This window comes from Gossypium hirsutum, chromosome A02, assembly GCF_007990345.1.
Source record: "Gossypium hirsutum isolate 1008001.06 chromosome A02, Gossypium_hirsutum_v2.1, whole genome shotgun sequence".
NCBI classification, from domain to species: domain Eukaryota; kingdom Viridiplantae; phylum Streptophyta; class Magnoliopsida; order Malvales; family Malvaceae; genus Gossypium; species Gossypium hirsutum.
The window spans coordinates 15,419,926-15,492,014 of record NC_053425.1 but is presented as its reverse complement, the minus strand read 5'-3'; the positions used below and the strand labels follow the sequence as shown (position 1 = coordinate 15,492,014).

Below are 72,089 nucleotides of genomic sequence, written 5' to 3'. Positions count from 1 at the left end.
AACCATATTGACAAGATTGTATGCGATTGTGTTTTCTTCCCAAGGAATATGATGAATTTTCCACTGTTTAACCATTTTCAGGATATGATGAATTCTTCTGGCGAGCGCGGAATTAGAGTTCCTAGAAGAACCCTCTTGGATGGCATTCATAGCCTCAAGACTGTCTGTTTGAATTGAGATTTTTTCGAATCGCCTATCTAAAATAAGCTTCAACCCATCCAAGATGCCCCAAAGTTTAGTTTTCGTCACTACGCAATTTCCCAAGTATCTGTAAAACCCAATGATCCACCAATCATTATGATCACACACTAATCTTTCAGCTGCAGCAAAACCCTCTTCGATCCTAAATGAACCATTCGTATTTAAACACACCTAATCGTTGGCTATAAATGGACTAGCGAAAGAACTTCGTAACTATTAAAATAGAATGTTAATAACGGAAATGTATCACAAAGAAAAGAAAGAGAAATAGAACACACAGATTTTATATGGAAACACTTTTGGGAAAAAAAACTACGAGTAAAGGAGAAGAAAATTTACCATGTCGAATTCAAATGATTACAAAGAGTATAGACCGCGTCTATTTATAGGTTTAGAAAACCTTATTCTAATCCAATCTAATAGAAGTAATGTAGTAAGGTTGAAACACCTTATTCAAATTAATATCAAACAGAAGAAGTAAACTTCTATACAGATTCTTCTTATACAGCCTGTACCGTACTTGCCACTTGTATTTTATTTTAATAAGAATTTATGTCACAACTCTAATAGTAACTTATGAGGAGGTGCCTTCAAAATTGAAGAATATTGCCTTTCCCAACTATAGGCAACTTTCAGGACTTCATTAATACTCTAGGAAATACCTTGAAAGGTAAACAAGTTGCGATTCTACCAAATGCGCCAAGAGATAATCCCAGACAAACACGATCAATCCACCTCTACCAAAGAAATAATCTAATGATTTTGGAGATTAACAGACATCCAATCAAGTGGGGATCGGCTATAAAATCTAAAGAGCCTTTCTTTTGGAATGAGCTTGTCCCAAATGTTCCTAACTGCAGGACAATCTTTGAGAACATGCAAAACCTCTTCATATTCATGCCCACTAAAACCACAAGCGTTGTTATTCCCAATTCCACACCTTACCCTTTCAGCATTCGTAAGCAACTGTTGTTTGAGGACAAGCCAGATTGTAACACCCCAAACTCGACCTAGACTATGGGTGAGCAAAATTCGGTTCGACTCGAAAAAATAAAAAAATTAAATTTTGATTTAAACGAATCGAGTTATTCAAGTCAATTTCAAGTTCAAATCGAGTTATTCAACCCATTTTTTAAACGGCCTTATTTTTTTGTCCAAGCCCATTTTTTAGGTCTATAATTTTGCCCAAACCCTCTCACATTTCGGGCGGGCCTTCAGGCCGGGCTACCCGGCCCGGTCCATGAACCCCAAACCCATCCTCCTATTTTTTTAATATTTTCCCTCCAAAATTTTACTCCCCCTATTTACTTTCCCTCAAACTTTTACTCTCCAAAACTTTTTATTTTTCCCTAAACTTTTACTTCTCACCCTTTACTTTCAAATAAAAAATCAAAATTATCCAAAAAAAATCTCGAAATATAAATAGTAATAATTTTATTTATATCTACTGTTTATATTATTAAATTAAATTTCGCATTTTATGATATTTATATTATTGAATTGTTTAGTCATATTGAATATTTATATTAAAATTGAATTATTAATGATGCCATAAAATATTCGTGTTAAAATTTTATATTGGTATCAATTTCACATTTTATCTTTAAAATAACTTTTATTAAAAAATCACATTTTTACATTTAATATATTTTTTAATTCCAAAATATATAGTGACAATAATATGAAGATAATTGAAACAACTAAGCAAGCAAAGGAACTAAGCCGTATATAAAAGATTAAAAAATAAATTATGAGGTGATGAAAATTAATAAAAAATTTGATTACGGTGGACAAATTTTATTACGATGGGTGATAGTGGTTAAAAGGACCCAAAATTATTTTTTAAAATTTAACTCGAACAAATATATTCGATTCGATTCGATTCAAATTCCATTTCACTCGACTCGATTCGAGAAAATTTTAAATCAAATTAGGATGATAAAATATGATTCGTCAACTTGATTAACTTTAAATTTTTTCATTCGATTCGATCGAACGCTCACCCCTAACCTAGACGCTATGGCCGAATCTGGAGATGCCATAAAGAATGAGTTTTGAAAACGGAGTCGTTACGTAAAATCAATTCAGCTTAATAACTCATATTCGTTTATAACCATTGTCGAAAACGTAAATTAATTGGTTTATTTGTCAAAACACTATTTACAGTGGAAGTCTAACAACTCATTATATTTTGAAAGTTCAGTTCGTATTTTTAAAAACCCCTTATTTGAGTAAAACAGTCGTTTTCCTAAAACGTTTTGTCAAACCATGTAAATAAACAAGCAAACGAAACCAAAACCAATTGTAAAAAACCATACAGTTTAGATAGTCCCAGAATTTACAAACTCTCAATTAAATGCGGAATTTAAATAAAAATCGCAAATTATTAGGTATGTTCAGTACTCGATCGAGTGGTTACCGCTGAGTCTCCGCCGCTCCGATCCGCCTAAGTCTGTGGATTACTTGAATAGAACAAACAAACAAATATGAATTTTCATAAACTCAGTGTATAACCCAACAGAAATAGACATACAAATTATACAGAATTCATATATATACAGTCAAATACAAATTCAAACTCATGTCTATTTCAGATACAGATAAGCAGATCAAATAAACAGAATCTTACCCCCATCCTCTACACACCAACTCTGACCATCCCATCACACAATGTGGGGTTAAAAACACTCACCCAACCCTACATACCGTATCGTGCCATTATGACACATATTAGATACAGTGCAGCCATTTTGCCAGAATATAGGCGATGAACGCTATACAAAACACTTCCTCCACATATATAAATCCCACCCAATCAAACATGCAAAATCAGAGTTATCATGCTCACATGCTCTAATATAGACATCGAATGTATAAATACATCAAGTTAATTAGACATGCATAACAGTGTTATGTTTAAAACAGAATATCGTACCAGCAAATCACATATTTTTAGGGTTTGGTTAGCCCTTACCGGCCCTACAGTAGACCCTTAGTCGATCGGAACGACCCGTGCAACCCCAAGGAAAATTTTAAGATTTTAGGCTCACACGCCCAAATTGGCCTTGCCCGTGTGGCCCGCACGGCCTAAACCCACATGCCCGTGTGGCCCATACGGCCACACTCACACCACTACACGGTTGTTTTTTGCGCACGGTCATGTCTTCATTGATCACACAGCCGTGTCTTGCACACGGTCACCCACACGGTCGGCCATACCCTCGTGTGACATCGATAGTAAATAGCTCTATTTTTCACTTTTTAGAAACATTCCTGTTACAATTTTGATGCAAAACCAGTCCTGAGACCACCAACACCTAAAAACAGAGTACCCAAATCCTTCAACAACTAATTTACTAGTCTAACACGATTAACCAAAAACAAAAAAATTGACTCACCCTAAGCTGCTGCAGAGCAATCTTTCGCCTCATAACCTTCACCTAAACACAGATTTTATCGATTAAACACCAAGTAGTGGTTGCCAAAACACCGGTATTATCTCGAAACCAACCATAGCAATAAACATAGTTCTACTAACCGAATCAGATGGAAAACTCGAAAATTCCAACGGCACGATTGAACAACAGATTGACAAACCGAATCAAGAAGGACAAGCACATGTTTGCAAAGAAAGAGAAAGAAAATATCAAAATAGGGAAAAACAGAAGCATTTTGACGTTATAATTTTCTGAGAGAGAGAAAAATGAATTTTTGAAAAAAAAAACTAGATAACTCCCTATATCTCAACTCCCCACTATTCTCTCATCCACAACCACCCACTCACACAGACTCCTAATCCCATCCAAACTCTTTCAGTCAAATGAGGCAAAAATTAACCTCTATGCTTGAGCAGAGATTCAAACACAGGACCCCCAACACACTAACTCCCTTACCACTCGAACCAGCAAGCTTATTTTGACATGAATTAACACACAATTTAATATAAGCCCGCTCAACAAGGGTAAGTCTTGGATAAAAAAATAACAAAATCTACAAATGTGATACTTAAACCCAAGACTTTACACACATATGCTCAGAACACTTAACCACTAAAGTAGACAAATATTTGTGTCAGGTATTTACAAAAACAAAAATAAATTATTCAAGGCGTTACACAGATAAAGAAGTGGATCCATTGAAGACCTTGAAACTTTCAAGGTAACTCCTAAATTGGCTATTTTGAATTCTAAGTATCTTTCGAATCCTCCCATGAGCACTTTTGAGGGAGAAAGAGCCAATTGAATTAGCCTCCTAGACTAGATGAAGGATGGGGTAGTGGAACATTTATAATTTTTTTGATGGCCTCTTTTGAAACCCAACACCTAAAAAGATCTAGATTTCATGATCCATCCTCTGTAACCATATTGTTAAGAGGACAATCCATGTTGAGATTGGGAGTAGAAGGAATTAGATTGAACAAGGGTCCACAATTTAGAATCCGAATGTCACGCCAGTAATTTATACAGTTCCCTTCCCCGATAGACCATAATAAGTTTTCATAAATGAGAGGCTAAACCTTAAAAAGGATCTCTATAATAAAAGAACAACATCCTCGTGATAAATCCTCTGGCAAACCATTTGTAACCCCATACTTCGACCGAAGAACTTGAACCCAAAGGGCATTAGTATTTGAAATCATATTAAATCCAACCTTCATCATAAACAAAGTGTTATGGTCTTTTAAGGATCTTAGACCAAGCTCTCCGTGTGATTTTGGTTGGCACACCAAATCATAACTTATCAAAGCCATCTTGGTACTGCCATTATGAGACCTCACATGAACTTTATGACTATACACTCAATTTCATCACACAGTCCTTTGGGAATCATCATTTTCTGTATGAAGTAACTTGGAACGGAAAGCAAAATCGATTAAGCCAAAGTCACCCTACAAGCTAAGGAGAGCTGTCGGACGTTCCAGCTAGATAGTTTACTACGCACCTTATCGACCATGAAACGCAATGTGTTATTAGTGACATTCTCATAAAAAGGTGACACTCTAAGATAAGATGCCAAGTTATTCACTTATTGAAAACCAAAATATCTGCTTATGTGTCTCCCTAAACTACCATCAATGCCTTTAGAAAAGAAAATATTTTTTTCCTCTTGTTAACCTGATTCCCAAATATTCATAAAACTTATTAAAAATGTCTTTGATAACACGAGCTTGATGTTATTCAGCATGCCCAAGTAAGATTAAGTCATCCGCAAAAAAGAGATGTTAAAGTGGTGGCTTGGTGCGAGGCAGACGTATATGGGACCAATTGCTGGAGTTAGTGGCTACACAGATGCTTTGCCGTAACCATTCCATACACAAAATATACAAATAAGGAGCTAACGGACAACCTTGAAGAACACTTTTGGCAGGTCAAAATTTCTGAGTTGGAACTGGTTCTATAAAACTTGCATGGTAGAACTAGAGATTGCAGACATAATAACATTACGTAAAAAGAAAGGAATACTTGCAGCCTGAAGCGAGGCATCAATGAAGTCCCAGCGCACGCGATCGTATGCTTTCCCCAAATCAATTTTGATTGCCATCCATCTCTTATTTTGCTGCATACTCCGCATGGAGTGTATAACCTCTTGAGCAATGACAATATTATCAGGGATGTTCCGTCCTGCTAGAAAACCAATTTTTTTAGGAGCAATGAGTCTCGAAAAAACCATTTTCAACCTATTTGTGATGATCTTCACAATAAGCTTGTAAAGAACAGAACATAAACTAATTAGATGAAAGTGAGATAAGCCTTTCGGATTTTAAACTTTAGAAATAAGCACAATAAGTGAATTATTCAAATCCGAGTTAATACTTTCTCCATAAAAAACACCTTCGACCCAACTACAAACAGAAGTATCTACATGTTCCCACTGACTCTGATAAAATAAGGCATGAAAGCCATCACTTCTAAGAGCCTTTAAAGGAGCTATATAAAAAAAGGGCAACTTTGATTTCCTTATCAGAGATTAGTTTATTTAAGAGAGTAATGTTATTCTCATTAAGACGCAGGAAAGCATTAGGGGGCAATTCTTTCATTAGGCCAGGATATTCACTATACAATGTCTTGTAAAAGTTAACCATTTCAAGCTTTAGTTGGTCCTCATCCAAAATCCTCTTACCTAAATCATTCCTCAAGGCGATAATTTTGTTTTATTTCCTTCTCCTCAAGGTGCGTGTATGAAAAAAATTGGTGTTCTGATCCCCTAGCAGTAACCAGTCGCAACGTACCTTTTGACGCCATAACACCTCCTTATGATAGAGAACATTTTTCAATTCTTCTATCACCTCCATTTTAACCTTATTAAGGTAGGCAGAGTTTACCCTATCCCACACAATCTCAATGCTTTTTAATTTTCGAGTTAATTGCTTCTTACGAGTGTTAATGTGACCATACACGTCATGGTTTTATTGCTTAACTTGCTCAGTAAAATTAAAGTGAATAGTCAACATGTTAGTAGAGACACAATTTTCTTTAACGAAATCTGAAAAGGTTGGATGTTTAACCCAACCAGCTAAAAATCTAAATGGGCGCCTTCTTGAAGAGTGATAATCGAGCATAAGAGACAAATGTAATGGTTTGTGGTCGGATTTAAGTTGCGACAAATGTGTCACCATGGAATTCGAAAAAATAAAGTTCCAAACATTATTAAAAATGACCCTATCCAAACCCTCAACAATCCCCCTCTCTTCCATGTAAACTGCAAACCTCAAAAACCTAAATCATGTAACTAGGTTGAATCCATAAAATCACCAAAAAGTGGGCACATTTTTCCTAATATTCATCCTCCTCTTTTTCTCCAAGGTAAAGAATAGCGTTGAAATCACAAATCGCCATCCATAGAGACTTGTCCATAGGAACAATTCTTTGCAAGGCCCCCTAAAGTTACCTTCATTTACGACTATCAGGGCTTCCATATACGAAAGTAACCAAAAAGGGTTGTTTGAAATTATTACCAGAGATTTTAACTAAAACAAATCGAGGATGACTTTTAAGAATATCCACATAAACTGACTCCTTCTATCCAATCCATATACCACTCAAAAACCTGACAGCCTCTACACAATGTGAGCATTGAAAACCAAGCTTTACGATAAACAAATCTGTTTTCTCCTACTAACTCTTATTTCTAAAATTTCAATCAAATCAGGTTTATGATCTTGGTTATATTCCCGAAAGACCTAGAGAAACTTTAAACTAGCACAACCTTGATAATTCTAAGATAAAATAATAACATTCATAAATAAATTAAAAAGGGGATAGAAGGACCAACCACTAAAAAGTAACATATGCTTTAACATCACCATCATGGTCATTGGCCTTATTTGTAAAATTCTCCACTTGTACACTAAGGAGCTCAGCCATAGAATTCATAGCTTTAAGAAGCAAGGCACGTGAGTTACCAGCTAATTTAAAACATCCCTCTTGCTCACGTAATGTTTTATTAAGAGCCCTTCCAGAACGACCTCTCCCTTTTGTTATTATAAAGTCATGCCCTTTAAAATAACCAAAAGAATTTTCACTATTTACTGCTCTTTCTGTTCCCGAATTTGAAGTAGGATTTGGGTCTAAATTCTCTTTAAAGGTCACGGATGAATGCATATTAGGGTCAAGAAGATTTGAATTTAACTTTATTGTAGTTTCAATTGACCTTTTAAACATGAGATTGAAATGAAGAGAAGAATGCTTGGCATGAGAGTTGGCATCATCTTCAGCATTTTTAATATGTGATATCAAAGAGGATAAAAGGAAGATAAGCCCTTAGTATATGAAGGTTACCAACTTAATAATTTAAAAGGTCTAGCAACCATTTCTAATTCTCTTTGAAAAAGTTCAAGAGAAAGTGGTAATTCGTTTTTGACGGGGTGGACTACGTAGAAGCCGGGACATTTTCGTTGTGGCTTGGAATTAATATTGAATCAGCAGCATCCTCAATGTTTTCAATAAAGAAGGTATATTTTCAACCATATTTCAACTCAATTCATTCATCGTCCATGGATCCTCGGCTATGGATTGCTGGAATATTTTTTTTCCGCTACGCCATAGGGCATACCGGGGGTCCCAATATGAAATCCATCGTCTAGGGCTATACTGTAAGATAGTGTCCAAGCAATATCCATGGACCTTGAGTTAGAGCCATACTGTAATCAAATTTATTTTGAAACCAGACTAAATAGCCATTTCCACGTCCATTAATTGAAAAGTTTGGGAGGGTTTCCAGAGACTGGAATTTTGATTATAGAGGACGCCATATCCTATATTACACCCCAAAAGTTTGACGATGATAGTAGTCTCCATATCCTTAACCAGTATCCTTTTGAATCGTTCTGAGAAGTTGATGGCAAGGATTTTGTTCAGGGTGGATCTAAGAATGTCCCCATATTCAAAATTTAGATCTACATCAAGAGAATCAATCGAGATCGTGGGTGAGGCCAAAGAACCAGTACTTTCCCTGCCCAATAACTTATCTTTCCATGAAACTCCACTCACTGGAGCCATGTCTACCACCATGTTCTCTGATGAAACATCTTCTCCATCCTTAAATCTAACTTTTTTGGTGTTGCAATCCTTATTAAAGTCATCATTATTACCAACACGATTGTTGGACAAGGACCCCGAACCGTTCATCTTTTGTTATATTGTTGTCTTAACTTTCAACTTGTGAACATGTAACGTATAATGCTAGCACTTTAATGCCTCGTTTCCTCTCACGTTCTGAACTTTTGTATAAATTTTTAACAGATATATTTGTTATATAGTTTTTTTATCCATTTAATGTGCCATAAATTTAATCTTTAACTAGGTGTAAGTGTTTGATTGATGGTTTGAGGAAGAAAATGAAATTAATAAAATATTATATCACATTAATATTTTTTATTCAAAATTTTATTGTACGATTCACTTTTTTTAAAAAATCAATTATTTATTACGTGGATTATTAATAAATTGTTTATTTTTTCTTTCAAATTTTGATTAACAATATAATTTAAATAGAAGAAAATGTAAAGATAGAAAATCAAAAGAAATGAAAAATAAAAAGATAGAAAATATATTTTTTTTCTTCTTATATGCGAGTTTGATAGTGTTGAAAAATAAAAAGAAAGAAATGATTTTTTTTTTTGAAAAATGTATAATTGAACTAATATACTTCTCTCTCATTTTTTCTCATCTTATTATTCTAATTTGAAATTATTTGTTTTTATGTATTAAGATGGAAAATAGTCATCACTTCTATTTTCTTTCCTTTCACTTTTTCTTCTCAACCAAATGCATTCAAAATTTATTTTCTTTTTACTTTTTTGTTTTCTTCTCACCTTTCACTTTTTCGCTTAAGCAAGCATAGCCTTAAGGTGGAAAAGTGAAGGCATGGAAGAAGAGAGTAGAAAAGTAAAAAGAAAATAAATTTTGAGTGTATTTAACAGTGGAAAAAGTGAGAACAACTAAAATAAAAGAGATGACTAGTTTTCATCTTAATGCAAAAAAAATTAATTCTTCCAATATAAAATGATGAGAGGAGAGAAAATGAGATAGAAGTGTATATTAGTTCAAAATTATATATTTTTTATATGTTCAATTTTCTTTCATTTCAATTTTTAACTCTACCAAACAATGGATGTGTTTTTATTTTTTCTACATTTCCTACTAAGTATGCTTATGAAAAGAAATATTTTCATCATTCTATTTTTCTACCCACTAATTTTTTTTTCAATTTTTTTACTCTATTAAGGATGGGTTTGGATATACTATGTGTTTACTGCAGTTAGTGTAAGAACATCGGTGACAAAGAAATTAAATACTGTAGTATGAGATAAAAAGTAAGTTAAACACACCGTATCACACCCACCGCTCATCCAAACCAACTCTAAAAATAGCTTTGAGTAAATTGAAGGAGATACAAGTCTCATCCTAATATTTAATTTGTATTCTTATTTCGCTAAAAAATAATGTTATAACATAAATGTATTACCCATTTAAAATCAAAATTAAAAGCACATGACGCAATTAAATAAGTTGAATAAAGGAATTTATAAAAGGAAAAGGTTTTCCATCCTCGATTCAACGATTATACACACTATATTTGGCGAAAAAAAAAACTTTAAAAAGGGAATTAAATTAGTAATAAATAAATCTGATCATGGGCCAATGATATTTGTCCAAGTTTGAAGGTTGGTTCAAAAATTGGGAAGGCTTAAACAAAAATATATATTCAAAAAATAATATCTATTTTCTAAATAAGTCGAGCCTCGGGTAGGATTTCTTGACCCAGGCCTAACCTAAATCAACTATTTTATTGTTGTTTTGCTACTGTTTCACTACTGTTTTGTTGATGTTTCGATGTTGTTTTACTACTATTTTGTTATTATATTGTTATTATTTAGATATTATATACATCTCGTTTTATTGTTAATTTTACTACATTTTAAAGGCATTTGTTAGCTAAGTTGTAATTATCTTAATGTTATTTAAGTATAAATATTTTTAATGTAATTTCAATTTGGCGAGGAACATTTATTTTAATAATTTTAGTGTATTTCATGTATTATATATTTTAATTTTTTTTACATAAAAAAATAATCTAAAAAAATTAATATAAGTAGGCCAAGTCAAGCTCGAGTTTAGCATTTTTAATTTAGATTGAGCTTGGACAAAATTTTAAACTCATTTTTCGAGCTAAGACAGACCCGAACCTAGAAAATGGACCTAAAATTTTAGGTCAACCCGACCCATGATTAAGCATACTAATAAACATTTTTTAACTTTAATCTTTCTAAGTTAATGTATAATAATTTCGCCATTTCCCTAATCATAATCCCTTCCAAACTAAAGATATAAACATTGTAATAAATATAACTAAAATAATCCAAAAATAATTAAAAATAAAAGAATTTAATATTTAAGTAGTAAAAAGTCCATAAGAGGGGTGGCCCAGAGGAAAAGAAAAGTAGAACAGTCCCACTTTAGAAGGTCGAGCTTATGATTATGAATCGAGTTGTGTAGTTTGTGGGATTGACATTTGGCCTACATCAACTTTCACTTTTCTTTTTCTCTTTTACCAAACAGGGTCAGCATATATTCGAAATTTTATTTTAACCCTAAACCCTAAAACTTTATAAACACTTCAACTTCTGCCCTAAAGTGAGGTTTGGGAAAATATCAATCACTTTGTCTTTGAACCAAAGTGGTCCCTGAAAAACCAAATTTAAATGAGTTGAACTAACTTGCCAATCCCAGCCATATCTTTGTTTTCCTTCCACAACTGATTTCATATGTTTCTTCATTTTTCACACTCACATTATTTTAACTATCCTATCACACACACCATGTGATTTTTTAAATCATAAAATAGTATTTTATCATACTTATTTCTCTAAATTTTACATAAAATATACAATGACAGAAATACTTTTATAACAATGTTTGTTATCTATAATATATATAAAAGCACGAGTTTAGAAGAACCTTTGAACTTACGAGAATATATCTTATTTTCCATCAAATTATTAAATTCAAATTTTAAAAATAATTATAATTTATTTAGAAATTGAAGTTATTAGAATTACACTTTTAAAAATAATTATAATTTAATTTACAATTATTATTTAAGAAATGATTTGCTAATTTTAAAATAGAGTTATTACTTGAATAGATTTCCTTTTTTTTTTAGATTTACTTCCTTTCATATGGGTATAGTATCACGATTCCTAGTCTTTGTTTTTTGATACAGTGCCTAGAACTACCCATAGCCCCCCACCCTTAAATAAAAAGATAATGTGCTTCATCGCACTCAAACTCACATCCTCTTATATTGGCAGCAATACCAATGCCGATACCAACTGAGCTAAGACTCAAATGGCACTTGAATAGAAATTTAAGCATAAAATACAGCAAAAAAATTAAATATAATTATAATTATAACTATTAGTTAAAAAAATTGACATAAAAATGAAGTTGTAATAATTTTATTTTTTAAAAAAATAGTGCTAATTTTATTAATGTAAAATAGAGTTATTACTGAATAAAATTCTAAGCATCTTAATTATCACTTAATTAATATTAGAGTTAATTAGTTATTATTTTGAATAATATTAATTTGCATTAATTACATAAAGTAAAATATATTATATGTTGAATATATTAAAAATGCTTTAATTATTATTTGAAAAAATTCTATTACAATATTTAAATTGATAAGTTTAATGTATTTTAATTATATTCAATAATTCAAATAAGAAATATTTTATCACATTAATTATTGCAATTAAAAAATATAATATTTAAAAAAATTGATTAAATATTAAACATGTAAAATCACATGCAACACATGTGACATTAAAAGCTAGTTTAATAAAAAGAATAAATTTTTGATAACTTCACAATTGAGTTGAGATTTGGTTGATGAATCATACCAACTCAATTAACCCTTTAAATAATAGTATAGAGTTTGCAAATGGATTTCAACGTTACCATTTTTTAATAATTTATTTTAGGGTAAATTATACCCAAAATCATTAAACTATTATTAAGTTTATGTTTTAGTCATTCAACTTCAAAAGTTACAAAATGGCCCTTGAACTATTCAAAAGTTTTCATTTAAGTCATTGGGATGTTAAAATTGTTGTTGTATGGCCTTCTTTATTCACACCGTTTGCAACAATTGAAAGTTTTCTTCTTCTTTTTTTTTTTACAGATCATTTTTTTCATGAAACAATTTTGAATATCACAATTTGTGAACCAAAATTTAAACAGTTTTCTCCTTTGATCTCTGACACTGGCAGTCAAATTGACTTGGATCTAAGGTATATTCTTCTACTCGTCAAGGGGTACTAGTCTATTGTATCGGTAGTCGAATTGTCGATTGGAGCTCACTAACGAAACTTAAAAAAAAAAACTAAACACCTTTGTGACTTAAAAGAAAAACTTTTGAATAGTTCAATGATCATTTTGTAACTTTTTTAAATTGAGTAACTAAAACATAAACTTACCAATAATTTAGTGACCTTAAATATAGTTTATCTTTTATTTTAATATATATATATCATTCCACTAAGCCAGTTTTTAGAGTTTCAATAATTTCATAACAATTATTCCTTACATCATTTTCATATGTTAGAGGCTTTGGACTGTCCAGTTGTATCCATTTAAGATCATTAAGAAGAAAATGAAACATTCCCCTCTATATGGGATTTCTAGGGCACTTTCTTGATTTCGTGATGGGATGCCGTTTGACTAGCATTTCTTTGCATTGCATTTACTTTTCTTAGTACTGTTCATGTACTTTAGGATTATTATCTAATAAAATTAACATGTTGAATTTAAATAGTAAGAATTTAAATTGGAGAAAATGATGTTGGGAGAGATTATTTCATGTTTAAATTGACTTATCTTTAAATTTAATCATAATTTAATGTAACTATTAAACACAGTAATTCTTACACAAAAGCATAAAATTAACATAACTTAAGGTGTATTTGGGAAGTAACATAGTAATTAGATTTTAATGTATTACATGTTTAGTTAAATATGTAACCAACGAGTCTCGCTGAATCGGGTATAATTAGAACACTCTAATTTTTATTAGAGAGTAAAAATTGAAAGAACTAAACTAATTACTTTCAAACTTGTTTTATTCATTTTAAATTTTAAATTACACTTTACCACGTATTTAAAAAATTCTAAAAATTACAATTTCCCTTTCAATAAAATTTCACATAATGAAGTGTTTTACCAAAGGAGAGCAAACAAATTGTCACCCGCCGACCTCACAATGAGATGTGGCTGAAATCCAGAACTGCCCTAATTTACTAAGCAAGATTTGGATGGTGAGAAGATATGTCTAGTTTTTGTTGGCAAATTTTCATAGTTTTCTTAGACTTTAATGGCTTTCACATGTGAAAAAGCTTTTTATCTATAATCCCCAATCCCTCATTTATTCCATGCTTATCCAATTATATATATAAACAGTGACATGTACTATTTCCCTTAGACTATGATCATTTTTTATTTTGATTCTTATTAAATAAATTGTTTTAAATTTTTAATATCATTCCAAATAAAGAATTAAAATTAAAATCTAATCGCTTTGTTAAAAAAAAAAACCACTGCATTTATCATTTTAAGAAACATAAAAAATCTATTAAAAATAATCAAATCAATACAAATAAACCTTCACACGGTTGGCAAAAGGTGAGACGAGTATTGAATATTTAGGTTCAGATTTCATTATGTACAATTGCATTTGTCTGGATCTCTAATTCCACTTTGTGCGCATATCATGTATGAGTTCTGTCTGATTCTTCCCAGCTTTTTATTTGCAATCCTTTGTACTTGTTGATATTAAGAATCAATAAGGGAAGAGGTTGACGAAGGTACAAGGCAATTCACCCTATAAGGGCAGAAAGTCATCATGGACGGAGAGGTGATAAAGGGGGAGAAAGAAGGAGAGAAGGAGAGAGATTGCTAGAGGAGTAGATAAAGAAGAGGATTGTCTATCTAATGTACCCTTTCTACAGAGGTGAGAGGGCTTTATATGAGAGGTTTGGGATGCAACGAATAGGCATCTTATTAGTGAATGGGTCACCTCTTTGTCCCTATTAGAGGCGGCTCTATGATCCTATAGATCGGTAATGAGGCAATGTAGGGTGGCTTAACAAGTGATGGTCGTCTCATCATGATTGAAGGGCTCTAGGTGTTGGGTGCCAACTAGTCTTGCTTTCAGTGAAGGTGATTGATGGCAAAGGTGCACTTGATGAGGCGATGCTCAAGGGTGATATGTGGAGGTGGTATAACAATTGCCCATAATTAAGGGGGAGGTCATAAAATGACCTCCGTTGAGGCAATTGAATGGTCCTAAGGGGAAGTTGCTAAATGTTAGGGACATCTTCGAAGTTTTGGATGTTATACTTTGAAATTTGTGTTGAAAAAATCAATTTAGAAAACAGTGTTTTAGGCATAATAAAAGTTTAAAATTTTTTCTTTAAAATCGAGCCATTGTGATATTTATAGTACAAAACTTTAATCGAAATATACATGTGCTTTGTACAAGGTGGTTAAGTCGATCCCGATTTTCTATTGAACGATCTTCTCCGTTATTCTCGAACCACAAATAACTTTGAGTGTGGGTTAATCAAGCACTAAATTAGTTATAAAATTTCTAAAATACTTTCTTATATATAAATTAAATTATATTTTATGAGGGTATTTTATCTTCTTATATAGCAAAATGAGATTTGAACCTACAATACCGTGCATAATAAACAATTAGCTTTACCATGATAAGCAAAACATCAATTGGTTTTTATGTAAAGTTTGAACAAAAATATTTGTTACATAATTTTGTTCACTCACATCGTGAGTGCACTATAAATTTAATAAGAAAAGTTGTCATGGTTAATCTTAAAATTTTCAGTTAGTTTCTATATACATTTATACTATTATTTAAGCTCTTAATTAAGTTAGTGTCACTACCCAACTCAACTAGAAAAATTACGAAAATTTCTTTCCGCATTCAAAGAAGCTAAATTATTCGATGGTACTTTAATCTTTTTAATTTTTTAAAATAGTCAATAAAAAATTTACATGTGATGAAATTTAAACATGTAATCTTTAAGCTCTTAAAATCTTAATTTTGTCGCTTAACTAAAGTTTTATCTTATTTAATACATTTTAATTCTATTATGCATACTTTATTACCTCCATCAATTCTATATATTGCTAAAATTGTTAATTGATCTAGTGTCACAAGTTAACTCGACACCCGAATAAACAATTCTAGTGTATTTAGTATTCTTAATCTAATGTATTTATACATTTAAATTTCGTATTACTCACAATTTAATCTTCTTCTTCTTTTTCATTTTAATATTGTATATACTTTATAGGTTATTATTAATTAATCTAAAATTATATATTTCAGTATTTTCTATAAATTATTTATATATATTCTAAATATATAATTTGCAGGTGCCTAAACATATTTTTATTTAAGAAGGAATAAATAATTTTTAATTAGCAAAAGTGGGAAGAATGAATGATTCAAATAAAATTGGTGTCCCAAAACATTGTATATCTTAAAACAATAATCAAAAGGAAACAAATTCTTTTATTTGGGGTTCGCCGTTGGATGGGTCCTAAAGCTGGTGAAAGCAACGGTGTTGATTAGCTCATAAGTTTTATAATATAAACAATAAAGTAGATGATTTTTTTTTAAAGAAAAGAAAAACATCCATTTTGTCCAAAAAAAAAAAGAAGTAATAATTATATCTGACAACTTACTTACTGATGTTTTATTTTTAAGTATAACCTAATTGTATTAATGACATCATAATTTTAACAACTTAATTTAGTTCACTGTATATGACTTTCTTTTTAATTATAAACATCATCGTTATCTCATAATTTTTTTTTTATAATTTATAAACACGTACTTTATTTATTATACCATTTTTTTAGTATATTATAATTCTATTAAGTTTTCATTTTATTTCTAAAATTATTTAATTTAAAAATAATAATGGTCTAACCGAATGAGTTTTAGTTCAATTGACATAAATATTATTGTTAATATAAGAAAATATGGATTCAAATGCGTTAAAACACGTATTTTTCTCCTAAAAAAATTATAAATAATTTTAAATATTATATTAAAAAAACGAGATTATTCAAAATAATAATATCCTTAAAAACATTGATTTTGCATAGTAGAAAGTAGAGATCTCACCATTTTTGAATTCCCGCAATTATTTCTTTTGAAAATATCGAAAGATAAACAAAATTAAGCCCACAAATTTCAATAGATGTTACCCATATAGTAACTACACCTAAATTATTATTTTATCCGACTTAATTATTATTTAAAAATAAAATATAAAAATATTATAGAGATTTCTATACTAGGAGTTGGATTGTATTTTGTTCTCTATTTAAAAAAATGAACAAATTAGTCTATATGTGTTTGATTAAAAAGTAAATTGATTCTTTTGTTAAAAATTTAATCCAGTTTTACGGTTAAAAACTAGTCATTGTACATCAGCATAAGATATACGTGTCACTTTCTAGTTATTATGTTAACTACACTAGTTTTTAATAGTACAAATGCATGAAATTTTTAATAGCAATGATCAATTTACTTTTTTAATTTAATGTACAGTGACTAATTTACCTATTTTTTTAATAGAAGGGGCAACAACAATCTCACTCCTAGTATAAAGGTCTTCATGGTACTTTTACCAAAATAAAAATATTTTTATTTAAATTTTGATTATATAAATATATAGAGGGGAAGGATCCACTGACACCAATTTAAAACTAAAGTAGTTTGCACAATCCTGTAACTTTTTATATGATTTATATTTTAACAATTCATCATATTTCATGTTCCAACCATTTGATTATACACGTCAAATTTAGTGTAAATTAAAAAACTCTAACTATTTATTTTATGTAAAAAAAAACTTTCAATCGTTCAATATAATTAATATAGATGATATTTTAGTTTGACATAATAGAAATATCAAATTAATTTAAAATTTTACATGCATAATAAATTCAACTATTGAATTATTAATATTTCATTAGTACAAAAAGTTACGAAAGTTTGTTAAACTACTTTAATTTTAGATTGTGTAAATGAATCCACCCCATATATAAATATTAAAACAAATTTTTTATTATGTGATAAAAAGAATTTAACCTCAAAAAATGTGTCATCATATTTGTTTCCCTAACAACACAAAGTTATACAACATCAATGCATTATTTGAAAAACTTTCAACTATTATATATATATATATAAATAACATATTAAATTGAGATGATAAATATATTAGATTAATTAAAAATTTTACAAGCATAATAAATATTAATATTTTAATAAGAATTATTAAAATATTAATTATATAACAATAAAAGAATGTGAGGTTATTCATACTATTCCTCCAATTGCATTATATACTAATAAAGATGGGATGGGAAGCAGACCAAGTGAGCACTGAGTTTCAAGCATCTGACCCTCTAAAATAGGAAGAGATTAAAGACAGAGAATCTGAGTCTATGATCAGTCAAAACTCAAAAACCCAATAAAACTCACTCACACACTATATCATCTTATAAGTATATATCCCAACTTCAAAAATTCTCAACTATTATATATAAAGTTAATTATATGTAATAATTCTCAAAATATTTTTACTGTTATCAAAATTCATTATTAGTAGTAATTAATCACTTTATTATAATTCTTTTAAAAGAAATAAACAGCTGATCATGAAATAAATTTCATTTTAATCTTCAAGGGATGAAATAAACAATCATATACCAAATCTTTTGCATTACTTGGTTTTTTCTTTTCAGTTTTGGTAATATTGATTTCTCAAATTTCATTTTCAGTAATTCTTATCTATTAATATATTTTGTTGATTAAACAATGAAAATAGCACAATACCAATCATCCTTTCCCCTCTATAGGAAACACCATCATTGCTCCCAACAATCCTTTTCAACCTTAGAAATTTGAGCTTCTAAGATATATTCCTTTTAATTTCTTTTTCATCTTCATCATTTTCATATTTCATGAATTCATCTCCATTTATATAAATCCCTTCTTTTCATAACCTTTTTTTCTCCACACCCCCCCCGTTTCAATGGATCCATCTTCCATGAGCTCTGTGAATGGATTCTACACTTTCCTTACTCGTGGGTTAGATGATCTTGAAAGGGTGTATCTCTCTAATAATTTCATGTCAATCCAATTTCTTCAAAGGGTTCTTTGCCTTCTCAGATCTTTCCATTCCCAGTTGCTCATCCTTGTTCAAAAACTACATCTCCCTGTTGGTGATAAGTGGCTTGATGAATACATGGATGAAAGTTCCAAGCTTTGGGATGCTTGTCATGTTCTTAAATCAGGCATATCCGGCATGGAAACTTATTATTCTTCTGGGTTTAACATCATTTCTTCTCTTGATAATCATCGACATCTTAGTCCCCAGCTTTCAAGACAGGTCCTTCAATTCCCAAACTTTCTTCATAATTTCAATCATTCAATTCATGATCTGATTCCTTTTTAAATTCAAAACAGGTAATCAGAGCAATTTCAAGATGCCGGAGAGAAGCTATGGGATTAGAAGAAGAAAACAGGGGGTTCATGGAAACAAGAATCCAACCACTTTCATTAAAGTTGGAAGAGAAAGTTACAATGGAATCAAAGTTGAATGGATTCAATGGCTTCCGAGGAGTTTTATATGCAATGAGGAATGTAAGTTCATTGCTACTAATGATGTTACTATATGGCGGGGTTCATTTTTGGCCAGAATCAAGTATGGTAAGAGGGGGAAACGAAGGTTGTGTGTGTTTTGGATCAACATTCATGATATCAACAGCAAGATTGCAACAAAGAGTAGCAGAAGAGATAAACGGGATGAATGGGAAAGCAGGGATATTGTTGTATGAGTTTAGGAGGTCAAAGATGGCAATGGAAGAGGTGAGAGGGGAGCTGGAGAGGAGAGGAGGAGGAGGAGGGGTGGTGGAGTGGGAAACAGAAGTGGGGTTGAGGGAAAAAGTAGACAACATGAGAGGGTGTTTTGGGATATTGAGATCTGGGGTTGAAAATATTGTTGGACAAATTGATGATTTCTTTGATGAGATTATTGAAGGGAGGAAGAAGCTTTTGGACTTCTGCAGTCACAGGTAAGAGATTTGGGTAAAAATTGTAAAGGGAATCAGTTGTTGTTTCTTTTAACCCTTCTCTTCCTTCTAATTTTTATTTTTATTTTCATGCATTTTATTGCTTCTACCATGGAGATAGTAGTTTATTTTTTCTCTTCATATGGATGCTGGGGAGCAAAGCAGATGGATTTGGGCTTCAAAAATCTTGAAGAATCCCCCAAAAAGAGGAATTTCTCATGCAGGGCTTTCTCTAATGTTGTTTTTGGTATCTTGAATTAAAAAAAAGGACATAGAAGTTTCTGCTATCTTGAATTAAGAAATAATAAAAAAGGGAGAATATTAGAGTGTAATATTAAACAGTGGCTAGGTATTTTACTTTAATTTAATTTTGAAAGTGGGTTCCCTCTTGATCCAATGCTACCAAAAAGTAGAAGGTTCTATTTTGTAAACTTAAAAATAATAATAAAAAAATATAATAACAAATATATCAGTGGCAAAATAAAGTGTTTTTTTTTTTACTAAAATTTGATGAAAGTTATCTAAATATTCATTTTTATATTTGAAATCTTGAAGTGACAAAGGTTCTCTGTAGCATTTCACCAAGATATCCTAACTCGCTATTAATGGGGAAATTTCAGGCTCAAGATTCACCATTGGTGGCAATTTGGTGTTGAATTTATTAAAATGATACTTCATTTCATATTATTTTATTAAGGTTAAACTATAAAAATAGTCACTTTCATTTGTTTCAGATTAAATTTTAGTCATTTATATTTGAAATATTACGTTTTAGTCATTTATGTTAGAGTTCTGTTACGAAATGGTCACTATATTGTTAAACTCTGCTACCTCCTAACGGTAGCCCCACTTGACAGTCCAAATAGGTTATAAATGTCAACTTAAATATCCAGTTGGGATGATAATAGGTTTTTAATTAAATAATTAAAAATTTTAAATTAATTACACCTTAAAAAAAAGAAAAACATATCATCTCCTTTTTCTTTTATACTCTAAAACAACACACTGTTTAATGACAACCCTAAATTAAAAACCGTAATATTTTCTTCTTTTGCATCCATCCATCTTGGTATATATTCCTTTTTTGATATTTTCTTCACAATAGAAGAAACCCTTAAAAAGAATTCCAAAAGATAAAATCTTTAGTGTTTTATATCTGAAACACTATTTAATTTCTTTTCCCAAATCTTTCGAGATCCAATTTTTTCTTTCTTCAAACAAAAAGTCCAACAATACCCAAATACTCGAATAAACAAAAAATGGAGTTGTATAAATAGGGATTGCATTTTTATGCGAACCTGTAATTGAAAAAATGACTTTGAATTCGCAAAAGAAGAAGAAGAATACCCAAATACTAGAGACAAAGCGAAGGGGAAGGTAAGGTGAGCGAACTATAACCAAGAGGCAAAATTTTAGATTTTAGGGCAAAATTTTGTATTCTATTTTCATTAAAAAATTAAAAACTTATTCTCACCCCAACTAGATATTCAAGTTGGCATTTAAAATCCATTTGGACTGCCACATAGGATTGTCGTTAGGGAGGTAACAGAGCTCAATGATAAAGTGACCACTTTGTAATAAAACTCTAATATAAGTGACTAAATCGTAACATTTTAAACATAAATGACTAAAATGTAATCTGAGACAAATAAAAATGACTATTTTTATAATTTATCCTTTTATTAAATAATTCTAAGGATTTATGGTTAATGTAATATTTTAACTCTAGAAGCAAAGTAAAAAAATTGACATGTGTTTTATTTTTTTAATATATTTATTTTAAAAAATTTACTACATTCTATTACAAAGTTATAATCACCCTTATCTTATTTGTGGAGTTTAAAATTTCTAACAAATATTTTTTTTCTAATTCTAAACACACATTGTTTAAGTAAATAATTTATTTGTTTATTTTATAATAATTAGGTAAAAGAGCCTAAAATAAATAACAAATATACTAGGGGTAATGAAGAGGACAATGAGATTCCCCACCAGAGCTGGCCTTATTTGATATTTAGAAAGCTTTATGATGTCCGATTCGGGGTTTCAAAAAGCAAAAGTCCAATGGCCACTCCTTTTTAATCATGAAAATGCTTCTGTTTCGTTAAAGGAAAAATAAAACGCACATATAAATATAATCCCCCCTTCTTTTCCTGACCTGTCTGTCCCCTTCTTGTTTCTTTCTATTTTTTCGGAAGCTACTGGGTTTAGGGTCAAACTATACCATCATGTGAAGATCAGAAAATTTTACTTCTAATTTACCCATTAATGATTTCGAGACAGCTAATGAAGTCTCAATTTTAGTTTTATTATTGTGTTCTTCTTAAAACTAAAGTAATAAAAATAAATCACGTTCTCGTATCTCATGCTTTTTGTCTCATGCCTTGCCTCCCTTCAAGGGTGTGTTCCTGAATAGAAACCTCAAACACAAGGAAACGGTATAAAATAATGTTGGAAATTACATGACAGACATAAATCATAGTAGTGAAACAGCAAAAAACCAAAAATATAACTTAGTTCAACATCACGCCAAGCCACCCATATCATATGTTTTCTTCATTTGCTTTACTTCTACTTTTCTTTAAAACTAAAGCTTTTCAGCTTTTGTTTCCTCTTCACTACAATTTGACAGTAGCAAACACCAACAATAATAACAATGAAATCCCTACAACAGCAGCAACTATATTGCAAGTAAATGCACCGATAATATCATGGTATGTGTTCATAGTCTTATAAACAATCTGTATTTTAAATAATACATCAATTACACTTTTTTTTTCTATACATACACATTTTCCTATAAAAAGGACATTCTAATAAATCAATTCAGTAGGCTAAACATTACTTGAGAATCCATATTACATAGTACAGTTGGGTTTCTGGCTATACACTTAACATACCAAATATGGAAACTAGACTGACTAAATAGACCTTCACCAAATGTATGTTTCTTGCATCATAAATATTATTACAGTATTTTAAAGAGATGGCTCTTTATAACTTTTATCAATATAATTTTTTAAAACATATGCAGAACTGTATGACCTGCTTTCTTTATTTTACACACAAGTTCAATGGGAAACACATGGATATGCAAAATAACTTTTGATTACCAGATAAAAATTGAGGGTATGCCAAGTAGCAGGCAGGCCATCTTATAAATCTTCAAGAATCAAATCCAGGCATTGCAAACTGGGCAGCAAATGCCTCTACACGAATCCGGAGATCAATAACATCTTTATTATTGTGAAGACCCTTGAGAAACTCTTTCTGCAATTTTCCATGATCCCTCTGCACACAACTCGTAATTTCAGCTGCTGTACAGAGAAAGTCAGCGATTGTCTCAAAATCAGACTCTAAACAACCTCTTGATGTCATAGCAGGCGTACCTGAGAGAAAATTAGGCAATTAAGACATTAATGGAGCAAGACAGACTGTAAGCCAGCACATTGATAACATTAAAATAGAAGAATATAGTCGGAGGATCACTATAAATGAACTAAATTCATGTTATAGTGGGTTAAATAAAAGTAAAAAACATCCATATTTAATACACTAGGAACCTCTTGTGAATTTGCTTATGCTTTTTTTGGTATTTTAAGAACTAGTCATTAACTCAAAGTCATGAATCATATGGTTCTAAAAAATGTCTTAGTCCCCAATAAAACCAATGCTAGTTAGCTGACAAGAAGAACAAACCATAAACACTATGTCTCTTTCAACACCTTTGAATATTCACATAACCTCAGTTGGTATGGTAACACTCCAAATACTACATGAATTAGACAATTCTAAATATGTTATTAGGGTATATAGAACATATTAGTGCATTTGAAAGAATTGATTAATGGAAGTCCAGCACATGGTGCTATGAATTGGTTCACTTGAATGATATCATGTCCCAAAAAGAAAAAAAAAAGAAAAAAAAAACTGAAAACAAACCAAAAAAATGTGCTTTGCCTGAAGGAAATAGAACATAACTACTGTTCTATGGAGCTATCAGAACGAAATAGAAATTTCTTCAACATTAAATACAAGAATACTGCTCACCAATTCTCACTCCTCCGGGAGAAATAGCACCATTATCACCAAATATAGTAGTTTTATTCAGAGTGATGTGGCACATCTCACAAACTTTCTCATAGCATTTGCCTGGGAAACAGAATGTGGAAAGTGTTAACTATGGAAGGAATAGTCTAAGAAAGCATGTCTTAATATGCAGGAAATGCTCCATGCATATGAACAATTGAACATATAGGTTGCTTCTCATAGTAATAAATTACTTTTTAGCTAGTCAAACAGATGGGATGGTGAGATGTAGACGGGAAGAAAACTTATAGCAAATACAGTTGACAAGCAACAGGTTCACTTCACTTTAATTCGCCGGAAAATTGACAGCCTTTAAACTTAAGTATCACCTTCTATTTTCACTACATAGAATCTTTAATTATATTTAATTATTGGCTTTCTAGATTTGATTCGCAAGAATTAACTTATACTCTTTAAATGGGAAAAGAAAAACACTTTGTTGTATGCTTTCCCCTTCTAAAATATAGCCATGAATAATTGTTTTTCTTTTTTTTGGGGGGAGGGGGGGAGTCAAGAATAAAATGGTAACAAACTAGAGATCGATCTTTACAAGGGGTTTTTGATAAATCAATGCCACATTTTGCAACAAGGGAAGATAACTTCGAAATGCATACAGAGGCTGCCTGGAAAGAAGGGGAAAAAGAAGGTTAAAAAAGCCGTTAAGAAGTTCTGGATGAAAAATTGGAAACAAAGTGAATATGCAATTTTTTAACATAATCGAATGAAATTACAAAAAAGAAACTTAATTCAAGCCAAAAGAAAATTTCAGGTGTTAGCACAGCACGTAAATAAACCAAATTTGTGATTTTGAGCAGGCACCTGTTAAGCCTAGTGTAGTGAGATCCCACAGCAACAAATGGTTGTCAGTGCCTCCGGTAACCAACTTGCATTTTCTTTTCAGTAGAGCAGATGCCAAAGCCTGAGCATTTTTCTTCACCTGTTGCATATAGGCTTTGTACTCTGGTGTAGTCACTTGCTTTAATGCTATGGCAAGAGCAGCAATGTGATTGTTATGAGGTCCTCCTTGTAATGATGCATGGACAGCAAAATTTATCTTTTCCTCAAAATCAAGCTGGTCAGTACAATCACCATTACTGAGACACATGCCTTGCTTTCTTGATTTTGCGCCCCTCCTATAAAAGATTATACCTCCCCTTGGGCCCCGTAGACTTTTGTGTGTTGTTGAAGTGACAATATCACAGTAGTCAAATGGACTAGCACATTCCTGTAATGTACAAGGGTAAACATGCCAATATGGAGTAAGAACACAAAATTGCCTTGCATTAAAAAACAAATACTGAAAGATTCACCAACATGAAGAGCCATTATAAGTTGAAGCTATTATATTCTTACAAGGGCCGAGGCATATCAAATGGATTTTATTTTCTTTTTGGGGTGTGGGGAGACAACTCAAACAATAACTTAGCACACAATTCTAACAGTTCAAGCCTGAAAGTCACACAGTTGTTCCTGTTAATTTGTACATAAATAACCCTAACAAACTAGATTTATGAACTTTGAGAAGAAAAACACCCTGTAAAAAAATCAACAGTTTGTAAATTGTATAACTTTGAATTTCATATATATCACGGTTGAGCTAGCAACAGTAAAGTATTCAAACAAATAGAGCTCTCCTAAATGTAGTTAGCATAAGGGAAACCGGAAACTATGAAATTCATATGCTTTACCATCACTACAACAGTCAAAATATAAATCCTATCCTTACATGTCTTCCAAAAATCTCCTTTTTTCTGAAATAATTAGACTCATCCGACCAAAAGGAGAAAAGAACAAAAGGAATGAAACATCACATTGCCATGACTAACAAGTACAAAAGTACAAAGGATGAGATCTATTTACATTTATTCGTATATAAACCCAATGCATATGTGTTTACATTGACATATTACCAATTCTAATAAACTCAAAAGTTTTTAGGAACGGAAAAGAAAACAAAGAAAATTTTAGAAGATCCATAAAGTCAGATAGTTCACAGTTCATAATAGTATATGATAAATCAGTCCATCTCAAAAAATCTAATAGATAGGTTTACCCTTGGTTCAACATCAATAAGTTATGTTGTTTGGATATACAAATTCACAGGCTGACAGGATTTGGTTTCTGCCAAATAAGCTCAAGCTTTCTCCCCAGAATGCAAGTAATGTGCCTTTTCTTTCAGGTCTTTGTTAAATGTAAATCTGAGCATGTGTGGTTCTGTCTGCATGGGATCGAAGGTTGGGCTGTGTGAATCACAAGCATATTTGACAGGCAAACAGTAATACATTACTTGATGTTTACCAACAGCAATGCTGCTTGTAAGTTAACCCCAGTAGTATCTAAGTGATTAATACTTTTTCTAGACTAGTTAAGTAATTTACCTCAAGCCTATCCACCAAACAAATTGCAAGAAACCTTAACTCGTGGAAAAGAACCTTTGAACTACAATCAAAACATCAAACTAATAAGTAATTTAAACAAGAAAATTTTCAAACCTTGGCTGCCACAAGACCACTAATATGAGCCATATCACACATCAAAACAGCTCCACATCTATCTGCAATTTGCCTAAACCTTGCATAATCCCACTCCCTAGGATACGAACTCCCACCACAAATTAGAATCTTGGGCCGATAATCAAGCGCCTTTTCCTCAAGCTTATTATAATCAATAAACCCTGTTTGAGGATTCACCTTGTAAGGAAAACTCTCAAAGAATATCGACGCAGCAGAGACTTTCTTCCCACCCGGCATATACCATCCATGGCTCATATGCCCTCCAGAGGGCGAATCCAATCCCATCATCCGATCACCAGGTAATAAAAGTCCCGTATAAACGGCGAAATTTGCAGAAGTACACGAATAAGGCTGCACATTGACTCCCCATTTGTCGGAATCAAGATTAAAAGCTGCCATTGCACGATCTTGACATAGGCTTTCGATTTGATCAATAAAATGATTGCCCGTGTAGTACCTCGCTCCAGGCATTCCTTCGGAGTATTTGTTTGTTAAATGGCTTCCCAAAGCTTCCATCACAGCTCGGCACACAAAGTTTTCAGAAGCAATAAGCTCAATTCCTAAGAATTGCCTCTGCTTTTCCTTGTTCATGATCTCACTCAATTCAGGATCGGCCTCTTGTAGCCGTTGGTTTCCCCACGACCTGACCGCGGCTCGTCTTTGGTCCAGACCGGGGTCGGGAGCAAACCGTTTACAAGGATTTGGAAGAGGTTTAGGATCCCTTTGTCTTTTCACACACATAGACTGCCCCCAAATCCTAATTTCTTCATCACTTTCGATGCGATTTTCACGGTGGCCGTCGTCTTTTTCCTCGAACAACTGTAACGGAACGGGTGAGACGGAGAAGCGAAAGGTGGTGTCCATTTGAAGCGAAATCGGATCATCCGCAATGGAGGATTTAGTAAAACCCAGGGACAAACCCGATTTAGTATGAAATAAATCCATTGAAACCCTAAAAGGGAAATTTTTGAAGTGTTTGGGGGAACTTTTCCCGAGGAGTTGAAATTCCTAATAACGGAAATAACGATGCTTCGCACAAACAGAGCTTCCCATAGAATATGTATAAATAAATTTTGCGTGTGTGTTTACAAATGAGTCCCTGAAACTGAAACCTTAGAAAAGGCAAGGAGGGGAGGTGGGTTACCGGAAGACAGGTGGTTGACGAAGATGTGGTTGAATGAAGGTAGATGAGATTTTGAAGAATGGAACGTTTTGTTGACCGGGGATAGCAAGTAGGGCATACCGGCTTGTTCCGGTAAGATTGCACGTGGACAAAATGGAAGATAGGTGGCGTACGAAGAATGGTTCACTTGGTTTGTAAACTCATGCAGATTGAATGACGGCTAGGTTCATTCTTTTTAAACAATCAGATAAAAAATTGATGTAATAATTCTGGTGATGGAAGGCTGCCATTGTTACCAAATAATTTTAGTTTTTAGAAAATCATGATAAAATTGTATTTTCTATCTTTCAAAATATTTTTTCATTTTTCTCTCCCTTAATCAATTTTACTTTTTTGTCTTTAAATATTAATACATTTTATATTTATTCAGTACAACTTGAACTAATAACTTAAAATTTTATTCAAATCAATTTACATTTATAAATGATTGGCGTATGCTAATTTGAGGCCTACTTATATTGTTTTTAAAATATTTATATTAACTTTAATTTAAATTTTAATAATTTTATATATTTTTCATTTATTAAAATTTTATATATAAGTAACTTAACATTTTTTAATGTTTACATCATGGTAACATATACTACTATAGGTTTAATTTTTTGTGTTATAAATTACAAGTGGCGGAGCCAATATATTAATCTTGGGGAAGGGGCAAGCTACAATTAGAAGTGTTATGTAATAGTCAATTTAAACATATAAAAAATTAATTCAAAAGTAATATTCCAACATGACAATCGATTTAAACATATAAAAATATATTCAAAAGAAGTAGTATTCCAACAATTAAGACGAAATAGCTATCATTTGACTTGGTTAACCAATTTTTATTATGTTTTCACAGGAATGCTCATTACTTCACAAGCTATCATTTGACATAAATTACATTTACTAATATTTTTATATTTATTTGTTTGAATTATAATAATTAATAGATATTATTTTAAATTAATAATCATTTAATTACTATTATAATTCTATTAAATAAAAAAAAACCATTATAAATAACATTCAATATTGTAACATTTTCAAATAGTAGCGTCCAAAAAATATGAATATTATTTAAAAGTTGAAAACAAGGGTTTTATAATTAGAGTAATAGACTAATTTTGGACAGAATCAATTTTAACTGCTGGTTGAACATATTTACAAATTACAAGACTGTAGAAAAAGAAGAGAGAAAAGAACAATTGATTTGAGCAAAAGAAACTAAAAAATTGAATAGATCTCAACTTCTTTCTTTTCGTATTAAAATAAATATCAATAAACAAAGAATTTATTTTTTAGTTTTGAATTTTAGTGTGTTGGGAATTATTTTTGGGGACTACCATGGAAAAGAAATTTATTTTCTGTCTAAGGGACAATTTGGGATGATTATAAGAAACTCTAATTTCATAATCCATTTGAGTTTTCTTTAAATTTTATTTTAAAAAAACATATAATTTCGTCAATTTGAGTTTCCTTCTGATAATTATATTTTTTTTCCTTCCTAAAAGATTGAAGTTGCTTTCTATTTTTTTTTTTATGAGTTCATCTTTTTCACCATTTTCTTTGCTTTTATTATTATTATTTATTTAAAATCTTTCTTAAGCGTGAGAATTTTTTGTCAGAAGCTACTTCTTGGCAAATGTTTTTCTTCTCTGATAAACTGAACATCTCTCAAATCTGAAATCTCTGGTTGATGAAGTCATGACGATAACCTAAAACAATATTTTTTTTGTTTGGATACATATGTTTTGTGCTAGTTTTAAGTTTTTAACACTAGGCTTTTATTATTTTAACAGTGGGCTTTTATTTTATTTTTGTTTCGATTTGGCCTAGGCAAATTTAGCTTAAATATTTCAAAAATCCTTTCAACCGTTTTTTTACCAGTTTTTTCGATCGTTGGTTAGCACTTCAACCGCGATTCTGGTTGGTTCGCGATTCAAACGGGATTTTTACCTGCTTCAACCGGTTTGACTGGCCCGCCTGGCCTGATTTCAAAAATATTGGTTGAAGATAAAACATTTCATGGCAAGATGAAAATCAATTTTAGGGTGGATGATAGATTTTGTTCTCCAACTCTATTTTTATATCCATGTACAATGTAAGATTATAATAATGATAATAATAATATTTGGTTACACTTGTAAATGGCTAACAGAAGTCTATTTTAGACCCACTCATATTATTTTTAAATTTTTTTATATTTATTTTATTTTTAATTTAATATTTAATAATTCTATATATAATTATCTTAATTTTTTTAATGTCTACATTATATTACTATAGATTTAATTTTTATACGTTACAAATTACATAATATATAAAAATAACAAAATATAAAATATTACAAAATTAAAAAATCTCGAGTCTTGAATGTTTAAGCTTAAGCTCAACCTATATTCTAAATGGGCTTAATTTTTTTGTCCAAATTCATTTTTTAAGTCTAATTTTTTATCAGATCTTTGAATTAGGCGAGTAACACAACCCATGAACAAGCCTAAACTTGATGCGCATTGTGATTTAATTAAATTTAAGTATTATTAGTTATTTCCATAGCCCCCAAAATTATTAGTATCGATAAGTTAGAAATATCTTAAAAGTATTGGAGTACTAAAATGATATTTTATTTTTTTAGGAAATTGAATTTTTTAATTTATGTAAATATACTTTTAGTTTAATTATTTTTAAGAAGTTGAAGTTCTTTTATTTTTTAGTTTCTTTTAAATATTTTTTATAATACCATTAGATGATTTATCTCGATTTGTGTTTCATTTAAGAAAATACATTATTATAAAATATATTATATAATTACATCTCAATTAGATAAGTTAATTTCTAACAAGATTCATAAATTTTAATTTTATTATATTTTATACAATTTGAATCTACTTTTTAATTAATAATATTGTTATTTGGTTTTAAAATAGAAAAACATTTAAACTATAAAATGTTGAAAAATAGTTTTTAATATTAAAACTAAAAAAAATTATAACATTAAAATTTGAAATTATTAATTAATTCGATAATTTTAATACATTAAAATCATAATTAAATTATATATTATTATTGTAAAATACAAATTAAATCACACTCTAATCTCAGTTCTTAAAATACTTTTTATTTATTGGAATTAAATCTTTAAGATATTTAGAGTTATTCTAGGTATTAAAGCAATCTATCTTCAATTATATGAAATAACCTATCACATTAAAAAAAATAAAAATACAAATGCATGTATTCACATACAATGCACATGATACTAGGAACTAGTATATAAAAATAAAATAAAATAAAATAAAATAATACATTAGAAAGTTAGAAAATTGGCCTAATTTTTTTGTGAAGCTCAGTTTTTTAGTTTAATATTTTTTCCCAAATCCTTTCAAATTTTGAACAAGTCTTTTAGCTTAGGGGTAGTCTAACCCTTGAATAGGTTTAGAGTTTAAATTATGCAAAGAGACAAAAACACACTTGTAGTCATATTGTTACTTTATAAATCTTTTAGTCATTTTTCAATTAAGTTAGTGTCAGATTGACTAGTGATATAAGCTTAGTCAAACACATTTTATAAGTATATATTATATAGAGTATAAATATGTATACGAAGAGATCCATCCATTCTCTTCGCATTCAACGACAACAAATATGAATGTAGCTCTATCTAATATAAGGTATATATTATCTTTTTTCATAATGTACTAACGCAAATTTCTCGAGAATAAACTCTGAACCTATATGGTATCTCCCTTAACAATGGTAAAGGCAAGTGGAGTGACATTTTAATCAATGTCATGTGAAACTACCAATAGCAAGATTTGTTTGTATTTCTCATATATCCAATGTACCATTGATTTAGGCAATGTGTTTACAACGTGGAAACCCTTCAATGTAAGATTTGAATGTCCAAAACACACGATTGATATTAACTTACCATTGACTAGTTGTTTGTCAGCATATGCAAGGAAATTTTCCATATTCACTATGGTGTCTAATGACCACTGTTGGGTTTTCGACAAATTTTTATAAGACTCATCTTAATGACCAAACAACTTTATCATTGGCTTTTTTTTTTCGTTCAATACCTTTGAGTATGATACTTGATATCCAAATTGGCCACAACTATTTGTGATTAACAACTAAGGTTGGAATCCTCACATTTGTTTCAACTAACAATAATAGTTTTTTATATATGATGTTGATGTTGGAAAATATGTACATCACATATATAATAAGAGTAATTATATGTTATTATTTACTATCATGATAGGTTAGCCCAAATTAAAAGTGATATAGTTTGATTAAAATTTTATTGGGCTTTAATTATTAAATAAAGTATGGGTTAAATATGTGTAGATACTCTAGTAATTGAGTTCTAATCAAATTCTAATTAATGATGGGTTAATTAGAATTTGATTAGAACTAATATACCAATGTTATAAATATTAGGGTTATGGTCCCCAAATTATACACAATATATCTTTTCTAATATCCCATTATTAGGAAAGAGAGAACAGATATTCTCTGAATTTCTTGTGTACTAATTTGGAAGATCAAATCCCCAAGATTCGGTAAAGCTTCAAGGAATTCATGGATTTAGGCACGCTTTCGCATCTAGTTTTGTTCTTGATTTATTCTTGATGGTTTGACATGATAGATCCTGATTTATTAAGTTTTATTTCAAATTTATTTCACAAATTCTAACAAGTGGCATCCGAGCTTTGTCATGTTGAATTATTGAGAATGAATTGATTGTTTATTAATTTTGGATTGATTCGTTTTTCTTTTTTAATTTTATGGATTTGATATTTTAATTATATATTATGTTGAATCTTTGAGACTCTTGATAAATTTTTGGGTTTTGATTCTTTAAATAAAGTTTTAAGATTTTATAAATATAATCTAGTTTAATATTTGCATATGCTATTCGAAAGATGAATGTTTATTTATTTATTTATAATCAATTGATAAAAATTGATTTGTGAGATTTCTTTCTTTTCTTTTCACACAATTATTTTATAAATTTTGGTTAAATTCATTATTAAATTAAAGTTACAACTTACAACTTTTGCATTTGAAGAATTCTGATTAGGTTGTATAATTGGTTTTGAGAGTTAATTCACTTGATAATCGAATAAATGAATATTGGTAAGATGTTTTTTTTGGCACTATTTATTTTAAATTTTCTGTTTGTGGTTGAATATATATGGAATTATCATATTTTGTCTTTATTCATGATGAATTATATTCGCCATTGAATTTAATTCGTATATACGAATGATTACTTTTGGTTCTGTTATAATTATTTTATATAAGTTTTAGTCTTTATGAAACCTGACTATAATTAAAATATTTGGGATTTTTTTTAAAATATGGTGGCTATGAATTTTCATAAGTAGTTGCACATATAAAGACTTTTATATAATTTGGAATTCTTTTTATATTTAGTGGTTATGGATTTTTTTTAAGTATGTGTGAGTATAAAGAAGTTTTATGATAACGTCTTTAGTCATGAATATAAATTTGAGTTTACATGAAATATGTAAGCCAAGCCAATATTATTTTTATATTATTATAATTCTGTGTATATATTATGTGTGTGTATATATATTATATGCATATCAATGATTTTGAGGATTAATGCATGATTATAGTTTGTGTGAATAGGTGTTTATAATCATTATTCAATAAGATATCTTTTACAGTTTAATTAGTGAAATTAAGTTTTGATGAATATCGTTGGAGTTGTTAAATTTTTTTATGGTTATGTATTCAATTTTATGGGTGTTTTGGTACAAATTCATGTAAACTATATTCATATTTAAATATTTTGGTTTTAAGTTTGGTTCTATAATATTAGGTTTTGGCATCTTATGGTTCCAAATATTTGGTTAAATTATAATGATATGGTTTATTGTAGGAATTGTGGGATATGCCAACTATTATGATTTTGTTTTTTTTGAGATTTATTGGCTTGAAAATATTTTTCAAGTATTCATGTGAATATCTATTTAATCATAAATACAACTTTGAATTTACATGATAAATTCAGGGTAAGTTTTTCTATTTAATTATCAATACATGTATATGCGTGAATTGCTTTGGTGTTTTTATCCATGCCAAAATTATGAATACATGTGTTTGTTAATTATTTGGCTTTGAACCACTACTTTATTTATGTTTGGTTTTGATTATATGGTTTTGAAAAAAGAAAAAGAAAAAGAAATAGTCACAATCTTATTTTGAGTTATTTCGGAGTCTATAAAGCAATAAAAAATAGTTTTGACATTTGACTATTGAGGAAATTTTAAATTTGAATATTGGTATGTTTATATATATATATTAAAATAACTTAATTGAAGCAATAAGTCACCAAAGTGATTTTTTTTGTATAAATTATTTTGTTTTAAAATATAAAAGGTTGTGTGCATGTAACCTAAGTTATGTTAATATTGATCGACCCAAATAAAGGTTAATAATATAACATGTGCAACTATGGTAATAAACATGAGACAATTATTCGGTTTTACATGTAAGTAATAAATTGGTCCAAAAGAAAATTTATAGTTAGACATGTTCTTATTGTCAATATTTGATTATTACACCAATATATCATTTACAAGTTAATATTTTTTCTAAATATAAAATATTAATGGAGTGTCTGATATCTTGAGATGAGGTTTACCTTTATTCAAATTATTTTGGTTTAAATTTGAAGTCTTATATGAAGTTGTTTATGGTTTATGATTTATTTAACTATTATTATATTTGCCAACATTACTGTATGTTGTTTTGGGATAACTATATATACATATATATACTAGTATCTTTTAATTTGATTGAAAGATGAAACTAAAAGAAATATTTCGAAACAAATGAAATTCAAATTTTGGTTTTGGGTTTTAATTAAGGATGTCTAATATTTTAAATAGATTAGTTGAAATAAAATGCCGCCAAAGTGACCTCTTTTGTATAGATTAGTTTATTTGAAATATCAAGATGATTATATGTTTTTATGATTCATGTATTTATTAAGATGATTATATGTTTTTGTGATTCATGCATTTATTAATTGACCCAAAGGTAAGTTAATATTTGGCAGAAGTTCAACGACATCTGTGGTGATAAATGTGTGACAATTATAAGATACTTTATGTGAGCAATAAGTTAGTCTAAAGATTAATTAATTGTTTGACATAATTTATTGTCAATATTTGATTGCTACAACAAGAGTACCGCTTACTGTTAATATTATTATCCAAAGACTTGATATTAATGTTGTGTTTGGTATCTTGAGATGAGATTAGCCATTATCTTGAATTTATTGTTTACTTATGAATATTGATGTGAGCTTTTTTATTTATTTTTGTTCTATATTAATCTAATTCATATTCTACTGCCACAATATCTGCTAATATAAATTCTATACCCATGCTTAATGGGACTAATTTCAATAAATGGAAAAGACACTTACTTATAGTGTTTGGTTGTATGAATATAGACATTGCACTAAGGGAAGAACAACCTGCGCCTCTCATTACGAAAAACACCCCTTATGTTAAAAGGGATTTTGAGAGGTGGGATTGTTCAAATTGTATGATTCTAATGATCATAAAGCACAACATTTTAGAAGCCTTTAGGGGCATAAAATTTGAAAAGATTGCTCAGGCCAAGGTTTCCTTGACGAACTTGAGAAAGTTTTGCTAAAAACGATAAGGTTGAAATGACATCATTTCTAACTTCTTTGATGTATACCAAGCGATCTAAGGGCTATGAGTTTTATGATCCCACAATTAGAAATATTTTTGAGATGAGAATTGCAACATTCTTTTAGGATGTTGAGTTTGGAGGGAGAAATAAGGTTAAAGACATTACTTTTAAGGAGGAGTTAAATTCTAACTCAATTCCTACTATCACTTTTGACTATGTTTAGGTTCTCATACCTATCATTGATTAAGAAGTGAATCCAGAACCTCAATAAGACAATGTTGAACAATTCTCTATTTAAGATAAGGTATTGTTCCAGAAGAATAAACTCAACAACCTCAAGAATGAATGTCATTAAAAAGGTCTACTAGAGAAAAAGGTTATAATGGCTTTAATGGAATATTTTGACCTTAAGCTACATCAGATGAATATTAAGTTAATGGTTTCTCAATGGTAACATTAATCAATCATTTATATGGTGCAATTAGAAAACTTTGTATCTGATGATGCAAAGGTAATGATTTGCAAATTAAAGAGCTTCATCTATGGGCTTAAGTAGACTTCTCGCCAATAATATTACAAAATTTACCAAATGATTATCTCATTCGATTTAGAGATGAATTTTATTGATAATCGTATATACCATAAGTTTAGTGGGAGTAAGGTTCTATATTTGGTTTTATATATTAATGACATACTGCTTGTCAATAATAAGTATAGCCTCAATTAATGCCTTAAGAAATATTTTGAGATTACAACAAATGCATTAGATTTTTTACATTTTAGCAATAGAAAGTCTAATGTATGTTCAGGTTTGTATACATTGGAATATTGTGTACACTATTGGGATGTTAGGTAGATATTTTAAGCAACCCTGGTTTGGACCATTGGATAGCATCCAAGAGGGTTATAATGTATTTTCAGAGAACAAAATATTACATGCTCACATATCGAAGGTCTAATCAGTTAGAGATCATCAGGTATATAGACTCTGATTTTGGTGGAATGGATACAAGATTTTTTCACTAAGGTGCAAATTGTGAAAACAAATTGCAGTCTTTTATTCCAATAGCAACAGGAGTACATCAAAGTAAAAATACATAAAATTTAAGTTCATGGTTGTTAAAGTAAAAGTTTAGAGTGGTTAGGTGCTTATAAATCATATTAGGGCAAACTCCATGATTGCGGATCTGCTTATTAAGGAACTACACCTAAGGTTTTATAAGAGCACACTGCTCATATGGGTGTAATGTCATTTAAAGGATATTTGGTTTTAGTGGAAGTTTATATTTTTAAATGCTTTTATGTTATAGACACATTTTCAATTATTTCAATTTAAAGATATTAAGTTTATTTACTGCAGAAATAAAGTTTATTTGGTTTATTCACACTCTGATTTTGGAAGGTTTGATCTCACTAAGGAGGGCCAGTTGGAAATAGACATGTTTAGATCATATTGCATGTAATTTTCATGCTACACATCCATACTTGATCTATGTCATTTAGTTGTGTTAATATACGTGATCATGGATGAATTTAGTTACAATATATGTAACGAAAGTCACCTTGGTTCTATGTTAACATAATTAATGGACGAGATTGTTCGGAATATCTTTTTGATATGATAGTAAAATTTTGTGCTCATAAGGTTATATAATGACATGTAATTATAGAGTAATTAGTATATATATGTGGTCCAAGTGGGAGATTGTTGAAAAATATGGACATCACATATATCATAAGGGTAATTACATGTTATTATTTACTATCATGATAGGTTAGCCCAAATTAAAAGTGATCTAATTTGGTTAAAATTTTATTGGGCTTTAATTATTAAATAAAGTATGGGTCAAATATATGTAGATACTCTAGTAATTGAGTTCTAATCAAATTCTAATTAATGATGGGCTAATTAGAATTTGATTAGAACTAATATACCAAGGTTATAAATATTAGGGTTATGGTCCCCAAATTATACACAAGATATCTTTTCTAATATCCTATCATTAGGAAAGAGAGAGTAGATATTCTCTGAAATTCTTGTCTGCTAATTTGGAAGAATCCCCAAGATTCGGTAAAATTTCAAGGAATTTATGGATTTAGGTACGCTTCCACATCTAGTTTTGTTCTTGATTTATTCTTGATGATTTGACATAATAGATCCTGGTACGATAGATCCTAGTTTATTAAGTTTTATTTCAGATTTATTTTACAAATTCTAATAGTTGAATCCCAAATTATGACGATATTTAGTTATCCTTGCAACCGTGCATATGTGAGGAGCGTTATACTTTGTGATTTCCCAAAGTTGTTTCTTTTTTAGAAATGATGCTCTAGTTCATCAACTACACCCTTTGCCACAATTAATTGAGGATGCAACATATGTTGTAGTTGTAGATACATTAACTACGTTGAAATCTATGAAGGCTTTAACAATGTACTTCTTAATAGCTAATTATGTAACACCCTAAACTGGACCCAATCGTCGGGTCCCAGTTATAGTGTGTTACATTCATTGCTGGAGCAACTACGATCAATTCAAAATTTATATTATACAATTTAATGGTTAAAATTAAACAAACTTACATTCAATATGATATACAATAAATCTCGAGTCATTCATGAGCTTACGAAAGCTCTAAAACTAATTCGAGATCAAAGTATGACTGAAATGTAAAAACTTCAAAACTTTCAGGATCGACATCATGACGTGAAGGGGTTCCTTGTCACAACATGACATACTGACTTGGCCAAATGCCTTCTCGTTGTGGCAACGAAATCCATCGTCGCACAGACCAAAACTTGTCTCGATGACATTCGTGTGATGTCACGATGTCACCTACTGAACTTGCAATTTTCCATTTATAAACCTGCAATTTCAAATAATTCAATGCATAATCAAAATTCTATCATGTTTTGACCATATGAACAATACCTATATGCTTATAATACTTCTCAATCATATATTTATAATGCTTCATTCATCAAATTCATTCAATCACCCAAAACAATTCACCTTTTAATGCAACTTAAATTAGTTCAAACAATTTACACCATTTTAACTATGATCTTTACCATACCTATTAATTCATGTTTATACCATACCTATTCACACACATAAGCTTTATTTCATACCAACCAAACCTATCAACTATCATATTTAAACTAAGTAAATGCCTTATCCTTTACAAATTATACAACAACCATATAACATTCAAATACTTATGTGTATATATATATACCTATAATCTATCAACATTCAACATACTAACTATTCATACCACTTTGAACACATTAATATATATATGTATATATAAGACTATACACATCATATGATCATTTAGCCAAAACTAAGCATTAACACCCACTTCAATAGTTACAAAGGTTTAGAATCAAAACAACTTGACTCAATTATCTACGTACATGCAAAGTTACTAACAAAAAAGAAAACAAATAAACTTTGTTGAGTCCGGGAGTATTGTTTGGATGCTAAATTAATGTTCTGGAAACTCAAATAGACGCATGGAAAACAAGACTATACATTGAGTAATTAACTCCATGGTATTTCTATAATTCAAATACCTAATATTAGCATTAACAATTCTATCCTAAGAAAACATGTATAACTATATGCACATATCTACCATGTACTTATGATGTCCATGAAACCAACTACAAATCTGCCTAAGACAAGTGCATCTATCAATTAATAGTATAGCTATGGTGAGCACATATATTGTTCCCACGAAGACTAAAAGTACTAGTAATTGCCATATTTCTATTATTTAACCAACAAATTGGAGTGATTGATTAAAACTAAAATTAACTAAATTAATTAACTAAAGAACACGACAAAGAACAAATCAGGAAAATAAATGATTAACAATTAAAAAGCGAGACAATACCCAAGAAAGAATCCACCTAAGTTTCATCTGTTATTATCAATCTAAATTACACAATTTCTTCACTTAGTATCTTGATCCATAGAAATCCCTAAATTATGCTAATATCTCTCTTCAAGACTAAGAGCAACTAACTCTAGGTTGATTAATTGAAATTTCTTTCTAATTAAAATCCCTATTATCACATTAACTTGATCTAAACCTAAACCCTTGGATTCTCCTATTAGATTTTACTCTGATCCGATAGATTTATGTCGTCCTATTTTTAGGATTGCATGCAACTCCACTCAATTACGCTAAATCTACTTTTAAATAGAGTCTATTCCTCCTCTGATTTAAACACATCAAATATGGATTAATAATCTAAAAATATCAAACCAAGAATTAAGCACACATAATTGAGAACAAGATTCAAATATTTATTGCATAAAAATAAAAATCAAATAATAGAATCCATCCTAGGGTTCATCTTCCTAGGTATTTGGAAAATTAGTTCATAATCGCAAATAAAAACATATCAAAGTCAATATAACCACAAGAAATAAAGAAACTTATAATAAACTTCAAAGAAATCAAAATGAGATCTTCAACTTGATGGAAATTTTCTTCAAAGTCAGCGTCAATGGTGTCTTTCGAGTCGTTTTCTTAAATATTTTCTGACTACTCTTTCCTCTCTTCTTATATTTGGTATATATAGGTATTAGAATGCTCAAAAAATATAAAAATTTCATTTTTCCATGTTTTCGGAGTGCAGTTCACGATTTCCACATGGTCTGACACATGGCTGTGTGGTAGCCTGTGTGGATCACATTGTTGGGAAATGTGCCCATATTGTAGTAAACATGTAACTATTTTTTATTTACTTGAAAAATAAATAAATAAATAAATAAATAAAGTTAATTTCACATTTCACTATTCTGTCTTGTATATTTTGCATGCATATCGAAATTGTGACATGCAAATATTAACTCATTGATTGTCTAAGTTCAAATGGAAAATAAGTGACATTGTAAGAATATTTACATTACGAGAAAGACAACTTACTTCAGTAGATAATCTAAATGAGTTCGTAATCTCGTAAAAGAATCAAAGTGAGCATTTGATTCAAATATTGAGAAGGATTATTATGTTGTCTACAATTCCAATTGGAGAGATGACTGGTCTTGGTTATCGGAGCAGTTCACTCCACGAGTAGAGACAAAAATGTATTCATTGGTAGGATGATACATTGGACTAGACCATAGATGAATTAATTCTGAATCTATTTGTGAATTAATTCACTTCTAACATTCATAGTGTGATTTACCTAAATCTTGAGTTAGTCACTAACCATGCATATGCAACTCATGTGCTTTGATATAAGTGGAGGTTTATGCTCTAAAGATGATCAAAACCATAGCCGGTATGTTGGGTACATGACTTGTGTATGGCATGGCTTTACTAGCAACAGTGGAATTCATAGCTCAATTAAAAAGTTAATGATATCCTTTCATTGGCATTGTGTGGATTGATAAATATGGAACGTGGCCACGGGTTGCTTGTTTTCGAACAAGCAATTTATCATAGTCATTTGTAGACAGTGATTATATTAATAATTAAGAAGACACAATGGTGACAATGAGATGAAATAAGATTGTATTGAGTGAATGGATTTAACTCAAAGGAATCAGTGATATCATATGAGGGTAACACACACATGAAGAGGTCATTGGACAAAGAAGTTGGATAAATTGCTTTCGTAAAGAGTATACAATAAGGACTTTTCAATCATGGTACTTCTTATGGAGTGACTCCATGATTAAGTAATTGCGAATTATTGAAACGATGCTTTTGGACATAATTGCAATCACTAGAGCCTAATTGTATATGTCCAATTGATCCCTCCGTTAGCTCAAGAAAAGCTCGATTGGACTGCATTTGAATCAAAAGAAAATTCTACGACTTTGGGAATAATTTAATTGAGTTGATTTATTCCATGTGGAATTAAATTAGGTGGTTGTAAGAATTGTTCAACTAGAGAATTTGATTAAAGAAAATTTTTGAAAAATCAATTTGGAAAATTTAAGTGATTTTTGAAAAATTAATTTTGACCAAGTATAATTAAATTAATTAAAATTAATATGATATTTTTAGAAATTAATTTTCAAGTCATACAATTGGCCCAATGAGTAATTGAATTTGAAAATTGGACCTGAGATTGTAAATTGGGTCCGGGAGCCCAAAATTGAGACTAAGACCCAAAAACTGGTCGAACCGGACCTAGTATGTGAAACCAGGCTGACAGTCCAACCGGTGGCTAAACCAGACCGGTCGGGTTATCATTGATCTGGACTGAACCGACAGTAGCCGAACTAGCTCAAGGTGTCGTAAGGGTGTTGCACCTGCATCACTAGACACGGCGGTGCCGATGGCTGCAACGGCGGTGTCCCGATAGCCGGAAATAGTTGGTCGTCAATGGTTGAGCAATAGAAGAGTTACACTTCCACTGGGACTCTACCAGAGAATTTGATTTCAGATTAATTATTACAAAAATAATATTATTTTAATAGTTTAATATTAAATTAAATTTAATACTTATCTTTATAGTATTTTATTAATTTAATATGAAAGTAATTATCTTAATATTAAATTAAATTTAATGTTTATCTACAAGATAAACATTCGATTACTTTAACAAGATTTAATATTAAATTAAATTTAATATTTATATTATATTAGATTTAATATTAAAGTGATTAAGTTTAATCATAGTTGAACTCTCTAAACTCTCGTTATATAAAGAGAGCCTTGGGTCATTATTTGCACACACTTGAATTCAAGAGAAAGTTGTAGAGAGAAAATTCTCTGAAGAGATTATTCCAGAAAATTTCTAGAGATAGTTTTCTGATTTACAATTTGACCCAAAAGTTTATAGAAATTGTAAAATTACCCCACTAGTGAGTTTTGTGAAAAATTTTCTAATTTGAAGCGAGCCCACACTCGACAGACGTGAGCTCGAAGATAGCGGAGAAAACTACTCGGTTGAAGCGCTTATACTAGACGAATTGAAAAGGTACAATTTTGATTAAGTATTTACTATTTTAGATATCACAACCAATATATTAATTTGGAAAAAAATTAAAACTTTGGTTTTTCCCTAAATTTATTTTTTGCTGCATTTTTCAAACCTATTTATTTTTTCCAACAATTGGTATCATGAGCCAAGTTGTGTACTATCTATAAGTATAAAAAGATAATCAAAATAAATTTCTCTTCTTTTTGAATGATTTGATTACATAGAAAGTGATATTATTTAGATCTTATGCATGTTTTAAGTTATATATGAGAATGGATGCGATATTATATATTTGTTATATAATTATTTTTTGCTGAGGTTGTCGTTCTTCGGAAATAGACCGTGGACTATCATCTCCACGCAGGGTTATATTTTTTAAAATTCATAGAATTCTTGTGAACTGGAAACTGACATAGGACTTAGATGTAATTTTTCCAAAAGGAGTCAATGATGAAGAAAAGTTGCGATGGTGGTTGAAGACCCAAGGAATGCCTCATGGTGAAAATTTATTTAATTTTATTTTTCCATTTATTTTCTAGAAATAGAACCATGGAAACCTTGACTGATAATTTTATTTTAATTACCTATCTCGTTATATATCTCTTTTATAATTTTTTATAATATTATGTAATGTTATAATTGTGATATATATATGAGATGATCCATAGTTGATCGAATAAAAAATAAGAAGTGTGGTAATGAGAAAATATGTGTGTTATTCACTTTTTTAGGTTATTCGATAACTGTAAGAAGTGTGGTAATGATAATGTGCATGTCTAGTATTGGCTCTAGCTAGAAAAGACTTGGGTTTTAAGCGGTCAAACTTGACTCTTCTCCTTTCCTAGGACCTTACCTGGTGCACCGTTTTCATTCACTTCTTCAGTTTTTTTCCCTTAAAAGAAAAACTATGGAAAATCAAAATGTTTGTTTTTATCATTGATTAATTCTTGTGAATGGATATTATAAAATTTACATAACATGCCATGCATATATTGGAAGCATGTCATTTAGATTAGATAAGAATGCCATTAGGACTATTGTATGATAATTCTTGAAATTTGGGATAAAAAACCTTGCATTTTTTTTAAAATATTGAGTGGGAGAAGATCTTTGAACAAGACCTACGGCCTCCATTGATGGCCCCTAAGTGATAGCATGATAAAGTTTTGAGCCGGTTCCTACCCTGGCCACACCCCAGTGTAAACTTTGTCATGTGGGTTCACTAGATGAGATTTTCTTTTAAGGACAACTAGTCATGCATGACTTTCAGAGAGATTGTCCCAAGATGACTCATAAATGAGAGCATGTTCATGATGGGTGTTGAGTCAATGGTTAAACACTTAAGATCATCTCTTAGTAAATAGTTTCCCAAGAAATGATATTTAAGCTAGAGATGATGGTCAAACGTTAAACAATCGTTAGTTTGTGTGGAGTCTTGAGAATTAAGATTCATGAACTGATTGGATATAGTCTATGTTTTTGCTAGTTAATCATGGGACCCCAAGGTGACATGGTTGGTGGGTGTGAGAATGATCGTAACAACAAAAAAATATATATTTTTTCAAGGTTTTAATACAAGATGCATGCATCATACTGCATTCCTAATATGTTGCTAAAATGGAAAATATTTGTTTAATACAAAAATAGTAATTAATGAAATCTTTATTTTTTTTCAGTTTAAATATTTCTCCTACTTTTCTTATTAGCATTCTTACTGAGAATAAATTAAATGGGGATAACTTTCGAGAATGTAAACAAAACTTGCTGATAATCTCAGTTGTGAGAAACAAAAATTTGGTCTTAACGAAACATGCCCTCCTGAAGCTCAGCCCAAAGCGAGAAATCGCTGGAGAGATTCTGACTCGATTGCTCGATGCTATATGTTAGTGAGCATGAGTAGTGTGTTGCAAAAGCAACATGAGAATTTTCGTACTATCAAAGAGATCATGAAAAATTTGAAAGATTTGCTTGGAGGCCAAGTCGTATTGGCTCGACAATCTGCTATTACAAATTTTATGAATTCTTAACAGAAAACTGGCACTCCAGTCAAACAACTTATGCTTAAGCTTATGGGATTCTTTGTAGAAGTGCAGGATAATGGGGTTGAACTATACATGAACACGCAAATTGAAATAGTGTTCAAATCCTAATTAAGGAGTTTGCTGGTTTTAGGGCCGCTTACAAGTTGGGGAACAATGCACTTACCTTGACTCAGCTCATGAAGGAATTACAATCCTATGAGTTGATACTGAATGGTAGTAAGTCGGTTCAGGAAAAACCTGAGGCAAACTTAGTTGTAGGCCCCTCGTCTTTTAAGGGGAAACAAAAAGCTAAGAGAAAGAAGAAACTAACTAAGTCTTTAGTTCCACCTCATGTGGATAGGAAGAAGGCTAAGAAGTGAAAAGATCCTAAAAAGATAAAATGTTTCTTGTACAACCAAAAAGGGCATTTCAAATCAAACTATAATAGATTACCTAGCTGAAAAGGGAAAAGGTATGTAACTCTTTGTGGTTGAAGCTTGCTTAGTGGAAGAATCAATTGAAAACTGGTTTATTGATTTTGAAGCCACTAACCATGTGTGTGTTTCTTTACAGGAGTTTAGCGAAACAAGAAGTTTGTATGATAGGAGCCTCTCGTTGTGAACCGGAGATGGGATCTATGTTTCAATCGAAGCAATGGAGAGGTTATTTTACACTTTGATAGTTTTAGGAAGATTATTTTAAAGAATGTGTTTTATGTATCTCATTTTAAGAGGAATTTAATTTTTTTAGCATGTTTATTTTATGACGGTTATACTGTGACATTCAATAAAGGGATTGCTATTCATGAAAATCAATTTTTAATCTCAAATTGATGGATGGAAAACTATCTCTACTTTATCAAACCTAATAACTACTCAATGCTTCAAACTTAAATAGTGAATAAAAAGCTTAAAACTTCTCACTCTAATGAGGGGTACTTATGGCACTTAAGACTTGGTCATATTAACCAAGAAAGAATTACTAGACTCGTGAAAGATGGCCTCTTAAGTATGCTTAAGGAAGTTAGTCTTCCACAATACGGATCTTGCTTGGAAGGTAAAATGACTAAGAGGTCTTTTAATGAGAAAGGTACAAGGGCCAACCAACCTTTAGAACTTGTACACACTGATGTATGTGGTCCCATGAGCATTAGTGCCTAAGGAAGTTACGGTTATTACGTGAATTTTATCGACGACTATTCTTGATATAGATATGTGTATCTAATGCACCGCAAAAGTGAAACCTTTGATAAATTTTGAAAGTTTCGTACGAAAGTGAAAAAACAATTAGGTTTATCCATAAATAATCTTCGGTCTGGCTGAGGTAAAGAATACTTGCCCGACGAGTTCTTAGGTTACCTCATAGAGAATGAGATTTTATCCCAATTGAATGCGCCGGGCACTCCATACTAGAATGGCGTAGCTAAGAGAAGGAATAGAACATTGCTTGACATGGTTTGTTTAATGTTAAGCTATTCACAACTTCCTATTTCCTTATAGTAATATGCGATACAAACGGCTTTCTATATTTTAAATGATGTGTCAACCAAGTCTTCTTGTAAGACACCTTATGAACTATGGCATGGAAAGAAACTCACTCTAAATCAATTTAGAATATGGGGTTGTCCAGCACACGTTCTGGATAAGAATGCAAAGAAGTTGGATGCACGGATAGAATTGTGCATGTTTGTAGTATATCCAAAAAGAATAAAGGGAGGATTATTCTACAATCCAAAAGATAATACAATTAAAGTTTCTACTCATACTACTTTTATCGAGGAAAGCTACATGGATAACTTTAAGCCTCGAAGTAAAGTGGGACTTGAGAAACTTTCAAGAGTAGTAGAACAATCACCAAGTTCAATTCTCAAGAAAGTTGTAAGAAAACCTGGAAACGATCAACAACATAGAGGAACCTGTCGTAGTGGGAGAGTTTCTAAGAAACCATACTTCTTTATCTATGATGGTAATATTTATAATACGGAAGCCAATCATGAGGATGATGATCCACATACTTACAATGAGACTATGCAGGACGTTGATTCCAAGCTCTAGAAATAAGACATGGATGCTGAGAAATGCGGAAGGGAAAGTGGAAACACACAAAATTAGAGTTGTAGGGAAAGACTACAAATAGAAAGAATGCATTCATTACGATGAAACCTATTCTCCAGTAGCCATGCTCAAGTCTATCTGCATACTCTTATCCATAGCCGTTGAACTCGATTACGATATCTAGAAAATGGATGTTAAGATAACATTATTGAATGACTATATTGATAAGACCATTTACATAGCTCAACCCACTGGCTATGTTGTCAAAGGAAAGGAGCAGAGAGTTTGCAAACTGCTAAGATCCATTTATGGACTTAAGCAGGTGTCCCGCTCATGAAATAAAAGATTTGATCAAACGATCAAAACTTTTGAATTTGAGTAAAACACTGATGAACCTTTTGTTTATAAGCATATAAAGGACAAAAAAGTGGCCTTCTTTATTTTGTATGTTGATAATATTCTACTTATCGAAAATAATGTAGGAGAATTGTCATTAGTTAAACTGTGGTTTGTTCAACAGTTTAGCATGAAGGACTTGGTTAAAGCTAGTTATATTTTTGGAATTTGAATCCTTAGGGATCGAAAGAATAAAACAATAGCTCTATCTTAAGCTTCATACATCAATAAGGTACTGGAACATTTTGTAATGACTGATTCGAAGCCAGGTGTTCAACCTACTACATCAGCTTTTCATCTTTCTTCAGATGACTATCCTAAGACAGCAGAAGAAAGAGAGCATATGAGTAAGGTTCCATATGCTTTGGCAGTTGGAAGCCTTATGTATGTGATGCTTTGCACATGTCTAGATATCTGTTTCATAGTAAGAATGGTTAGTCAATATCAGACGAATCCTGTCTCAGACATTGGCAAGATGTAAAGCATATGTTAAGGTATCTTAAAAGAACCAAGGATTATATGCTTGTGTATTCTGGGGAAGACCTTACTCCTGTTGGATACATAGACTTAGACTTCCAAACTTGTAAAGATTTGAGGAAATCAGCTTCGGGAAATTTATTCATTATAGGCCGTGAAGCCATAGTATGGAGAAGTGTAAAACAAGCTTGCACTGCTGACTCTACAATGGAGGCTAAGTATGTGGCTACTTCTAAGGCAACGAAAGAAGTAATATGGCTTCGCGCTTGAGGATAGCGGAGAAGACTACTCGATTGAAGGGCTCATCCTAGACGAATTGAAAATGTACAATTTTTATTAAGTGTCTACTACTCTAGATATCACAACCAAGATCTTGTTTTAGAAAAAAATTAGAACACTGGTTTTTCCCTAAATTTATTTTTTGTTGTGTTTTCCAAACCCTTTTTTCCCAACAATTGGTATCATGAGCTAAGTTGTGTTCTATCTATAAGTATAAACAAATAATCAAAATAAATTTATCTTTTTCTTGAATGATTTGATTATATAGAAAGTGACATTTTTTAGATCTTATCCATATTTTGAGTTATATATGGAAATGGATGCGATATTATATATTTGTTATATAATTGTTTTTTTACCAAGGTTGCGGTTCTTAGGAAATAGACTGTGGGCTATCATCTCCACGTAGGGCTATGTTTAGTTACTCATGATACAATCTATAAGAATATTTCACTATGCATTTAATGACAACACTTTAAACATATCAATATCAAAACATTCCCTTATCAGTCTTATTTTCGATTTACCACTTCTAATATCACCTAATTCATTCATTTCTAGAGTCTTTTGGCTCATTTAAATCCATTTCAGCCTCTAGGGCTTGGTTTCATTTAATTCACATACCCCATCGTATGATTACAACAATTTGATTACATTTAATCACAAAACACATTGATATAATCCTGTTAACCTGACTCGGATGTTCAAGATATATATACTCATATTAGTCAATTTGCATCTCAACTTGTACCATAATGTATCATTGACTAACTCGAAATATAAACCAGTACATTTAATAGAATAATTAATTTGTAATATCATCACATAGTTCAATTCACATCCCATCATTCTCAATTCAACAATTCATCATGTAATATAACATATTTCCACTGAATTCATATCTATTTCTTGTATCAGTTAAGTCTCGCAACTTTCTATTTTATTCAATTTGGTCATTGTCTCGATATTCAATTCCAACTATAGTATTTTACTCAATAACTATTAATATCTTACCTCAATATTGTATAATGCAATATACCATGAATACGTAGTAACTAAATTGATTTTGGGTCCTATAAATACAAACCAAAAGCTTGCGCCACTCATCGTCGACTCATGGCTTTCATTTTCCTGACAACCATCCTGCTTCATCTTTAGCTACGAATAATAATTCAACAATAATATAATATCAAATTCTATCCAAATCATATTCAATTACAACGTCATCCATATTTTATAAATTATTCAATTTAGTCCTCTATCTTGATAATCAACCAAATTTACACCAATATGATTCAATCAGTCATAATCAACTATTAATTCATTAAATATCTCAAATTACTATTTCTCATATTCAATTCATCAATTGTTTACGATTTAGTCAATATCTCAACTTCTGTACCACGTACAAACAATTCAAATTATTATGAAATATACACAAATTCATAATTAAAGTATATAACAATTTAAATAAAATCATACAATATGAACTTACCTAGTTAAATCAGCAAACAAGTTGAATTGCAAGGACTAATTGATAATTTTGCCTTTTCCCAAATTATTCCCAATTTGGTGCAATTTCCAATCTATACAATTATTCAATTCAATTTATTAATTCCAAACATCATTATCATCAAATTATATTCATAATTCAGTTCAATTTTATTTTTTGAATGCCCCTAAAATTTTATATTTCGTTCAATTTAGTCCCTAAAATCAAATTTACAATATCTTTCAAATTTGAGCCTCGATTTCAAAAATGGCCTCGATTTCAAAAATGATCTCAATTACATCCTTCTAAGGCTATCTATTGTCCAATATTATAGAAATTTCATGCCAATTTTAAAATATTTCCACTTTAGTCTTTATATTTTAAACTAACAATTTCACTTTACAATCTAGTCCTTTTTCATATCTAAGCTTAAAATCTATCCATTTAACACCAATTTTATCAAGAACTCATCAATGAAAACTTTTAGAAACTTTAACATATTTATAAATTGGTACACAGGTTAGCTAAATTTGGCTCTCAAGACCTCAAAAAGATAAAATTTACAAGAACTTGATTGAACATACCTAATAGTTATTAAAAGATTGAAAACTCAGACCCCATTCTTTCTTCTTTCACTATGGTTGAAAAAGATGATGGATAGGAAAAAATGCTTTATTTTTATTTTATTTTCGTTTTTATACATATTTTAACCTAGTAAATTATTATTAATTTTAATTAAACATTGATTAATTAATCCTTAAGCACAATTAACCAATTTAGTGGAAGCTAGCTCATCTCCACCACCGTATTTCATAATTAAAAGGGCCCAATTTTTCAATTGGTCCTGTAATTAATTAAACTCCATAGTGATAAATTTTTACCATTTTTAAAATTTAGTCCTTTTACCTTAATTAACTATCCAGTTAACAAAATTAATGGATCAAACTCTAATTAAACTTTATAATAACTTTGTAAATATTGAATAATAATAATTACGGGCTCAAATATCAAAAATGGGGTTCTGAAACTGTATTTCTCAAAACCACTAACTTTCGTGGTGTTACAAATTAGGTAGCCTCTTTCAATTGAAATTGAATCCCAATAGACAATTCACTTGAATATGAAGAAGAAAGAGTTATGAATATGTAAGACCCAAATTTGCCCGGCCCAACAAATTAAAATCAAACCTAAATCCTACCTAATTCACAAACCCAATTACAAAATCAGACCCAAAACTAAGCCCAAATAATAAAAACCCTAGCCCAATACAACCTAAACTTATTTAAAAAAAAAAGACAAAACCCTAGCCACCTTGCCTCCCACTTGCACCTACTCCACCACCTTGCCTCCCACTTGCACCTACTCCACCACCTTGTCTCCCACTTGCACCTACACCATCAAATGGAGAAGAGACATAGAATGATAAGAAATGTATGTAAGATGGCTATAAAAGCAAAACCAAAAGTCCATTGTAGAAAAAGGAGGAGGAAAGAATTGTATTTTTGAAAGGTTTTTTTTGATACAAAAAAAAAGATAAGAATGTAAAAGCAAAAGGTTTGCAAGCAAATCTGAAATAAAAAAAGCGAGTATTGAAGAATAAAAGATTCAAACGCGTTAAGGTTTTTATTTCTTTTTTCCTTTTTATTTTCACTTTTTTTTGTACATATAAACATTTTTTCTTTTTTTCTTTTCTTTCAAAAATAGTATACATATATTTAGATATAAAAATAAAAAAGAAAACAAAAAATAATACATTTTCTAAATTCCAGCGACGGCGACAGCGGCAAAGATGACGGACGCGCCGGTCCGGCGCCTGGGTACTGACCGGACCATGGCCGGAATGGGGAAAGAGGGAGAGAGTTGAGAGCTTTGTTTTATTTTTTTTATTATTTTTACTATTATTTATATTATTATTATTATTTCTCATGTATATATTATTATTTATATTATTATTATATTATATATACCCTCTCCATATTTATTTATATTATTACTATCATTATTGTTACTTCTATTATTTTTTATTTCTGACTACTATTATTATATATATGTATTATTGTTTGTATTATTATTATTATTATCACCCCTATTATTATTACTTTACTTTTGTATTCTAATATATTATTAATATTACTCATATTTTCATTATTTTTGCTATTACTATTATTATATGTTAGTGTACATTTTTATGTATATATATATTTATATATAGTATTGTTTTTTTATTACTTTAATTTAATATTTTTATTATATTTGCTTTTTGTATTTCTATATTTATTATTATATAGTAGTGTGTATTTCTATTAAATACATATATATATATTTATATATAGTATTATTATTTACTTTACTTTAATATTATTATTATTATTATCATTATATCCAACCCAATAATAATTCTTTCATAAAAGTAATATTCCGTATTTGGTAATTCGAGACAATCGTGCCCTAACTTACTGGGTTTCGATTTTTCTCCTTTAACCTAAATAAAGGAATACTCTTTTAAATCGCGACATGAGTTTTGAAAAATGTTTATTCTCGGAGATACGAGGTGTTATGCCCTAACTTACCGGGTATGGCATTTTGTTACCTCGAAATAAGATTTTTGCAAGTAAAGGCAATATTCGGTGTTCGGAAATTTGAGGAAACGTGCCCTAACTTACTGGGTTTCGATTTTCCTTGTTCACCTTAACTAACTGAATAACCTTTTGAAATACACGAATTTTTATATAAAAGGCAAGCTCGCTCTCGAAAATTCAAGATGTCGTGTCCTAACTTACTGGATGTGACATCTTATATTGTGGGACGAGAAGGTCTTTAACATTTGAGCATTTTCTTTACAAAGAGGGATCGTATTTTAAATTCTTTCAAGTTTTCAAATTTTCGACACTAAGACACTAATTAATCAACTAGGTACCAATTTTGGGCGTATCGAGGGTGCCAATCCTTCCTCGTGCGCAACCGACTCCCGAACTCATTTTTTGATTTTCGTAGACCAAAAATTATCATTTTAGTAAATCTTAACTTTTATTAAAATGATTAATTTAAGGTGATCCGATCACACCTCATAAAAAAAGATTTGTGGTGACTCCTCTATTCGTTTTCATTTCCAAAAATCTAAGTCGATTCCCGTTTCTTCAAAAAAATGGTTACGACAGCTTGGCGACTCTACTGGGGACTAAATAGGAGAGTCAAGCCACAAGTTGATTAAATTTTGTCTTTTTATCGAAAATTGAATATTTGGTTTTGAAATACGATCCTTTCATTGCATTTCATCAGCTTTTGTGGTTTATGATATAATACCTGCTGTGTTGGTTTGAGTCCTTAAATAGTTTTACATTGCATTGCATGACCGTCGTGGTCACACCTTTTAAGTGGGAGTGAGAAACTATGCTTTCGTGAGGTTTTCACCTCCGCATGGGCTAGGGGATCACTTCCGGAATACATCTGTACTTATGTCTTCGTGAGGTTTTCACCTCCGCATGGGCATAGGGAAATGTATTCCCTTGAACTGAACTCGGTCTGTATGAGCCTATAATGGGTGAGGATCGAGGAATCTGCTGGTTCAGGTACCTTTGCTTTAGAACCGAACTACATATAGTGAACTTTAAGCGCTCGCCCTAGGTAGTATGATGATGACCTTTAGTGCCTACCTTTATAAGTTCTCATTTATTATTATTTTTATATGTGACACTGACTTATTTTTCTTATTTTGCTATCATTGCATGCCATTTATCATTAAAAGTTGTCGATTCAAGGTTCGATTTCTGAGTTAGAAAGTTTTGTAATGGGGAACTAATATCTTAATAAAGTGGAAGACAACTCTTTCTTTTGTGCTTGGTCAGAGAAAACCCAGTTAGAAAAGGGAGATAGTGTCACTGAGGGGTATACGTCAGAGTCATGGGACTTTACTCATATCAATTCAACACAGAATGAGTTTCAGGAGTTGAAGGACATTTAGGCCCAATGGGATGACGAGACAGAGCAGCTGTTCTACCAGAATTATGGAGATCATCTCTATTTGCTAGACATCAAGGTGGATAGTTATCTGTTTCGAGCTATGGTACAGTATTGGAACCCTGTTTATAGTTGTTTTACATTGGGAGAGGTAGACTTAGTACCTACTTTGGAGGAGTATACGACCTTGCTTCGCTGTCCAACAATTCAAGATAACAAGGTGTATGTTAGGGCTGCTAATCTCCCTACTTTCGTGAAGAAATTAATGATGATCACAGGGATGAGTGAATAGTAGGCCGTAGCTTGAGTCCAACAAAAGGGCAATAGTAAGTGTATTCCGTGGGCCATTTTGAGGGATCTAATATTAACACACCAAGATGTGAAGAAGAGGCTCAACGTTTTGGCCTTAAGTATTTACAGCTTGGTGATTTTCCCGAAGGCGATAGGGCACATAGATGAGGCAGTCGCAGATTTGTTTGATCGTATTGGTAAACAGAACACACTGGTGCTAGCAATCCTAGCTAAGACGTTTAGATCCTTGAGGTACATGTTGGAGAGCCGGTGAAGTAGATTCATTGGATGCGCACAGTTGTTGTTAGTATGGTTCCATAGTCACTTTTGGAAGCTTGAGAAGGTTCCTTGCCGAGTGTTCTTTGTGGTTTATTCCCCCTTAAAGGAAGCAGCAACTACACCAAGGAGAGACGATATTACAGAAGAAAGGTGGATGGATATTCTTTAGAATCTTCGAGAGGATGAGGTTTTGTGGAAAGCACCTTAGAGGACTCCTAATAAAGTCCTTTATCGCTGCGACAATTTTGATTGGGTACCTCTTCCTTAGATTTGGGGAGTCGTTGGCTATGCACCGTTACTCGTCCTAAAGCAATATAAAGTGGGGCAGTTCAGATAGAGGTCGAGAGTTAGCTTTGTTATTAGATAGGGTTGAGATTCTGGGCCTACGAGTGAAAGCGTATTTGTAATCCGTTTTATGAAAAGACTTTTGTTCCTTAAATAACGTTTTCTAAAATGAAACTGAATCGAGATCGATACCTTTTTGCATTCATGCATTTGTATTACATTACATCAAAGAAAAGAAGGTGTTGATTCGAAATTCGATTCCTAAATAGAATAGTTTGTCATAAGGAAATGAATTTCTTGATAAAGTAGATTATAGTGCGGTCGTCTGAATATAGTCCAAATAAACACGACGAGAGAAAGCTGATAGTCCATGGAGGAATACATGATGTAATTGCTGGAGATTCAAGCCAACAAAAGTTATCCAAGAGCATGACGAGAGAAAGCCAGAAGTCCACGAAGGAATACATGACTTGATTTAATTACCAACGAAGATTATCCAAGAGCAGGCACTTTTTGATGAGTATCATGGAGATAAGCGAGCAAGAGATCGAGGCTCAGATTAAGCAGCAAGGAACTAGCAAAGGCATCTTTTAGAGAGAATTTACAGGATTCGACCATGAATAAAAGATCAGCGTTTACTTGGACTATGAAGGGCAAGACCGTATATGTAATCTATTTTCATGTAAAGAAATATGTTTTCTAGAAAAGTTATTCTAATGGAATTGAATTCAAGATCAACATCTCCTTTTCTTTTGCATTCATGCATTTGCATTGCATCACATCACATGCATTTAAATCTATAAAAAAGACCCTAATTAACGTTAAAAAGAGGGAGAACGAGAGTGAGAGAAAGAGGAAATCTAGAAGCAACACATCCTTATGGTACACGCACCAGGACAAAGAATATGGATCAAAGACTTGAGCAGATCCAGAAAGAAATGCAAGAGCAATTACAAGAAAAATTGGCAAAAATCCAACAAGAAATGAAAGATTAAATGTTGGAGGCCCACAGGAATATGATAGCTGAAATGGCTCAGGTACTGAAAGGGGCAACAGATAAAGGAAAGGCCCCTATGACTATAACTGAAGAGGGAACTGATGAATAAAAGTCTCCAAACTTTTGCATACTTGGGAGTGTTTTGAACAATGGGACTGTGGAAGAGATCCCTTTATTTTTAGAGCTAATCTAGAGTAATATTCAAAACACGCTTGTTGCTTTAAGCCTAGAAGCAATAAAAATCCTTTTGTAAAATAGGCTTGTGTCCTAAGTCTTTATTTCAATAAAATGCATCTTTTTGTGAGTAAATATTCTTTTATTTCATACTATACAAATAATTGTTCATAGATTCTTTTTGTTTTTTGGACTTTCTTTCAAATATTCATTTATTCTCCATTCATGATCATACCATACAAATAATCATCCTTAGAATCATTTCCTCTTTGACATCTGCCTTCAATAGGTCCCTAGATATCAACGACATGAGCGACGTTGCTATTGACCCAGAATCTCCTTTTGAGCGAGATATGTGTCTTAGGGATCTCAGGACTTGGAAAATGACAAAGACTGTAACATATCTTTTGATGTGTTAAGGATGGTAGAACAAGATGAAAAAACAGATCCAACTATGCAAAGGGACATTGGCATTGCAAGCCTTGGAAAGAAGTGAAGATCAAAGTCGAGCTCACCACAAAGATAAAAGTAAGACATCATTGAGTTATTCCTAATTCAAAGATGTTTTCGTATGATTGAATCAAGATATGCCTAAGCTACTAAGACGTGAAGATGCTCGAAAGACATATGATAATGGTTTTTCAATGGCTAGACTAATCATGAGGATTGGGTACTGCTAGTCCACCATGGAAGGGGATTGCATCAGTTATGCCATAAATACTGGATTAAGGAAGACAAGATTTATGTGCCTCATTTTTTCACAGGCTTTTACATATGTGGGGCATTGATGTTAAGGGATTGATCTCATCAAAAGTTTCAGGTCAACACCGATTCATCCTTGTGGTTGTCGATTACTTCACTAAGAGGGTGAAGGTAGCTTCATATGTCGATATTACAAGGTCGATAGTTATCAAATTCAAAATTTTAAAAAAATAAAAAAAACAAAAAAACACAAAAAAGAAGAAGAAGAAAACAAAACAACAAAAACAAACAAAAAAACAAAAAATGCCAAAAAGATTATATCTAACTGCATAATGTCAAAAGTTCGTAGTTTGTTCGAAGATCAGACGCCATATCACAGTGCAGCAAAGGTAGCAAAAAATCATGGAAGATAACTGAGACTTGTAAAAATTGGCATAAGAAAGTGACCTTTTTACCCTTTATCCTTGTCGAAAGTCGGCCAGGACCTTAGTTGGGGTAACACATTGCTCATTGGTTTATAAGGATAGAATTGGTTTTGAAGATGAGATTCCTTTTCTCCAAGTCTTGTCAGAGCTGAAGTTGGATAAGACATAATGGATCCAATCCTGATAGGATCAATTGAATTTGAAGAGAGAGGGTCGAAAGCTATCTGTCGAGGTCTAATGTACCGAAAATAACTGAGGTGAGCTTACAATAAAGTGTTTTATCCTAGAGAATTCCACGAGGGGAACTTGATATTGAAGAAGATCTTTCCTATGCAAAAGGACTTCAAAGAAAAGTGATTGCCGAACTAAGAAGGACCTTATGTAATAAAGAAGGCCTGTTCTGGAGGGGTATTGATATTGACCGAAATGGATGGCAAAGATTTGCCCAAATCAGTAAATTCAAATCCAGTCAATGAGTATTTTACCTAAAAAGGGAGAAGCCAAGGTGAAAACTCGCAAAGGGAGCCTTAAAAAAATTTAAAAAAAAAGCGAAAAAAAAGGGAGAGGCCAAGGTGAAAACTTGCAAAGGGCACATTGAGACCAAAGGGATTCGAGTTGAAAACCCGAAAAGGGTGGCTCAAATTTTGATTAAAGTGGGGCATACAGCAGTCTTGCTATGCTTGAATTAACAATAAAAAGGTATGCTATATCTTGGGGCATCGACAAAGTACTCCGGATCCCCTAAACACATATTAAGCTCGGAAGAGTCCTAAAGAAGTTGGTACAAAGAAACTCAAGCTGCGATATCTAGGGCACCTAGTTTTTCATTTTACCCATTTTGAATTTGCTATATTTGATTAACTTATTCATTTTGAGTTAATTTCCTTCTTATTGCATTTGCAATCTTTGATTAATTTATTCATTTCGAGCTATGATCCCAATCAATTTTCTTCTTGTCCATTGTTTTGATCTTTTTCGAGCATTTTACATTAAAATAACGATTAATGGACCAATAATACTTTCAAAAAAGAAGTTCTGCATATTATTTTGGAAGTTTCTAAATAATACAAGAACTTGAAACAGGATTATTGTTCAGAACTCACCAAGCCTAAGAGTTGGAAATATTTGAGCCTAAATTGAAATTATCTCATTAGGATTTTTGTCAAAGATATTGGTTGAGCAGAAAAATCACATTAGTGTTATAATCCCGACAAAGAACAAGTAATGGGGTTATTTTTAAGAAAATAAAAATGGTATTCTGTATTCATACAAATATCGAGCATATACAATGGGTCATTACACCCAAGGAATGGTGTAACAGATCAAATTGATTGAAGATGAAACAAATCCTATACCCTGAGTTGCAGTGGGTTGGATAAGCAAAAAAAACTCCATAAAGTTTGAGTGGGACAAGCTTGTCGAGCAGATGAGATTGTTTCTTCGAGTTTTTTATGCCAGCTAAACAAGACGACAGAATAATGCGTCAACAATAAAACCTCGGTGAACGATGAGTAATATCAAACCAAGCATTAAAAATGACATTTTGCATTCACACAAACGTCATTCATACACATTTACCTAGGAGCATTTGGCTCAATCGAGTCATGGCATCTTAATTATTAGGCATGAACTCATACACATTATACAAGTTAAGTCTTTCAAGGGACAATGAAGATTGATGTGCCTTAATCCCCTAAGCAGTAGGGTAACAGGCTAAAGCATAGCAGATCTGACCTTCGCTGAAGCAGATCCAAGATGATTTGGCGTCTCTGTATTAGGCGGGGAGCAGATCGAAGACATAGCTGATTTGGCTTTCACGTGTTTACGTTGAAACAGATCCAAGATGATTTGGCATCTCTGTACTAGGCGGGGAGCAGATCGAAGACATAGCTGATTTGGCTTTCACGTGTTTACGTTGAAGCAAATCCAAGATGATTTGGCGTCTCTATAGCGACGGAGAGTAGATCGAAGATTGCAGATTTGGCATCCCTATGTTTATAGGGAACATATCAAAGATAGCAGATCTGAAATTCCCGTACTTATAATGAAGCAGATCGAAGATTTCAGCATGGCATCTCTGTGCTTATAGGGAACAAGTTGAAAATAGCAGATTTGGCATCCCTGTGCTTATAGGGAATAGATCGAAGATAACAGATCTGACATTCCTATGCTTACAGTGAAACAGATCGAAGGTTTCAGCATGACATCCCTGTGCTTATAAGGAACAAGTTGAAAATAATAGATTTGGCATCCCTGTGTTTATAGGGAACATATCGAAGATAACAGATCTAACATTCATGTACTTACAGTGAAGCAGATCGAATATTTCAGCATGGCATTCCTGTGCTTATAGGGAACAAGTTGAAAATAGCATATTTGGTATCCCTGTGCTTATAGGGAACAGATCGAAGATAACAGATCTGACATTCCTGTGCTTACAGTGAAGCAGATCAAAGATTTCAGCATGGCATCCCTGTGCTTATAGGGAACAAGTTGAAAATAACAGATTTGACATCCCTGTGCTTATAGGGAACAGATTGAAGATAACAGATCTGACATTCCTGTGCTTACAGTGAAGCAGATTGAAGATTTCAGTATGGCATCCCTGTGCTTATAGGGAACAAGTTGAAAATAACAGGTTTGGCATTCCTGGGTTTATAGGGAACAGATCGAAGATAGCAGATCTGACATTCCTGTGCTTACAGTGAAGCAGATCAAAGATTTCAGCATGGCATCCCTGTGCTTATAGGGAACAAGTTGAAAATAGCAGATTTGGTATCCCTGTGTTTATAGGGAACAGATCGAATAGATGATCTGACATTACTGTGCTTACAGTGAAGCAGATTGAAGATTTTAGTATGGCATCCCTGTGTTTATAGGGAACAAGTTGAAGATAGCAGATTTGACCCCCTAAGCAGTAGGGAAATAGATCGAAAGCGACGGGCCTTAACTCCCTAAGTAGTAGGGTAACGGGCTAAATTTACAGATCTTAACCCCCTAAGTAGTAGGGAAACAGATCGAAGGCGATGAACCTTAAACCCCTAAGCAGTAGGGTAATAGGTTGAATTTACAGATCTTAACCCCCTAAGTAGTAGGGAAACAAATCGAAAGCGACGAGCCTTAACTCCCTAAGTAGCAGGGTAACAGGCTAAATTTACAGATCTTAACCCCCTAAGCAGTAGGGAAACAGATCGAAGGCGATGAACCTTAAACCCCTAAGCAGTAGGGTAACAGGTTGGATTTACAGATCTTAACCCCCTAAGCAGTAGGGAAACAGATCAAAGGCGATGGACCTTAAACCCCTAAGCAGTAGGGTAACAGGTGGAATTTACAGATCTTAACCCCCTAAGCAGTAGGGAATCAGATCAAAGGCGATGGACCTTAAACCCCTAAGCAGTAGGGTAACAGGTGGAATTTACAGATCTTAACCCCCTAAGCAGTAGGGAAATAGATCGAAGGCGATGAACCTTAAACACCTAAGCAGTAGGGTAACAGGTGGAATTTACAGATCTTAACCCCCTAAGTAGTAGGGAAACAGATCGAAGGAGATGGACCTTAAACCCCTAAACAGTAGGGTAACAGGTTAAATTTACAGATCTTAACCCCCTAAGCAGTAGGGAAACAGATCAAAGGTGATGGTCCTTAAACCCCTAAGCAGTAGGGTAATAGGTGGAGTTTACAGATCTTAACCCCCTAAGTAGTAGGGAAACAGATCGAAGGCGATAGACCTTAAACCCCTAAGTAGTAGGGTAACAGGCTGGATTTACAAGATCTTAACCCCTTAAGCAGTAGGAAAATAGATTGAAGGTGATGGGCCTTAAACCCCTAAGCAATAGGGTAATAGGCTGAAAATTATAGATTCTATATTTCTGAAATGGCGTTGGAGCGATTGGAAGCCACAACAAATCTCCTCGAAGTTTCAGCGGAGTAGATTGGAGTCACATGTCTTATCTTCTTGAGGCCACAACAGATCTCCTTGAAGTTTCAGCGGATCTCTTTTCCCTGAAATGGCGTTGGAGCGGCTAAAAGCCACAATAGATCTCCTTGAAGTTTCAGCGGAACTTTTTTCCCTGAAATGGCATTGGAGCGGTTAAAAGCCATAGCAGATCTCCTTGAAGTTTAAGCGAACCTCTTCTTCCTGAAATGGCGTTGGAGTGGCTAAAAGCCACGACAGATCTCCTTGAAGTTTCAGTGGATTTCTCCTTCCTGAATTGGCGTTGGAGAAGCTAAAAGCCACAGCAGATCTCCTTGAAGTTTCAGCGGAAGAAGATCAAAACAAACCTTATCTCCCGGAAGTTGCAGTAGAGCGGGTTAAAATAGCAAGACTTATCTCCCCGAAGTTGCAGTGAAGCAGATTGAAGCCGTCAAGAGGCCATTTAAAGAAGATCAAGGATCAAGAAATCAAGACTCGGTGAGCCCGGGCAAAATTGGTCTTTTTATAGTCTTTGCTCTATTCCTGTTAACAAAGCAAAGAGGGGCAGCTGTAAGACCCAAATTTGCCCGGCCCAACAAATTAAAATCAAATCTAAATCCTACCCAATTCACAAACCCAATTACAAAATCAGACCCAAAACTAAGCCCAAATAATAAAAACCCTAGCCCAATACAACCTAAACTTATTTTTTTTTAAAAAAAAAGACAAAACCTTAGCCACCTTGCCTCCCACTTGCACCTACTCCACCACTTTGCCTCCCACTTGCTCCTACTCCACCACCTTGTCTCCCACTTGCACCTACACCATCAAATGGAGAAGAGACATAGAATGATAAGAAATGTATGTAAGATAGCTATAAAAGCAAAACCAAAAGTCTATTGTAGAAAAAGGAGGAGGAAAGAATTGTATTTTTGAAAGGTTTTTTTGATACAAAAAAAAGAGAAGAATGTAAAAGCAAAAGGTTTGCAAGCAAATCTGAAATAAAAAAAGCGAGTATTGAAGAAGAAAAGATTCAAACGCGTTAAGGTTTTTATTTCTTTTTTCCTTTTCATTTTCACTTTTTTTTGTACATATAAACATTTTTTCTTTTTTTCTTTTCTTTCAAAAATAGTATACATATATTTAGATATAAAAATAAAAAAGAAAACAAAAAATAATACATTTTTTAAATTTCGGCCACCGCGCACGGTGGCCGGCGACGACGGCAAAGAAAACGGACAGCGCCGGTCCGGCGCCTGGGTACTGACCGGACCATGGCCGGAATGGGGAAAGAGGGAGAGAATTGAGAGCTTTGTTTTATTTTTTTATTATTTTTACTATTATTTATACTATTATTATTATTTCTCATGTATATATTATTATTTATATTATTATATTATATATACCCTCTCCATATTTATTTATATTATTACTATCATTATTGTTACTTCTATTATTTTTTATTTCTGACTACTATTATTATATATATATGTATTATTGTTTGTATTATTATTATTATCACCCCTATTATTATTACTTTACTTTTGTATTCTAATATATTATTAATATTACTCATATTTTTATTATTTTTGCTATTACTATTATTATTATATATTAGTGTATATTTTTATGTATATATATATATTTATATATAGTATTGTTTTTTTATTACTTTAATTTAATATTTTTATTATATTTTCTTTTTGTATTTCTATATTTATTATTATATAGTAGTGTGTATTTCTATTATATATATATATATATATATTTATATATAGTATTATTATTTACTTTACTTTAATATTATTATTATCATTATATCCAACCCAATAATAATTCTTTCATAAAAGTAATATTCCGTATTTGGTAATTCGAGACAATCGTGCCCTAACTTACTGGGTTTCGATTTTTCTCCTTTAACCTAAATAACGGAATACTCTTTTAAATCGTGACATGAGTTTTGAAAAATGCTTATTCTCGGAGATACGAGGTGTTGTGCCCTAACTTACCGGGTATGGCATTTTGTTACCTCGAAATAAGATTTTTGCAAGTAAAGGCAATATTCGGTGTTCGGAAATTCGAGGAAACGTGCCCTAACTTACTGGGTTTCGATTTTCCTTGTTCACCTTAACTAACTGAATAACCTTTTGAAATACACGAATTTTTATATAAAAGGAAAGCTCACTCTCGAAAATTCAAGATGTCGTGTCCTAACTTACTGGATGTGACATTTTATATTGTGAGATAGAAGGTCTTTAACATTTGAGCATTTTCTTTACAAAGAGGGATCGTATTTTAAATTCTTTCAAGTTTTCAAATTTTCGACACTAAGACACTAATTAATCAACTAGGTACCAATTTTGGGCGTATCGAGGGTGCTAATCCTTCCTCATGCGTAACCGACTCCCGAACTCATTTTCTGATTTTCGTAGACCAAAAACTATCATTTTAGTAAATCTTAACTTTTATTAAAATGATTAATTTAAGGTGATCCGATCACACCTCATCAAAAAAGATTGGTGGCGACTCCTCTATTCGTTTTCATTTCCAAAAATCTAAGTCGATTCCCGTTTTTTCAAAAAAATGGTTACGACAGTATCCTAGAGTGATATGCTGATATTTTAGAAACTCAAGCGCTCTCATCACATCAATTTCAATTTCGTGCATACAAGAAGGACGTTGATATGACGAAAGACACAAAAACTTCTTTTGGAACTATTGTGTGTTCTTCTACACCAACTTCAATAGGTTTCTCAATTTCCTCATCCTCTGGTCATTGGTAGTTTCCCCAAATCGTCCGATGAGATTTTCATTTAATAGTGACTCTAATTTAGATCATAATTGAATTATATTTTTCAATTATATGACTCTGGTCATATATGAATATGCAGTATACAAACTTGATGTCGCAATAAGCTGCAGATACTTGAGCTAACTAGAAATAGATATATTCAATAAGTTCGTAGGTTGGCTCCTCTACAAAAATGATTGGAATGTGTGTTGGCTCCTCCACTTCTTCACTTAGTTCTAGTGTAAGCTCATCTTCAATGTCTAACTCTACTTCCACTCCTATGTTAATAAAAAAAGGAACCATCTTCATTTCTCATGACCTCGTCACAATCTCCAACTCTAAATTATTGTTGAACACCTATGTTCAACTCATCATGCTCAATAATGGTAGAATGGTCATCATCCTTTGGCTCAAGAATATCATGCTCAACCTTTTCCATCAGAGTGTTCATTACAGCTCAACGTTAGATGACTCCTAATATTTGCTTTAACATATTGGACATGGAGGACATAGTAACTTGGCATGAAGACATGCTCCTCCAACATTCCAACCCTTGTACCAAAAGATAGGTTTTCCATGTACTTTGTCACTCTCCATATTACTTTTTGGATAGTAATATTGAGAATATGAATCTTGCTTTGGATAATTAGTCGACCACTCGGGGTTGCCGCATTATCCGTATACCCATACGATCTATAAGGATACTCATATAAATATTCATTCCTTCTATAATCACCATGATAACTCCAATGGCTCATTGAATCTCCATTCGCCAAACTCAATTGCTCATCATAGTCATATTGGTCACCCAACCACTTATATCTATTGCTATTAAATATGATTAAGCTAAATCTTCAACAAGGAAAATTAAAATAAAAACACAAAAATAAAACATTATACAATGAAATAAAAAAGCACTATCTAATTTCCTTGTATTTTGACTAATATTGTCCCGAAAGCAACAAACTTGACTACACATTTACACCGTTACAATCCCTGACAATGGCATCAACAACTTGATCGCGCCACAACGTACGAATGTTGAGAAGAGAATTAACACAAAATATCAAGAATTAAGGCGGCTTAACTGTAAGTTTGACAGGTCAGTTGTCTTAATTTGATATGTCAAATTAGGCTTCCCCATTATACTTAAGGAGCTAGTTCTCGAGTAATTTCGTGCCTTTTTCATAGTTTTTTTTAGTTTTTAGATTTTCAATTGAATAAGTGTAAATGCCTTATTTTAATCATTTTTAGACCCAAATTGTCTAATTATGCCATTGGGGGCCCTAACTCTCTATTTAGTGTTGTAGGTACTTGCTAGAGGCCCAAAATCATGTAAAAACATCACCAAATAAGGGGTATCATGCCATTGAAGCATTGGAATTGCGATACCCTTATTAGTCCAGGGATTAAGGCAAGCTACAGTGGATTCGCGATATCCTTCCTAAGTATCGCGACATCCAAGTGACAAGACACTCCATTTCAAGATTTACGACAATATCACAATATCCAACCCAGGGTATCATGATATCATTGTCGTTAAGGGACAAAAATTGACACCAGTGGCAATGTTTGTCCAACTGAAGCACCAATCAAAGGAGGCCTATTCAAGGGCATTTTGGTCACAATTTTAGGTCATTAATTACTGTTAAATTAGCTAAAATTGGTTGAGGAGAGAAGAGACCACACTTAAGATAGTTTTTGCTTTAGTTTTCTTAGGTTTTCTCTTAGTTTTCTCTTCTTTTTTCTAGGGTTTCATATTTTCCATCTTCTTCCTTAGCTGTAGATTTAAGATTTCTGTAATTTTCTTCTTGTTCTTGTTGTTCTTAGTTTTAGTTAAGTAAGTTATTATTGTAGCTAGGGTTAACACTTTCAGTCTATTTACTTTACTTGTATTGACACTTTCATCTTTGTTTAATGCATTTTCAGTTTTCTTTAGTTTTAGTTCTTAAAGTTTTAACCTTTTATGTTCTTTGTTTCTTATTTTTCTGTTAGATGTTTATCTTTACTTTGCTTTTAAGTTTTCTTCATTAAAAATCCCAAGTTTCTTATTTTTCTTGAGCTTTCCTTTAATGACTACCATGGTTATTACTTTTATGCTTGTTTGTTTAGTTTTTGTCATGAGTAACTAAACTTCCAAGGGGGTTGGTTAATGGAGATTTGGGTAATCTAATTTTAGGTTAAGGGACTAAATTTCAACAAATGAGACTAAATTGAATGAGCCTAAAAACTTAGGATTTACGATCCTAAGGGAATATTTAGGCAAATGAAACCGAGAGGAGATTTTGTTGAGCACCAATTCTTTAGTCCCTAGTTAGCCGGCGAGATCGAGAGGTAAAACGAAACCACTTTAGGAGTTTAAGTAATTTAGAACCTTAATTAAATGATTAGTGAACCACCTCGAATTCAACCAACCACCGTTTGTTAGTTATTTGTGAATTTCAGAACTTTGCATCCTTTACGATTTAGTCCTCTAGGTAGTTAATAGATAATTAGCATAATTACTCTTCATTGTATGATTTGTCATAATTTTAGAAATTAGTTTTTTAGACTCCTTCTTTGCATGCACTTATCTAGGATTTGCTCAATTGCCTCTTCCCTTGGGTTTGACCCCTTGGAACACTCCGTGTTCCATCGGAACTACAAATTTTACAACTGACACTGTACACTTGTAAAACCGCTCTTCGAAAATAGTTTTCTAAAAACATTTGTTTTAACACACACACGTGCAGGGGTCATGTTACAATGGAACACTTCGAGTATTCTAAGGATCGAACCCAATGTATTGTCAAATTGGTAAATGTATTTATCAAATTAATTATGAGTTAAACAATTGCTAATCTAGTTGAGTTGGAAATTATTATTGCAACCAATAATATAAGATTAAGCTATATCTAAATTAACAAATAAAAATACCAAACTAACTTTCTTCCTTTTTACTAGAAATAATGCAAATTGATTGAAATGATGGTCGAATGATTTATGGATTACTAACTAAGCTAATAAACTTATGATGATTATATTATTTGCCACTCTTAGTTAGGAATCTCCTTTTGATTTCATCCTAAACTAAAAGATATCACCTAAGCTCTCCTCTTGGTCTCATTTAGGCATATAGATCTCACATTGGTCTTACTATTTGGTACAAATGTATCAAAATCTTACATGACAGGGTTTCCTCTCGATCTCGTCTATCTAAATCCTCCACTGGAGGTATCAATTCTAGTTTAATATGTAATTTAATACACTTGAACAAACAACGAATCAATGCATAGATAATAACTTAGTTAAGTACCCGCTTATCAATCAACCAATAAAACGATTTAGCACATGATTAAACTTAAACTCCACACAAGTATTTTAGCAAACACAAGGTAGGCATAAAATATAAAAGATAAGGGTTGAGAACATGCTCATTAATAGATAAAAATTCGATAAAGCACAAGAGTTTAATCCATCTCCATCCACAAGGTTCCCAAAAAAATAAGAAACAAAAATGCTACATCAAAAAGAAAAGAAAAGCAAAGAAAAATGAAAACCTAAACTAAGAAAAAAAGAGTAAAACTTATCTAATGCCTAACCTCATTTTCTACAGTAGCCTAACCACTTAAATAGTTGGTATAAGGTGGTATTTATAGGTAAAAAGTTTTTGACTTAATGTTGACAATAATGCCCTTTAAATGAAAAGTGAGTTAAGCTTTTACTTGGACACAAAATCGCCTTTGCAATTCTTCACCTGTCAAACTTCAAAGTCGCAACACCCAAGCTTTAGTGTCGTGACATTCGTAGAAGTGGGCACAAGCTTGACTTGGGGGCACTTGGTGTCGCGGCACAACCTTGCTGGTGTTGTAACCTCGATGATAATAGCTATTGGGTTTCTTCATTTCAAAAATTTTCTTGGATTTGTGACCTCGAGGGTTTGTAGTTGTGACTTTGAGGATTAGTGTCATGACATAACATGCTTAGTGTCGCGACTTCAACGACAAGTTGCTCCAAGTTGGGTTTTTTTTTAAGTTCATTTCCTTGAGGTGATAGAGGGTCAGTGTTAAGACACACTTGCACTAGTGTCGCGATCCCTACAACAATTGGGGTCCTCTTTGATGTTTGGCCTTAATCATCTCCCTACACAAGCTCAAATCAATCATTAGACTCTTAATGATATAGTTTTGCCAAATTGGGTCTCAAAAGAGGTAAGATATAAATAAAGCTATCATTAACACTAAAATCTAAGATAGATAAAAAATTAAAAAGGCTCGAAAACTATTTGAAAACAAGCTCATTAAGTACTCGAGAAAGCCTAATTTGACATATCAAATTATGATCAATCACACGTTTACGATTCTCGCTTTTCTTTTTCCTCGAAATGACCTGGCGTCGACTTTAGCTAAGTTCAATAATTCAATTATAAAACAATCCCAATTCACATCTTAATCACATTAAAATACATAACCAATATATTTTGCATTTTATTCATTTTAGTCCCTATACTAGGATACTCATATTTTTTCATATTTAACATTGAATCAAATTTTGATTTTACATCCTTTAATTAAGGGCCTTATATTTTCTATTTATAGCATAATTTCATGAAAATTTTCAATTCATTCAATTTAGTCTCTAATGTTACAAAGTTATCTAAAAAACATACTTAATTTCTAACTTAGTCCTTAACATAATCTAAGTTCACTATCTAATAATCTCTAATAATTTCAAGCCTAATTCATTAATCTTTCTCTAATGGAAACTTGTTAAACATTTAAAAATTGAATAAACTGATACATGGGCTAGCTAAATAAAGCACCCATGATTAGAATATGCAAAAAATTCAAAGAAATTGCTTGTTTACGTTGACTAATTTTGAACTAAAACTTGAAATCGAAACAAGGTTTTCTCCTTTAGCTTGAACGGCTGGAATGAAGAAGATTATATGTTTTTATCTTTCATTCCAATAAATTTGTTTTTTATTTTATCTTTCATTCCGATAATATTGTTTTTATACTTTGATTAAGGAATAGATAGATTTAACTAATCATGATTATGCCATTAATTAACATTATTTTTATTCTTTAATTATAATTATATATACTTAATGGCCATCGTCATCATCATACTCCACTATCTTCTATTTATAATTGGTTAATTAATCATTTTAGTCCTTTGGATAATTATTATCTAGGTCCTTAAGCATTTTCTAAATTACAATTCAATAGCGATTAGATTTTTACAATTTAGTCCCTGAACTTTAATCAACGATTTTTTCAATTAAATTGCTTAACCGATTTTTAATATATTTTCATATTATCTCTGTAAATATTCTTATTTTAAATTTACAGATTTAGTTTATAAAAATAGAGTTTCGAAATCGCATTTTTTGGCACCAACAAAAGTCGGGTCATTACAATTGTCAAGCTCGACTGTTGCATTATCATTTGATTCACGTATTGCAATCATGATTTGTACATCATTATCATGTTCAATGGTAACTGCAAGATATCTTATTGGATTGTGACACATAATATATCCATACTTCAAAGAATCAACTTAAGCTTTGATTTTTTACCTATTTTTAACTTCATCTTCTCTAACGTGATTTTTTTAACGTCATGTTAATTGAATATTGCTACTTGAAGACTACACAATATCGATATAATTAATTTGGCCTTTAAAATTGAAAATTGCAACTGTTGCTCATCTTGTATATAATTACTATATATGATATTAAATTAAATTAGAATTTCATCAAATTGTAAATATATAAATAGTAAAACTTTTTTTTTTAGAAAAACATAATATACATATTCATACCACAAGACGTATTGCAAATTCAAAATAGAAAAATAACATATTCTAACTTTTAATTACATATTTCATATTCGAATCACAAACATGTTAACCTAAGATATTTGTTTGGAACATAATATATTCTCCCCCTCCTCCTCCTCCTCCTCAAAATCACATTTACTTTTACTGTGATGAGTATTTGATATAACTTTCTTTTTATTGGTAGTTAATTATTTTTTTGCATTAGTTCTAATCATAATTAAAATTTTGAAATCATATAATATAGTTTATTACTACGTTTCTATGATATATTTCAATTAGTTTTTTGTTTGTATTGTAAAAGGGATAATATCAAATTTATACATGAACTTTGATTTTGTACTATTTTATACATTAAATTTTGATTTGATTCAACTTTCAGAAATCACTAACTACATTATCAAATTAGTACCATTTTATGTTAATATATTACACACATAAATTATTATATTAATTCAATATAAAAATAAATGTATTTATTTATTTATTTAAATGTGTACAATTGAACCAAAATCTAAATTCCATATATACATATGAACCACAATTTAAGATTGACGTGTATAATTACATCAAATCAAAGCTCATATATCAAATTACACAATAAAACAAAGTTCATGTATAAATTTAATATTTATCTCTATTGTAAAATTATATGTACAATAAATACTGATGTAAAAATTAATTCAACCATAGTTGGAGGCTTGGAGTATTAAAAAAATTATGTTCAAGTTCGGCCATTGTAAAACTCCTATCTTACTCTTATCACAATTTAATCCCTTCCAAGATAAATGGAGTAAATTAGTGCCTATATTAATGATACAAGAGCAAAGAAGAACAATTGGTTAACGATGTTATCAAAAGTAATTTAATCACTTTCAATTTTAAATGAAATAATTTAATATATGTACTATTTAAAAGTGAGGAAATAAAAACATTGAATATTGCACTCCTTATTTAATTTATTTTTTTAATTTTGAATATTATAAAGATTCATTTTGATAAAGGGTAAACTACATAGGTAGTCACTTCACCATAAAAAATTTACATTTTAGGTACCTAAAATAAAAAATTTGCAATTTAGACACCCATGTTATATAATTCGCTTATTTTGGTCACTCCTATTAAAAACTCTAACGAAAATCTGAATGACATTTTCCTATACATGGACCAATCATTAAATTTCACATGGCACAATTTACCACACCGTAAGTGTTGCATACTACTTTAAATGATTAAAATATAATTTGTTCAATACTAATTATCAACCAAAATAAAAGAAAATTATAATTAAATAGTTGAAAAACTCCAGAAATCCAAACCCCATCTTCCTCCTCAAATGTTAACTTAGAATTTGATAATAAAAAAACATTTTATTATTTCCCATCTTCTTCTTTCTCTTAGATCTCAACTTGATTTTTTTTTCTTTTGAAAAGTAATATGAGATTTATTAATGCATTGAGGAAATACACAATACAAAAAATGACAACTCTATGCTTAGATAAGAAAGAACGATAGGATGAACTAATAAATAGTGAACTCAAACACGATCTTTATCCACAATAAGCTCTACAGAAATCAGATCAACCCAAAAGAAGTATTCAATTTTTTTACCTTCAATTTTTCTTAATTTCTCTTCCTTTGAGAAAACCCAATTTTTTTCATTGATTTTTGTTTTAGCTTTAAAAAAAAAAAGAAAAATCATCGAGGATTTGCAATTGAAGTTTTGGGTTCTCTCCAATTTATATGCAATTCAAGAAACCATTTCTATTTTGGTCTTGATTGTTGTTGGTTATGGGTTATGTCTAACTTGTTGAATCTGATCCATGAAGGGGAATAACAGACCAAGAATATTGTGTTATTTGGCTGGGACTTTTTTTTTTTTCAATTGTTTGAATGTGGTTTTCTTCTTCTATCAAAACTTCTTTATTTTTTACCATTTAGAAGGGAAAACTAAAAAAGGAAGCAAAAAGGAATATAAAATATGAGAAAGTTTATACTTTATTTTTCTTCTTCCTAACAAATTGAAAATATATTAAAAAATATCTTTATACTTAAATAACAATAAAATAGTTACAACGCAGTAATTAAATACCTCTAAAATAGTAGCAAAATTAACAATAAAATAAGAGTTATACAATATCCAGACAATAACAACAAAATAGTAGCAATATAATAGCAAAATGGCAGCAAAACAGTAACAAAAAAGAAAGTTAAGACTGATTTGGGCAGGGTCGAGCCTAGGAAAAAAAATCCTACCTGAGTCTCGACCCATTTAGAAAATGAACCTTATCATTTTGTCCAAACCTATTTTTCAGATCTATATTTTGACTCAAACCCTTCCACTTTTCAAGCGGGCTTTCGGGCTTGGACGGGTGACCCGACCCATTCAGATCTAGCAATAGCCAAGTTAGATAAAACAAATCACAAAAAGAGAAATCTATAGATTTGATTTTTTTATTTTTGGTCATGGAAATTTGGGGATGTGAAAGAGAATTTTTTTTTAAATTATGGTTAAAATTTATTTTTTAAAGTAAGATTAAACCTCATTTATATTAAAAGATTGAGGACTAAAACAATAAGTTTTTATTTTACTTATATTATGTGGAAAATCAAAATTTTAGAAATAATTTATCATTAGAGTTTTTAAAGAGAGTGACAAAAATGAACAAACTATGTAATGTGGGTGCCTAAATTGTAAACTTTTTTTTTCGGTGCCTAAAATGAGAATTTTTTATAGTTCGGTGACTATCTGTGTAGTTTACCCTTTGATAAATACTAATTTGCTAGCATGATCTAAATTAGTACTTAGGTAAACTACATCCAAGATAACTAAACTATTACTAAGTTTACACTTTAGTTACTCAACTTAAAAAATATTCAAATTAGTTACTAAATTATACGAAGATTACAAGTTGGTCACCTGTTAAGTTCCTAGATGTGGGGATGGGTAAGTTTACAATTTGGTCACTCAACTATTAGTAAGTTTAGAAATTGGTAACTCAACTATTAGTATGTTTACAATTTGGTCACTAAATAACACTCAGAATGACTTGTAAATTTGCTAATAGTCAAGTGACCAAATTATAATTTTACTAATATTTAATTGACCAAATTGTAAACTTACTAATACAAGAGTGACCAAAGTGTAAACTGACTCATCCCCACATCTAACATTGGTTAGGAACATAATGGGATAGTGACCAACTTATAATTTTCAAATGGTTCAATGATCAATTGTATCTTTTTAAAATTAAATAATCAAAGTATAAATTTATTAATAATTTAGTGATATTGAGTGTAGTTTAGGTTTAATACATTTATTTTTAGATGAAATAAAAGTTTTCATAAATATACACATCAACAAAATGGAGTTATAAGTAGAATTGTCCATGGATCGGGTCAAGTTAGGGTTAGGCCTTAACAAAATT

The 72,089-nt window shown here is 31.3% G+C and overlaps 2 protein-coding genes across 6 annotated transcripts; one reads left to right on the top strand and one right to left on the bottom strand.

The window, feature by feature from the left end:
- Positions 1-18,625: 18,625 nt before the first annotated feature.
- LOC107951431 (uncharacterized) lies at positions 18,626-20,344 on the top strand. 2 transcript variants are annotated; one of them, XM_016886494.2, is made up of 3 exons: positions 18,626-19,195; positions 19,273-19,880; positions 19,999-20,344. In XM_016886494.2, exons 1-3 carry the CDS (start codon positions 18,839-18,841, stop codon positions 20,066-20,068), a joined length of 1,035 nt encoding a protein of 344 aa, XP_016741983.1. In that variant the 5' UTR covers positions 18,626-18,838; the 3' UTR covers positions 20,069-20,344. The 2 variants fall into 2 exon arrangements, with proteins under 2 accessions (XP_016741983.1, XP_016741985.1); XM_016886496.2 differs by having other exon boundaries at positions 18,628-19,195; positions 19,273-20,344.
- Positions 20,345-22,112: 1,768 nt separating this feature from the next.
- On the bottom strand, positions 22,113-27,653 carry LOC107951434 (serine hydroxymethyltransferase 7). Of its 4 annotated transcripts, none has more exons than XR_005907762.1 (5): positions 26,459-27,650; positions 24,786-25,191; positions 23,928-24,029; positions 22,991-23,266; positions 22,113-22,297 (listed from the first exon to the last, which is right to left on the bottom strand). XR_005907762.1 is itself a non-coding variant. In XM_016886499.2 (4 exons), the coding sequence occupies exons 1-4, from the start codon at positions 27,422-27,424 to the stop codon at positions 23,043-23,045; spliced, it is 1,698 nt and encodes a 565-aa protein (XP_016741988.1). In that variant the 5' UTR covers positions 27,425-27,653; the 3' UTR covers positions 22,587-23,042. The 4 variants fall into 4 exon arrangements, 2 of the variants coding, with proteins under 2 accessions (XP_016741988.1, XP_016741989.1); XR_005907764.1 differs by having other exon boundaries at positions 22,113-22,285; XM_016886499.2 differs by lacking the exon at positions 22,113-22,297 and having other exon boundaries at positions 22,587-23,266; positions 26,459-27,653.
- Positions 27,654-72,089: the final 44,436 nt, after the last annotated feature.

Coding starts and splice junctions, on each gene's coding strand:
- LOC107951431 (XM_016886494.2), top strand. CDS start 18,839: ATGGATCCATCTTCCATGAGCTCTGTGAATGGATTCTACACTTTCCTT. Junction 19,196..19,272: donor GTCCCCAGCTTTCAAGACAG/GTCCTTCAATTC, acceptor AATTCAAAACAG/GTAATCAGAGCAATTTCAAG. Junction 19,881..19,998: donor TTGGACTTCTGCAGTCACAG/GTAAGAGATTTG, acceptor CCATGGAGATAG/TAGTTTATTTTTTCTCTTCA.
- LOC107951434 (XM_016886499.2), bottom strand. CDS start 27,424: ATGGATTTATTTCATACTAAATCGGGTTTGTCCCTGGGTTTTACTAAA. Junction 25,192..26,458: donor GTGGTCTTGTGGCAGCCAAG/GTTTGAAAATTT, acceptor TGTACATTACAG/GAATGTGCTAGTCCATTTGA. Junction 23,267..23,927: donor TCCCGGAGGAGTGAGAATTG/GTGAGCAGTATT, acceptor ATTTTCTCTCAG/GTACGCCTGCTATGACATCA.